Below are 72,089 nucleotides of genomic sequence, written 5' to 3'. Positions count from 1 at the left end.
GCTCTTTACAGCCGTGTGAAGGGTTTAAACATTTAAGTCATATTATGTATTGACATAACTGATATCCTTGGAAATGATCACAGTTAGGTTTCACTCCCGTCTGCCAGAGTGGTTCTGCAATTTCATACCAACATGAACCAAAGTGAGGCATTTCTGAAGCTGAATCCCACCAGAAGGTTTCTGTGGACACGACAACATGTGAGAACCGTTCTGGTTTATTGTTCTCCGTGTCAGAGTTCTGTGGTTGCTGCATGAACGTGAGCTTCTGTGGAGGTTAGTATGATTCAAAGGCAGCGCGGCTGAAGGGCTGAAGGGCTGAAGGGCTGAAGGGCTGAAGGGCCCGCATGGTGAGAGAGCGGTAGGTGGATGTGACGAGGACCCTCACTGAGGAGCCGGCCCCACTCAGCTTCCCCTAATGGGAGTGAAGAGGATGATGGGTAACCGGGGCAGAGGGGCTGAGAGATGATCAGACGCAGGTTTGACTGTCGTTTTGTCTCGTTGTGCAGTGAGTCATACAACACGCAGCAGAAAGGATAAGTGACATTGAAAAATAGTGAAACTGTGGTTTATGAGGCGTTTGGGGGCAGAGTTTTCAGGCCCATTATCATTTGAAATAAAATGTTTGAAACCTAAATGAAAAATTTAATTAAATAGGATCCGAACACTTTTCCCACAGAGTGTCTCTGTATTTATCAGGGAATTTATGAGAAGCTAAAACCCAACACTGATAATTCTCTAGTATCAAATCATCTTCAATCATTTAGATTGTTATCTGAGTCCCACCTACTGTGTGCAATACATTGACACACATTTCTTTGGATTATTTTTTTGGACATTGTGCATATTCCTTATATTTTATAGTGTAAACATTTGCACATTGTCAACATTTTACAGATCCCCTGTTTTAAATAATGCCCAGCTCTTATATTTTAAAAACAGTTATTATTTACTTTGCATAGTCTCTTTATTTCTATTTTATTTTTAGGGTCTTTACTTTTGTAGTATAGGTTTTTCTTTTCTTTTTCTACACCATGTTTATTGTTATGCACCAAGTAACCAGGTCAATTCCTTGTATGTGGCAATAAACCTGATGCGGATTAAATATCAGCACATAAGAAAAAAAATCCATGGCAGTTTCCCACAGCCCACCGTGAAGCCTTAATTCATGAATAAAAATATATGTGCCTATGTCTTGACCAACAGTACAAAGCTGAGTTAAAACTGAAAACTGAAAAACTGAATATAATCACATTTCAGAAGCTGAAGCTAGTAAATTGTTCCCACAATTGATTATCCAAAGAACTGCCAATTAATTTTATATGTTCAACTAATGTCTAATGACTAATGACTTTCCCGGTGGCCACTTTTCCCGCTAGTGGAAACACGGCTAATAGCATTTAATTTAATGTGATGACCATTAAACTCCTGTACACTGATAGAGATCAGCAGTGTCTGTGGTAATCTGTTGTAAATCAATAGTAAAATGTAATCAAACCTCATGTTAGTTTTACATTAAACCTTCAGAAGTCAAATAACCCTGCAAGAACTTATGTTTACACCTCATCATTCTAACAAAAAATATATAACAAACATTCCCTTTTCACAAGAATGTCTGCATCAGTTGTAGAAGGGGGTAAAATATCTTTGCGGCGAAGGAGGAGTGGCAGTTAAAACAGCTGTGGACTTGAACCAGCTGTTAAAGCATAGTGGGCAGTAATATAAATGTATACAATTACTCATAAATACAACAGTTTATAAGTCTAACAAAGGCCTTTCTTATGTTACGTATCCGATTCATCAAGCTGCTCAGATTATGTTATGCAACAGGAGAAATGTACATGTGTAATGGTTGACTTCAGCTGTCAATGTTCAGAGAGCAGGAGAAACAGAGAGGTCTCACTCTGCTGCAAGATCCGTCTACTCCAAACTAGAAAAAACATTTTAAAAACAGACAATGACGTCTTTCAATTAACGTGGTAAAAAGGGTAAACAATCACTCAAGTCAATAAACAAATATAAAGGAATAGACTGTGATTTGGGAAATCATTAGCTTTCTTTCTGGGAGATAAATGAAAGTCTGACACAGTTAAGTGTCCAGTACTATAGCAGTGCCTGATCAAGGTTCCCCTTTCAACACACTTAACAGTGTGTACATAATGCATAACTAATAAATATGTCCTGTGGATCTCCAGAGGACACTCGTCACTTCCTTGTGTCCACAGCAATGCACCTGTCATGTGCAAAGTCAATCTTATCAATATTTATCAAGAAAATCAAAGGACATACACTCCCGGTCAAAAGTTTTAGAACACCCCAATTTTTCCATTTTTACTGAAATTCAAGCAGTTCAAGTCAAATGAACAGCTTGAAAGGGTCCAAAGGTAAGTGGTGAACTGCCAGAGGTAAATAAAAAAAGGTAAGCTTAACCAAAACTGAAAAATAATGTACATTTCAGAATTATACAAGTAGGCCTTTTTCAGGGAACAAGAAATGGGTTAACAACTTAACTCTATGGAGTCTTGGGCTATTTTGTCCATTTTTGAATTCTTTTCATGTCTTTGTAAGTCATTTTGTGTCTTTTTTAAGTCTTTTGGTGTCTTTTTTTGTCATTTTGTGTCTTTTTGGTAATTTTGTGTCTTTTTTTAGTCCTTTAGTCCAACATAAAATGTGATTTTGAATCTTTTTTTACTTTCAAAACACAATCATGCTCAATAAAGAATTTTAAATGTTGCAAATGTGCATTAATTTCAGAGTACACTGAGACATTAAACTGCATCATTTTCAATTAAATTCTGGAAAAGTTGGTGTGTTCTAAAACTTTTGACCAGTAGTGTACATACAGGCAGTCAGCCTTCCATTTTAGTTAGCTAGTTAGCTTAGCCTAGATAAACTTATAACCAGCACCCCTAGCTACTGTTTCATTATGAACAACTTGTGTTGCAGGGATGTTGCAGTTTGCAGACCAACTGGGAAGTTAGCATCTCCATGGTTCCCTCGACAAAAAGAACATAAGTTTATGATACTTACGTTTTGTTTGGTGAGATAATCTCAACCTGGTCTCACAGGAATCCGTGAAATAGCCACGGATTCGCTTCACTCAAAATCCGTGGAATAGCCACGGAATCACTCAAATTTCCGTGAAACTGACACGGATTTGGCTACAATGCAAGTTAATGCCAGTCATATCCCGTGGCTATTCCAACATACAAAGTGATTATGTACATTCACTGAGTGAATATTTAGAAAATAAAACATATATTTCTCGCTAGAAATGTGATCAAAATCCATTTTTATGCAGAAACTAAGTCAAAATATTGATTTTTTCACTAAAAATGAGAGAACTGTCCGCCATGTTTTTTGTTCTGACCGCTGGGACCTTGAAAGTCACGTGACTTGGAACAAACCAATAGGAACAAATATCCATGGAATAGCCACGGGATATGACTGTCATTAACTTGCATTGTAGCCAAATCCGTGTCAGTTTCACTGAAATTTGAGTGATTCTGTGGCTATTCCACGGATTTAGAGTTAAGGGAATTTTTACTAAGAGCATGATGAGGAAAAAAATGCTAAAAGAATGTAGTTGTAGTCTTGTAAACAGTGACCCTGAAAGATTGACAGTCTTTGTAGAATCTCAGTGTGAGACTCAGGCTGGGACTAAAAACTCTAAACTCTTGTCTTTAGATGTGAGCTGATAGTCCTGCAGGAGTCTTTCCAAATCTTTTCAAAGTCTTCTGGTGTATAGGGAGCATTAGGCAGTGGTGGAAGGAGTATTAGGATCCCTTACTTAAGTAAAAGTACTAATAAAACACTTTGAAATTACTCCACTACAAGTAAAAGTCCTGCATTCAAAACTTACTGAAGTAAAAGTACAAAAGTATCAGCACCAAAATGTACTTAAAGTATCAAAAGTAAAAGTACTCGTTATGCAGAATGGACCCACTCAGATTGTTTTATATGTTCTAAATATATTATAAGATTATTTGTATTGATGCATTTATGTATGTATCATTTCACTGTTGTCCAGATAGGACTAATTTTAACTACTTAATACACTGTTATGTTTTATAAATGTGTAATCATATTAAATATATGGTATTTTTTCATGCTGAATCTGAAAAGAAACTTAAGCTGTCAGCTAAATGTAGTGGAGTAAAAAGTACAATATTTGCCTCAAAATGTCGTGGAGTAGAAGTATAAAGTTGCATAAAATGGAAATACTCAAGTAAAGTACAAGTACCTCAAAATTGTACTTAAGTACAGTACTAGAGTAAATGTACTTAGTTACTTCCCACCACTGGCATTAGGTGATTATTTTAACATGGTGACATGCTGAGCCGGCCCAAGGCATAAACTATGCCGAACTAAGCGACTGCTTAGGGCCCCGTGGCCACTAGGGGGCCCCCAAGAGCAATTAAACATTTTTTTTTATAATTCCTCTCAGATTTAGACAGGATTTAGCAGGTGATCAGAGGGCTAACTGCTAATTAAGGATAACTTTTCATTCCCCAAAAGGCATGTTGGCTGAAGTTACCGTTATCACTATACCTATAGACAGTTAGTCAGTGGGGAAAAAGTCAATCGGAGCTGGCTGACTTATTCAAGAAATAAATATATTATATATAAATATGTTATATGATATATATAGATATTTTAAGTGATTTTATTTGTTGCTGCACTTTATTGTTGTTCTTGCACTACAATTTATTTTTGCACATTGGTGTTGCAGTTTTTTGAAGCCAAAAGTAATAAACCAGATGCCACTTTTACTTAAATATATATATTATAGTTTTTTTTATATAATGTTTTACCATTTGGAACGATGTGTAAATCAACCCTAGCTCACTCTTCTAGTTGCATGTGCTACATTTTGAGATTAAAAACCATATGTGATACCCTGGACATCATTCATTCATTGGTATTATTTGTATTATTGTTGCAACTGGTATTATTTATGTTATTTACTTGGCCACCCCCATAAATCTGTAAAGACATATCAGGCTGACAAAATGTTGCAGAGCTGCCTTGAGTCAGTTATTTCCCGCTGAGTGAGTCCTAGAGCTAGAGGGAGATTGTTTAGTTATCAGTTTAGTTTATCAGTGTTTTATTGTTGACACTAATATTGGTAACACTTTATTTTGAAGGTGTCTACATAAGAGTGACATGAGCGTGTCATAAACATGACATGGGATGTGTCATGAACATTAATGACACTTTGAAGTGACATTAATGCTCATGATACTTGTCATGTCATGTTTCTGACAGGCTTGTGTCACTCTTATGTAGACACCTTCAAAATAAAGTGTCACCATATCTTGCTTAAGTCACAAAGGAATGTTCAAAAAAATTACCTAAGTCATTTATTTCTCTTAAGTTACATAATTTACACACACAGTGTTATTACTATGCCAATTGACCTCCTCTTTTTTTTTTATTACTTTATTGCAGGTTATGAAATTACAAATATTAACAGCTTCATCACATATTCAATTCATCCTGCCACATTTATGCATTTTTTACAAGAGGCAATGCCAAAAGGATAAATAAATAAGTAAATAAGATATTCATTTTTAATTGTTTGCTTATCCAATGAATTGTTTCATTGAGGAAAAGAAAGAGAAGAAAGAAAAAAAACTCCTTTTTGAGTGAAATGATCAATAAATGTCATATGTTAGACTTTTGGTGAAGTTTTGTGTTTCCTGCAAAACTTGAAAAAATGACTTAGGAGATTATTTTAACATGATGACATGTTGCAGAGCTACCCTGAGTCAGTATTTCCCGCTGAGTGAGTCCTCTGCTCCTCAGAGGATCTCTGTCTCTGAATGTGAGTCTTTGACCTGTAGTGGGACTCGATCCCGCGGTGTCAGCACTCTAGAGCCGTTATAAACAGCCTCCTCCCGCCTCTCAGCCTCTTCTGTGCGGAGACACAGTCAGCCAAACCGTCCAGAACCAGAACCAGAACCAGAACCAGAACCAGAACCAAGAACCACCTCAGCCTCATCTCACACCATGACCACTGCTGCTCAGCCCATATTCGACAAGGGAGAGGACTGCAAGGCCGCCTGGCACGACGCTAGCGCCGGCTACAATGAGGCCGACACGCACCTGGAGATCATGGGCAAGCCCGTGATGGAGCGCTGGGAGACCCCGTACATGCACTCCCTGTCCACCGTTGCAGCCTCAAAAGGTAAAAGTCGTAGTTTAGTTTCAGTATGTTCATTATCGGACACCGTACTGTTTGACGTGCTGTGTCCGATAATGGAATCCGTAGCCGTTTGCGCTGCCAAAATAATAAAATATATAAATAAAATAAATATAAAATATCTGACTGTCTAATTAAAATGAATGGACCATTTAACGTGCCAAAAATGTTTTAAAAATAAATGTGACGTAAAGTGACATTTTTGTATTAATTATTTTATTAACCTTAAGAATAAAACCCCCATTTTTAACTTTATAAAAATGGTAGCCGTTTGCGCTGCCAAAATAATAAAATATATAAATAAAATAAATATAAAATATCTGACTGTCTAATTAAAGTGAATGGATCATTTAACGTGCCAAAAATGTTTAAAAAATAAATGTGACATTTTTTGTATCAATTATTTTATTAACCTTAAGAATAAAACCCCCAATTTTAACTTTATAATTTCATTTTCCGTTTTTTTTTTGTCTTAATAATAATATACAAGTGCAAAGTCAAGTTTTGCAAACAGTTCAATGCCAACGTTGCCGTTTGCGCTGCCAAAATAATAAATAAATAAAATATCTGCCTGTCTAATTAAAATGAATGCACCATTTAACGTGCCAAAAATGTTTAAAAAATAAATGTGACATTTTTGTATCAATTATTTTATCAACCTTAAGAATAAAACCCCCATTTTTAACTTTATCATTTCATTTTCCGTTTTTTTTTGTCTTAATAATAATTTACAAGTGCAAAGTCAAGTTTTGCAAACAGTTCAATGCCAACGTTGCCGTTTGCGCTGCCAAAATAATAAATAAATAAAATATCTGACTGTCTAATTAAAATGAATGGACCATTTAACGTGCCAAAAATGTTTAAAAAATAAATGTGACGTAAAGTGACATTTTTGTATTAATTATTTTATTAACCTTAAGAATAAAACCCCCATTTTTAACTTTATAATTTCATTTTCCAGTTTTTTTGTGCAAGTGCGAAGTCAAGTTTTGCAAACAGTTCAGTGCCATTCATGTTATTAGGCCTATTATATCATTTCAAATGTTGCTGTCAGGTGAATATAAACACAGAAAACGTCCCAGTAAGCTGTATTATATGCTGTTTATGAAATCAGCACACTGTTGCATAAGTAAACACTTTTCCATAGAATGTGAAAAAAAAAATCAAAGATTGTGTTTTTAAAAAATAGGTGAACGGCATGAAAAACCAAATTTGAATCACACATTTTGACTTTTACAGTATACGTTATTAGAAAAAAACAACAGCAATCACAACAGTTTTTTGGTGGAAGTTTTTGAAAAAATAACTCAATAATTATTTTAAATATACATTCATGAACATTTGTGTAGTAGTTTGTTGTTTTGGGCAGTTTTTTCCTAAAATATGGAAAATTAAGTGTATAAAATGGGTGAGGGGCATTAAATAACAAATTTGAAACACACATTTGGACTATCCTCATACAAACATTTTATTAGTAGATAAAGAAAACATTTTTCTTTAAAAAAAACATGCATGAATGAAGAGTTTGTGTAGTTATGTTTAAAGAGATGTGATAATGTTTTTTGAACCAACTGTATTTTTTTACACATAGTTTAGCCTTTTCTTTATTTTTTTGTGAAATGATCTGAGGACACGTGTGTGTGTGAGCAGCATGGTGTGTGAGTACTACAGCAGCTGTTTCTCTGGGAACCGGCCAGCCAGTCTGCAGGCTGAAACACTCATCTGCTCACAGCTTTATGCTGAAATAGACGGATCCACACACACACACACACACACACACAGACATGTGGGAAGCTACAAGCATGTGCACTGAAAACTGTCTGCACCAAGGTTATTATAGTTAACGAAAACTAACGAAATAACGAAAACTAGAATTGAAAAAACATTTTTGTTAACTAAAATAAAAATAAAAACGAGGGTTCTTTAAAAAACAATAACTAACTGAAACTGTATTTTGTGGTTACAAAACTAACTAAAAATTAGAATGAAAATGTCCTTAGTTTTCGTCTTTGTCAACTTTTTTCATACATAATCCAGTGTTTCTTTTTGAACATGCAACACATGGTGAATATGTTTATGTTTGTAAGAGTTAATAACCTTATTGGGGCTAAAATGGATTAACCAAAGGAAATAAAGGCAAAATTTATTATGAACTCTTTGAATCTTGCACCCAACATATAGCCCATTACAAAAAACTAAAACTAACACTAAAACTAATAAAAACTAAACTAAAACTAAGCATTTTCAAAAACTAAAAACTAAACTAAAACTAGCAAACTCACTCTAAAAACTAATTAAAACTAACTGAATTTGAAAACAAAAACTCTCAACGAAATTAAAACTAAAACTAATGAAAAATCCAAAACTATTATAACCTTGGTCTGCACATTTCTCTCTGTTAGTCACAAGTATGAAGCATGTTGTTCTGGACACAAAAATGCATTTTTCTTGCAGATGCATTCTGGCCAATCACAATATTATGATTGTTCTTGATTGCAAGTTGAGTCAATGGTTGATTTAATAAACCCTACTTGTGAAAAGACACATGAACTTTTCAGTTCCCACATTTGATTTAAAAAAAAAAATGTTTTGCCTGCCATTACATGCAACAGTTTTGATGTGAATGTGTTTGTTTTGTATGTGCATTATGTAAAGATGTTTCTCTTTGGACTTTTTGTACCTTATCTGAAATAATTTCAGCACCATGCAGTTTGCTCTCACTTCTTTTTGAGTGAATGAAATTAAAACATAAATATTCCACTGACCTGCTGATTAACTGAAGGGGTCAAGAATCAACAACTAGCCTTTAGCCCTCATCTATTTATAAGCTTCTCTGAAGGGAATTGAAACCCTGTGGCCTTTCTGTCCAACACATGCTACAACCAACTGGCTCCTTCCACACCCAACACACACAGGGAGAAACCTTAAACTACAACAACCAGAGCACATGGTCCTACTAGTCCATAAAGTAATACTTTCCCTATATTACTGAGCCAGAACAGCCTGCTTCATCAGAGGGGACTCTTTGGTTTATGAGCGTTTTTGGTGTTTTATGAAACTTTGTAGAGAGACAGGAATGCCTGATTGGAGCTGAACCCAAAATATTGTAGAAACATTGTATGACCGTTAGACAGAGAGCTGAGAATGAACCTTCAATGGAAAATAAAAGGCACAGTGTTCAGTAGTTGTAGATATTTGTCACAAAAATAGGAAAACACTCACAGACTGTTTAAAAGAAGTGGACGTAGCCAAGAAGTGCCTTAAACCTGCAGTGTTTTTAATGGCCAGCAGGGGGCGACTACACTGGCTGCAAAAGAAAATCGGGTTATTTAGTGCAGTAGTTCTCAACCTTTTTGAGTCGCGACCCCCAATTTAACATGCATGTTGTCCGCAACCCCCGCTCACTGAACACAATCTCACACGCACAGTTCAGATCACCAAAAAAGGAAACAAAATGACCAAAAAAAGGAAACAAAATGACCAAAAAAGACACAAATTGACCACAAAATGATCAAAAAAGGCCACAAAATGACCAAAAGAGACACAAAATGACCAAAAAAGACACAAAATGACCCAAAAAAGAAAGAAAATGACCAAAAAGACACAAAATTACCAAAAAAAGGAAACAAAATGACCAAAAACGACACAAATTGACCACAAAATAATCAAAAAAGACCAACAAGACACAAATTGACCACAAAATAATCAAAAAAAGACACAAAATGACAAAAAAAGACATTAATTGACCAAAAAGACTAGAACACATTAACACATGAACACTTCCAAAATGATTTGGCGACCCCCAAAAATCATCTTGCGACCCCAATTGGGGTCCCGACCCCAAGGTTGAGAATAGCTGATTTAGAGGTCTATAAAGCAATGACTGCACTTCTCACTTCATTTAGTACCACAGAAAAACATTTTCCTCATGAGTTCATGGTCTCGATTGGTAGTTTCAAGTATTCTTTAATACAGCATGTTCATTTTGTAAATTATGGTCCCATTTAGAGGAAAATAAGCATTAAGCAGAGGATGCTTTAGGACAAAGATGGCAAAAATATACATTTACATGAAATTAAATCGCGATATGCAATTTTCTGTTTCTGTGAAACATATGATATACACTACTGGTCAAAGTTTTAGAACACACCAACTTTTCCAGAATTGAATTGAAAATGATGCAGTTTAACGTCTCAGTGTACTCTGAAATTAATGCACATTTGCAACATTTAAAATTCTTTATTGAGCATGATAGTGTTTTGAAAGTAAAAAAAAGATTCAAAATCACATTTTATGTTGGACTAAAGGACTAAAAAAAGACACAAAATGACCAAAAAAAGACACAAAATGACCAAAAAAGACACAAAATGACCAAAAAAGACACCAAAAGACATAAAATGACTAAAAAAAGACACAAAATGACCAAAAAAAGACACAAAATGACTTACAAAGACATGAAAAGAATTCAAAAATGGACAAAATAGCCCAAGACTCCATAGAGTTAAGTTGTTAACCCATTTCTTGTTCCCTGAAAAAGGCCTACTTGTATAATTCTGAAATGTACATTATTTTCCAGTTTTGGTTCAGCTTACCTTTTTTTATTTACCTCTGGCAGTTCACCACTTACCTTTGGACCCTTTCAAGCTGTTCATTTGACTTGAACTGCTTGAATTTCAATAAAAAACTGGAAAAATTGGGCTGTTCTAAAACTTTTGACCGGTAGTGTATGTGAAAACTGGAAATAAAAAAGAATTGTTCTTTTTTAAAGACACCCCCTCACACTTTTTTCCTACAGTCTAAGGACAAAGAGAGTAGAACATCCTCTCTGAGCCACTTTACATGTTCTGATGTTGTTGTTTTGTTGTGTTGTGTTTTGTTTTGTTTTGTTTTGTTTTGTTGTTGTTTTGTTGTGTTGTGTTGTGTTTTGTTGTGTTGTGTTCTGCAGGCGGGCGGGTTCTGGAGATCGGTTTCGGCATGGCCATCGCCGCCACCAAGCTGGAGTCTTACCCCATCGAGGAGCACTGGATCATTGAGTGCAACGATGGCGTCTTCGCCAGGCTGGAGAACTGGGCCAAGGCTCAGCCACACAAGGTAGATAGATAGAACGATAGATAGATAGATAGATAGATAGATAGATAGATAGATAGATAGATAGAACGATAGATAGATAGATAGATAGAACGATAGAACGATAGATAGATAGATAGATAGATAGATAGAACGATAGATAGATAGATAGATAGATAGAACGATAGATAGAACGATAGATAGAACGATAGAACGATAGATAGATAGATAGATAGATAGATAGATAGATAGATAGATAGAACAATAGATAGATAGATAGATAGATAGATAGATAGAACGATAGATAGATAGAACGATAGATAGATAGATAGAATGATTGATAGATAGATAGATAGAACGATAGAACGATAGAACAATAGAACGATAGAACGATAGATAGATAGAACGATAGATAGAACGATAGATAGATAGAACGATAGATAGATAGAACGATAGATAGAACGATTGATAGATAGATAGATAGATAGAACGATAGAACAATAGAACGATAGAACGATAGATAGATAGATAGAACGATAGAACGATAGATAGAACGATAGATCGATAGAACGATAGATAGATAGATTGATTGATTGATTGATTGATTGATTGATTTTATTTATCCCAAGGTGGTAAATTACAGTGTAGCAGCAGCATTACACACAGAGACAATGACAACACAATTAAATAAAAAGAACAACCTAGGCATACTTCAAGCAATAAAATATAAAAATACAATAAAATATAAAGTGTCTAAAGAAGGAGTAGAATTCCAGGTCACATCAATAATGCCAGTAATAATAATAATGCCTGATCTCAGGTGTTTGTTGCACCTCTTGTCCACCTGATGCTCCTCTGTAGAGATGATTGAGGATGTTTGTGTGTCTGCAGGTCGTCCCTCTGAAGGGTCTCTGGGAGAACGTTGTTCCCACCCTGCCAGACAACCACTTTGATGGTGAGAAATAAAACTTTCAACACATGCAGAGAAATTCGGCTCATAGTGCTGCTTGATGCATCCTGAGAAAATGAGAGCAGACAGTTGTAAGAAAAGACTCTCTACCAGTTAAAAACAACTAGTTAGTGATGAGTGAAAGTCAGCGTGAGGATGCTTTAACCCTTTGATGCACAACATGGTCCAAAATGACCCGCATTCATTCCCCATATTATTTAATGCTGCTGTGTGTTTCTGTGCTCTATCTTTTGATATCAACTTATTTTATGATTGAATACTTCAAGTATTCTTTAAATATCTTGTTTTTGATAACAACAGATCATTATTTACATTTTTCCTCTCATATTTTATGAAGAAAAAAAAGGTTTTGTATTATTACATGGCTAACTACTTGGCTAAGTAGCTTGCTAAGCTAACTACTTAGCCAAGAAGTTAGCTTAGTAGTTAGCTTAACAAGCTACTTAGCTAACTACTTAGCCAAGAAGTTAACCAAGTAGTTAGGTTAGTGAACTACTTAGCTAAAAAATGGATATGTGCCATTTTTGACCCATGTTGTGCATTAGAAGAGTAGTGACACAAAAAGGGATGTTATTAAAATATAAAAAAAGGAAAATGTAAAATGAGGATGTATGATGATCAAAAACAAACTAATTGAGGAAAACCTGGAATACTGAATGATGAAAATAATGAATTGCAAAGATATAGAACATAAAAACTCTGTCACTGGGTCACTTTAGACCATGTTGTGCATCAAAGGGTTAAAGGTCCCTCCAGACCAAGGTTATAATAGTTTTGGATTTTTCATTAGTTTTAGTTTTAATTTCGTTGTGATTTTTTGTTTTCAAATTCAGTTAGTTTTAGTTAGTTTTTAGAGTGAGTTTGCTAGTTTTAGTTAGTTTTTATTTTTTGGAAAATGCTTAGTTTTAGTTTAGTTTAAATTTGTTTTAATGTTAGTTTTAGTTTTTTGTAATGGGGTATTTGTTGGGTGGAAGATTAAAAAAAGTCACAATAAATGTTTCCTTTGTTTCCTTTGTCTGATCCATCTCAGCCCCAATAAGTTTATTAAGTCATAAAACCAGATAGATGAAATAGATTTCATATTAACCAAAAAGATACCTATGAAAAAAGTTGACAAAGACAAAAACGAAGGACATTTTCATTATAATTTCAGTTAGTTTTAGTTAGTTTTGTAACCACAAAACACAGTTTCAGTTAGTTAGTTAGTTAGTTTTTATTTTTATTTCAGTTAATGAAAATGTTTTTTCAATTCTAGTTTTCGTTATTTTGTTAGTTTTCGTTAACTATAATAACCTTGCTCCAGATTTGGGCCAAAACATTTCATGTTGGTTGGAAAGTTAAACACATTTATCCTTTGTCTCATTTGATTTAGTGGACAGATGAAAAGATATTATGAAGTGAATGGTTTCCTTCCTGTCTCTCCTGTCTCAGGTATCCTGTATGACACATACCCTCTGTCAGAGGACACATGGCACACTCACCAGTTTGACTTCATCAAGGTAGGTTGTTAAAACCCACATTAAAAAGCCAGTAAGTCACACAAGGTCCTGATTAACAGATTAAAATTCTGGAGCAAGTAATCTCTAGATTCTTGGAATTGTTTAAAGCAGGGGTCTCAAACTGGCGGCCCGCGGGCCAATTGTGGCCCTCGTCACGATATTTTGTGGCCCCCACCTTGATATGAAAGTTTAATGTGAGTTTCATATGAATGACACTTTACTGTGTTGTGTGTGGAAGGTCCCTTTTATTACTTTTTTGGGGTAATTTTGTCTTTTTTTAAACTTTTTTTGGTAATTGTGTGTCTTTTTTAAGTAATTTAGTTTTTTTCTGTCATTTTGTGTCTTTTTGGTCACTTTGTGTATTTTTTTGGGTCATTTTGTGTATTTTTTTGGTCATTTTGCGTCTTTTTAACGTAATTTTTTTAACGTAATGTAGTGTTTTTTCAGTCATTTTGTCTTTTTCTGTAATTTTGTGTCTTTTTGGTCACTTTGTGTATTTTTTTGGGTCATTTTGTGTATTTTTTTGGTCATTTTGTGTATTTTTTTGGTCATTTTGTGTCTTTTTAACAAATTTTTTTAACGTAATGTAGTGTTTTTTCAGTCATTTTGTCTTTTTCTGTCATTTTGTGTCTTTTTGGTCACTTTGTGTATTTTTTTGGGTCATTTTGTGTATTTTTTTGGGTCATTTTGTGTCTTTTTAACATAATTTTTTTAACGTAATGTAGTGTTTTTTCAGTCATTTTGTCTTTTTCTGTAATTTTGTGTCTTTTTTTGGTCATTTTGATACTGCCTCCAGCGGCCCCAAGGTAATTTGAGTTTGAGACCCCTGGTTTAGAGGAAAAGTGGATTAAAGATGCTGAGTTTTAGTACAAAACATGTGCCAATAAACCATATCAATGACTTTAATGTGAAGATATTGTGTGGTGCACATATGATTGTGTTCTCCAGGTCATAAGGGACTGATTGATTTTTGTCTCTGCTCTGCAGGGTCACGCTCACAGGATGCTGAAGAGCGGTGGCGTCCTCACCTACTGTAACCTGACGTCCTGGGGAGAGCTGCTCAAGACCAAATACGACAACATCGACAAGATGTTTGAGGTTTGTCTCCTGCATTAATCACCTCCTGGAGGAAGAGGAGATGTGACTTCATCTAACTCTAATCTAAAACTCTTTAACTTCTGCTTCACTCCATTGAGCTCTGTAATACTTTGTGCAACAGATGTTTAGTAGAAGTAAAATCACAACCTGAGGAGCATGTTAGTGGAGACACATGTGTTATAGGACGCCATCAAAACATCTGATGTGTCCTAATTTCATACTGCATACTAACAAATATTGATTATGCTCATTCCCGATGAATCTTTTTCATTATTTTCTTCATGAATAATTTGGTCAGATGTTTTTCAACAATGAGCCTAAAGTGGCTTCATCAAATGTGTTGTTTTGTGCAAACAATATTTCCAAACTAGAAAATATAAAATTTTCACATTTGAGACCTAGAAATATCAGTTTGAAATGCTTTGCTTAAAAAAGGAAATTTTTTAAAAAGGTTACTGCCATTTAAAGATGAGCCAAAGATTTAAGAGATTGCTGGAGCCATTTTTACACCATTTGTAATTTATTGTAATGTTTGCAGTGTTTAATTCCTACATTCCAGTAGTTCTATATGTGGGTGCACATTACTACAGGACACACCCACTACATGACATGCCCTCTGACCTTTGACCCTCTGGCTAATATACTGTGCACCGAGGGTCGTGGGTCAGTGCAGCCACAGAAGCTGCTGGTTTGCAAACTGCAGACAGATGCAGTAGGACTTCCTGGTATTTTTGGCATTTTGTATTTGATATACTTAATATTTTTCTTGCAAACTAAATGGTTTGGTTGTATGGGTACAGTAAGTGTTTTTTGATATGCATACCAAATTCAGCACCACAGTGCATAATTAGAAAACCTGCATTGAGTAGTGTGTAGTGCAGAATTGGGACACAAGTTATTTCAACCATAAGATTATCATCAGGATGTGCAGTAAATGTTTGAATGAATGTGTCTGATCCACGAAACCTCAACATGTTGTCAGCTGTAGTTTCAGTAAAGAGATTTGGTGATGTGTTGCAGGTAATATACAGTATTTTGTAGGTTAATTTAGTAGAAAAGGGCTCTAGTAACTGAATTCTGACAGTCATTTACATATCAGTAGTTGAATCAACACATGCGGATCAAACGGGTCTGATTGTACTTGTTGACCTGGAACAACAGACGAATGCGGCGTGAATTACGTGTTGCGATAAATTTGAGGTTAACGATTAACAGGAAGTGGTTGATAAAGCCAGCGAGCCAACACTCAGCTCCGTCTGTTAATGATTTCCAGGAGACTCAGGTGCCTCATCTGCTCCAAGCCGGCTTCAAGAAGGAGAATATCAGCACCACCACCATGGACATCGCACCACCCACCGAATGCAAATACTATTCCTTCAATAAGATGATCACTCCCACCATCGTCAAGCTGTAAAGTCTCAAGATGCTGCTGCAAACTTTTTTTATGACCATAATGTGCCTTCTTCTTCTCCTGAACATCCTGATCTCTTGATTTCACTGTCTGACATATTTCAATAAACTCAAGTCCACCCGACTCTGTTTATATTTATTCTACATTTACTGTCTTTACCTGTGTGGTTTCAATTTCTTCTGGCAGTTTACAGACTAACTTTATAATAATAATAATATGATTGTTGTTGTGTCTGTACACTGTATTCTTCTATATTCGTCCACTGATACGTTTTATTCTTCACAGCAACAAATGTGTGACACAACCAGTCTGAGACCACAGGAAACCATCAAAAATGCATTTACACCCCACTGAGCTTCATCTGTTTCAGGTCTGAAGTCACCCAGGATCATTCATGAGCTAATTTTAGCCCCAGCAGTAAATCTATCACTGCATGTTAAAATGTTCACTTTATCCTGAAAGTCGTCTCTGCTCCCAGCTCTGCAGACGTGTGGTATTCCTCTGGGAATTTGTGTGTGAAATGTGAAATCGATGCATAATTACTCAGCAGCATGTATGTCAGAGGCACAACTCTGTCCTTTAGTAAGTAAAAGTACAAAAAGGGGGCAAAGTAAAGGAAAAACTTCAATAAAGGAGTGGAGAAAACATTAAAATGTAGATGTTTTTCACTGAATTGTATGAAAATAAGGTGATAAAAAGCTCCGTATACAGATCTCCACCTGTTTGACCTTCTATGGAAGATTTATAGAGTAATATTACTGCTGCATTATGTTGCATTTTACTGCTATATATGCTGGGCTTTGCTCATTTAAACTTCCTTATATTCAGTTTGGTAGTTTAATCTACAGAGATGAGTACATTTACTCAAGTACTATAGTTAAGTACAGTTTTGAGGTACTTGTACCTTACTTGAGTATTTCCATTTGATGTAACTTAATACATTTTGAGGCAAGGATTGTACTTTAACTACATTTAGCTGCAAGCTTTAGTCACTTTACATGTCAAGATTAAACGTGATGAATTGAAAGTTATTAGACTTTAGACTTTTTTTTAATTAAAAATGTCAGTACATTAAGTAGTTAAAATGAGCCCTGCCTTTAGAAAATTAAAAATCTTACTTCATACCTTCATACATGCTTTCAGCTTCCACCAAGAGGGGTTTTAAATCGTTTATTTACTTGGCAAAGTACGATAATTTCTTTGACTCATAAAGATCCACTTGATGCTTCAGTTTATCAGAAAATCTCCAAATTAGTTTTCTGTGTTTTAACTGGACAAGAAAGGTATTTTTTAAAATCTGCTGTTACATACAGCACTGAGATGTGGTGGTGTAGAAGTACAAAGTTGCACAAAAGGGAGATACTCAATTAAAGCAGAAGTATCTTCAAATTACAGGTAAGTACAGTACTTAATTACATCCCATCTCTGGTCAGGAGATTTTCCAAAGTTAGTGTCAGTTTAACCCATAAGAACCCAGACCAAAATATGTTTAAAGGAACATTATGGGGGATATACCTCAGACCAAGTGGACCACATAGAACACAATTATGATGTTTTAAAAAAAAATACTACCCCTAAATGTCAAAGATCTGTGATGTGAAATATATATGTTACATTGGGCGTTTATGGTATTTATGTTTATGATATTTCTTATTTTTAAATAAATAAACTAGACACATTTTATGCTACAGAAACATAAATTTGACTTTTTCTTTGCATCTCCACAACATATATCAAACTTGTGACATTAATAATGCTGTTTAACAACAAATTATTTTTCAGTTTTGTTTTTAAGTAACAGATTAATAATAATAAAAACATAAATAACCATTTGCCTTTTTGTTTGCAACTCCATAACATATATCAAAATTGTGACAGGAAATATGGTGAGAACAAGTTAAATGCAACACAGGACACCCTATTAATGGGTTAGAAGTGTTAAATGGGTTTAATCTTAGATTCTAGAAGATTTAAAGTGTTTGTTACAAGGCTGTCACCATAGGTTCTTATGGGTTAAAAAGGGAAAACATGTTTGAAATTACCTCAATAAATGAATGAAACCTAAAAAAGACTGAGCAGATTAATGGCCCAAAACCTTTCATTTGACCTGTTTGAAGATCTGTAAAGAGAGAATTAGGTTACTGAGAAAATGACTAATAATTGTTGTCATGCACCTTTATTGCGTGTTTAATGTTCTGTATAATAAAAGGCTTCATTTAAACAACAAGTTAACAGTTAAATAGTGTAGAATGCAGCCTGCAGCCTGCTTTAATTTATGGTTGTAGATAACAGTGCATGTTATCTGAACACTGGGAACAAGTCACCAGCTGGTCAGGACACATTAATCATTAGATGTATGGATGATGCAACACCAGGCGGCAGTCAGCTGGAAACTACAGCAGCTGGCACGTCTCAGGTCTGGACCAGCAGCGCATGACTGCTATTATTTATATATATATATATTTTAGGAAGTTAAGTCAACAGACGTATGCAGAGAAAAATGAGGAGGCACAAACTGATCTTACAGCTAACGGGGCCAGAAGCAGATTTTCTCTGGATTCAGCGTCTCACATGAGAACATTTGCTTCTTTTCTTTGTCATATTTGGTTTTGAACTGAAAATATTTGAGGGTTTTATGCTGTTGGCGGAATAAAACAGGATGTAAAGATATATTCATGAGTAAGGGGAATTATAGTGAACAATGTCTCTAATATTTAAGGACAAAACAATGAATTGATAAATTCACTGATTCATTGATAATGGCACTAGTACGAATAAGAAAATAAAATAAAATGAAAAATAATGAGTCGTATGATTCGTATTTTTATCTCTTATTTTTATTTATTTTGTTGTATTCCTTGTCTGTGTGCTGTGTGTTTGTTTTTTCCCTTTTTTGTGTTTTGTTATGTAAGTGTTTTTCGTGGGGAAAAAAATAAAATATAAAAAAAAAAAAAAAAAAAAAAAGAAGAAAAACACCGATAATGGCACTAGTACTGATATATATATATATATATATATATATATATATATATATACTATATGAAGACTTTGATACCAACATCTATAAAAATAGGTTGAGATTACATAGTAGTCATCTTTAAGGAAAGGGCATGTTTTAAAATCAAATGTAATGCCTTTTTTCTTTGCCAAATACACCTTAGAGCTGAGTTTTTGTATGGAAAAAACTTAATATTAAAAGGTATATTTTTGTTTCTTCATATAATAATCTTATGTAACATCTCATAAAGAGATCAAATTATTGGCAAATGCAATTAACTATGTCCCACGATTACACTTCAGATCAGATAATACTGTGTTTTAAAATATATAGGAATTTAAAATTACAAAATTTAATCACAATTTGCTTGGAATTAATCAATAATTGTATCACCATTGTTTAAAATAGTAAGTCTGTTTATAACCAAGAAGAGGAAAGAGGCACAAAGGCTGTGATCCAAAAAAGAAACTTTAAATTTGTATAATTAAATGTAAAACCCAAATTATTTTTATCAAATGTTAATGTAGAGCTTAGTTATCGTCTACATTTTTTTAAACATTCAAATCAGGAGTTTGAGTGCAAATAAATTAAAACATAAATGTGTTGTAGCGATAAATATTCCATGAGGTTTCAATTGTAAAAGATATGAGCCAACTCAAATCTTTAATCAAAGTATATTTCATCAATAATTAATCAAAATTCTCACTATCCATACCCCACTTCCAGATAACAAAGGAGAGTTTGGTAACTAATAAAATCAATATCGACGACTATAGAAATCGCATCAAATAGCATTAAAAAGTCGTTTGTAATAATATCCTCTACTACTGTGCATCTTGCAATAAGTAGCATTATACTTGTCTAGTTTCAGTGTTGTTTAAAATAATATTTTTTATTTACCCTGATCTCATACATGGATCTCTCTGGATTTTAAGGGATCCTAAATCAAATGATTTGACGTGTTTTTATGTTAAAAACAGCCGAAGCTTATTCAAAAATAAATTAAAGATGTACTTTGTCAGTGGGTAATGTTAGGTGTTGGGCTTATTATATTTTTTGATTCATGATGTCCAGGATTACAATCAATGATACTGGTTAAAGCTGGATTGTTTTTTTGTTTTTTTGTATTTTATTTGTTTTCTGATCAAATGCATTTGACCAATTATTCCTAAACATTTAATCCAAATGGCTATAATTCAATGGTTTGATTCTACAAACTGTCTTTTAAATTTGTGCTGCATTTTGTAATGAACTTTTGTGCTGCACTTTTCTAAAGTATTTTGGAATGTATTTTTACTGTTAAAGTTGTTGTAGGACTGTTGAGTATTACTTGTTGGAATGTTTTGACCCCAGGAAGACTAGTGAACTGCCACGGCACAAGCTAATGGGGATCCTTTAATAAAACATAAAACATAAAATTATCAGATAGTTTTACTGTAAAAGATGAAGAATGGGCTGAAACATCTTCACAGTAAATACTGTACATGCTGCTTCCTCTTTGATGTGTAGAATAATATGGTAAAGGTCAACATGACGTAGTAAACTTGAGTCTTTTTTACCCTGCAGATTCTCCACAGCACAGCAGCTCACTATTATTCAGAACAAGTTAAAACAAATCAAGTGTTGAACTAAAGAACTCTTCAACAGCAGCTGAAGAGCAAAAAGATAAGTGTTGATTCACTCTGAAGACGATTAAAAGCTCCTCAGCTTTCTCTCTGCAGACAGTCACACCAGCTGAATATATTAAATACTGCAGCTTTGTTTAAACACAACCCACCTCTGGGTCACTGCTCTCATATTTCACTTTGTGGCCTATTGCATATTGTTTTAGCAGGCCGTTAAATAACAGCGAACACACAATAAAAATGTGTTTAGCCTGGAAGCTGTGCACAGTGAAGGTCAGAGCTGCTGATGCTGGAGCCCCCTAGTGGTTTAACTCAGCTTTAGTCATTACAGGGCAAAGTATTTACATAGCTCTATAGATGTTCATAGTGAGCCAAGTTTATTTAAAACAATATTTAAGATAATACAGCAAAGCATTTTACAGTTATGACTCGGTGAAAATAATGCACATGGCTACTTGAATAAAGACTTTGAACTGTGACAAGCATACAAGCTTTACATCCTGAAAATATTAACCTCTGAAAACCCACCAGCAGAAAGCTCAAGCTGCAAATCCTGTCTATAGTTAATATATTTTATTATACCTTAACGTTGGTTTAAACACACATTGAATAGTTGAAGTGGTTGAAGGACAACAGAGACTCCACAAACCAAAACCTCCACAGCTCCATGAGGTCTGTCATTTTAAACAAGAAGTAGAACGTTAGTGATGATTTGCATAGTTCTGGCTAAAAGCTCATCCTTACTATTGTTATTCAAATATGGCTTATTATAGATTTTAAGAAGAAAGCATTTTTGAGCCATATTTGATCTGATATACACTACCGGTCAAAAGTTTTAGAACACCCCAATTTTTCTTTTTTTTGAACTGCCAGAGGTAAATAAAAAAAGGTAAACTTAACCAAAACTGGAAAATAATGTACATTTCAGAATTATACAAGTAGGCCTTTTTCAGGGAACAAGAAATGGGTTAACAACTTAACTCTATGGAGTCTTGGGCTATTTTGTCCATTTTTGAATTCTTTTCATGTCTTTCTAAGTCATTTTGTGTCTTTTTTTGTCATTTGGTGTCTTTTTTTGGTCATTTTGTGTCTTTTTTTAGTCCTTTAGTCCAACATAAAATGTGATTTTGAATCTTTTTTTTACTTTCAAAACACTATCATGCTCAAGAAAGAATTTTAAATGTTGCAAATGTGCATTAATTTCAGAGTACACTGAGACATTAAACTGCATCATTTTCAATTAAATTCTGGAAAAGTTGGTGTGTTCTAAAACTTTTGACCAGTAGTGTAGTTTAGGGCGAGTTTTAGCCAAATTCTAAACACATTATCAGGAAGTGGAAGATGAAGTCTCTCATACATATATTTTAGCTTTATAGTTCTGTTTAAATAGATGTAAATTAAAAGGTGGGTGTTGAAAGGTTAATGCTGAACTAAAGAAACAGACACTGAACTGAGCTGCTCTGTCTGACTGAAATAAGCAGCAGTGCACTGTGTGTAAATTACAATAATGACTTTATTGAGGTTGGTTCCTGCAGCTCTACACGGAGGAGGAGGAGCAGCGCTCCAAGTGAAACCAGAAATGCACCATTTACAGACCAGATACACACACACATACAACACATTTACTTCCGATACCAGATCCGCACTTTCTTCTCCCGTTTGATTTTCTTCTGCAGCTGTAAAGTCCCGTAGAGGAGAGCTTCTGCAGTGGGAGGACAACCTGAGGGACAGAAACAGGAAGTCAACTCACAGAAACACAACTTCTGATAGAGCCACAGGGTTTATTCAACTTGTTAAATGGGTTTGACTATAACCCATGCCATTTTACATCATTATTAACACTTTATATGATGTCCAAAATGTTTAAGACAAAACTTACTATGTTGGAATAATTATGTTTTACATTTAAAATAAGCCTTGGGGCTCCAGCCTATTCCTTTTTCGGTTGCTGTCTGATGGATTCTTTTGTAAAAAACATGATTTTATTTTGTCTTTGTTTTGTTTTGTTTTTGATTTTTGCTGTTGTTGTTTTTTGTAACCGAAATAAAGCATTCATTCATTCATTTACAAACATCAATTTTTTATGGCAATGTTTTACATAAAACCATACTCTGTAAACTAAAAGAGCAAAAAAACAGAAAACTTTTAAATATGGTTTTATTAATTATATTTATTCACAATTTAAAAAAAGCTATGACGAACAGTTTTGGCCTGCATGCATGTTTTTTTTTCGGCTTAAAATTGTTGAAACAAAGCAGCTAATGTTGGTAGCAATAGCAACAATTTAGCGGACTGCTACGTGTCATTGTTTCTTTCTCTCCTTTCACTTTACACGCCAACGTTAAGGCAGGACCTGCTCTAGGTGACACACAGATCAAAGGAGAAGAGAAGGAAACTGAGGAGGAATCTGACAGCAAAAGTAGTGACATATGTAACTAAAGTTCTATAGAATAGAATAGAATAGAATAGAATATATCTTTATTGTCTGTTCAACAGAGCAGAAATTTGTCTTTCGACACAGCTATAAAAATTCATGCAAAACACACAACAATTACATGAAGTGAGATAAAACAACACTTCAGTAAAAACACAAGATCAATAAAAAGAATGACGTGGGGGACAGTGTTACCGGCCACTATTTAGTATAGCGACTGCAGATGGTAGAAATGACTTTTTACTATTCTGGTGAGTTTTGTTTTGTGTTGTGACTTATTTCTGAATGCCAGAGATGGTCTGATTTACCTGCATGACAAAGAGCTTTGGAAGAACGACACAGAACCATTGTTTGTGACGCAAGTAAGGTTCTATGAATTGTGGATGACCGCCGGAGCTCATGGTCATCAGCTATTTCATCTCCACTCTTGTGGTCAGGAAAAACTAAATGAGATTCATTGTTTTGTTTTTTTTAGTGTGGTATTGATTTGGGTATTGTGAGTTGTGGAATTTCACTGTTAACTTTTGTTATCCAGACAGCGACAACGATGTGATTTAATCTGCTGTTTAACAGCTCAGGGAAGGCTTTTCACAAGATTTTGCTGAATTTATTTTCCTCCATTCAAACATAAGAGCATCATTAAAGTAGGTTGCGAAATTTTCCAATGTGGTTTTTATGGACTAACAAGTCATTTTAATGTTGTATGATATGCTACAGCATTAAGACTTCATACTTACTACTCCACATACTTTGGGCCATAAAGTGCATTTTTGCAATATCCTAATTTTAATTAAGAGTCAGTTTCAGAGCTTTTCATTGCCGTTTATGAGGAATTTGTCGATTTTTAATTTCCACATTGAGCAGGAAAGTTTACCTGGAACGTAAATGTCCACTGGAACAATTCGGTCGCAGCCTCTGACGACGGAGTAGGAGTAGTGGTAGTAGCCTCCTCCATTCGCACAGCTGAAAGAGGACAATTATGAGGACATGGTAAAGGTTGAGACCATAATCCTAAATATACACAACAGGAAATAGAAAGCTGTAAAGGGCAGAAACATTTGACTTGCAGTACACGCAGCATGACCAGGATAAAAACACAAAGCCTCAAACACCAGGTCAAATAAGAATATTTACATTTGGTGTAAATGTTTGTAACCATAAAACAGAAAGAAGAAGACTGAAACAAATCCCAACTAAAATAAACATTTATATATGTTAGTATCAGATCAACTGTGGAGACTTTACAGATACAAGACAGACTACAGGTGCCTGGCAGGTGTTGGGAAATCATTTTTAAAAATGACTGAGAAAAAAGGAGGAGACAGCAGCTGTTAGCGTACCTTCCCATAGAAATGACGTATCTGGGCTCAGGCATCTGGTCGTACACCTGTTGGAAAGAAGACGCAGTTCAGTCTCTTATATAATGTCTGACTCAGCACTAATCCATGCCTTCAGCCTGAGGAAAGCTGCATGCCAGTCTACCAATCCACCAACAGGCTGCTCATAATCCAGCCAGCATTTAAACAGCTATACTGATCTCAGCGCTCCCATCCTGAGACACAAAGAGTTGAGGAAGTCTATGAGCAAAGAAACAGCTTTGTTTTATTCCAGTTCTCAGACCTGAGTCAAACATGAGACAGTGTCTGAGGTATTGTTTGGGGCGTTATTTGTTTAATTACTCTTAAATGTGAGACACTGATTGCTGTCTTTCCCTCACTCACCTTCCGCAGAGCAGGAGCCATCTTATTGGTCAGCGTTCCCGCCACGATCATGACATCAGACTGTCTGGGACTTGCTCTGAACACGACTCCAAAACGGTCCATGTCGTAACGAGGAGCCGCCATGTGCATCATTTCCACGGCGCAGCACGCCAGACCAAAGGTCATGGGCCACAGAGAGCTCTGAGGAAGAAAACAGGAGGGAAAAATCAACAAAACACTCACGGAGCAGACACATAACGCAAGAACTCATGGAAAACATATTTCCAAAATCATTGTTCAACTAGTTAAAGAACAGCAGCACATGTAGAGCTGCTTTAATACATCAGCTTTAAAGAAACAACGTCAGTATACAGACGGGTGCATAATTAATCATTGAACTCAGGAGAAAACTTAAGTACAGCAGAAATAAAGAAAACACAGCCAGACACGACTAAAGGACATATAGTATCAGATACAATCACAGATATCACTAAATATCCAGAAGTGTTTAACTTCTCCCAGCTGACTGTAGCAGCCTGTGATAGACATTGACAGACAGATGGTTCATCTAATCACCTGCCAAGGACTTTTTTTAAAGTGTCTGCCCTTTTCAAACTGTTTCCATTGGAAGTTTCTCAGTTGTTTCTGTGTCACAAACCATCTGGAAGCTTCAGGTTGACATAACAAAGCGGTGCTGTGTTTGCAGGCAGTAAATGTCTGGCTTGCTAACAACTCTTTAATTTGACTTTTGTTGCCTTGAAATTTAAAAACTGAGTTTCACACCTCTGGTTCAGCTGGCACATACTGTTCAGTGGTAATCAACTCCTTAATTGTTGCCTTAACCCATAAGAACCGAGAGCCAGTTATCCTTAAAGGATGTGTTCTATAAGTGAACCACATAGAACACATTTCTGATGTTTTAAAAAAAAATACTAACCCTAAATGTCAAAGATCTGTGATGTGACATATACGTTGCAATGGGTGTTTATGGTATTTATGTTTATGATATTTCTTATTTTAAAATGGGGAAAAAATAGACACATTTTCTGCTTACAGAGACACAAATTTGCCTTTTTCTTTTGCATCTCCATAACATTTATCAAAATTGTGACTTTAATTTGTTTGGGAAATATGGTCAGAACAAGTTAAATGCAATAAAGAACACCCTGTTAACGGATTAGAATTGTTAAATGGGTTTCAATTTAGCCTCGAAACAAAAAATAAGCTTTTTAAAATTAGCTACTTTTCACATTTCTGTTTCCAGTCACACACATATTTTGGAGAAGTCACATGACCACCACACCAGGGTGTTGAGTATACGTCGCTTAGGGATTTAATAAGTTAATGTGAAGAATAAAGCTGAATATGGGAGATTCTAGAAGATTTAAAGTGTTTGTTACACGGGTGTCACCATTGGTTCTTATGGGTTAATACTGCTGGTGTAAATGTATTCTTATGTACTTAAAAATGTATTCAGATACTTCACAGATGCAGTTAGATGACTAAAAGTTGGACCAAACAGTCACAGACGAGCTGGAGTCACATAACAAGCCTTGAGAATTCAAAAGCACTGCACACTGTGATGAATCCACTCCACATATGTTGGTGTGACCACTGTTCACACCTTCTAAACTACTCACCCTGCGTGCCCAGTTAACCAAGTCATCCAGCTTGGTGATAACATATTCCCCCTTGCTGCTGGCTACAGCTGCTGGTTTGGCTGCTGCCACTGCTGTGCTCTTCTCTCTGACTGGGACCACACTGCAACAGAAGGATGGAGGAGATCTTTAACATGTGCAGAGTGTTTACAGTGTGTCTGTTCTTCATTCTGATATTTACACCAGATTATTTCTGCCAAACTTACCTCGTGGTGCTATTCTCACTTTTTGCACTGTTGTGCAGACTCCTTTGATGAAGAGCAAATACTGAAATGGGCCTGTGAAAAGGAAATGCATGTATAAAGTTGATGTATGAATATTTTAATCATAACATGCACATGTTAAAACCATCAATCAAATAATGGAAAGCCCTAAAAAAGTCAAAAACTGTGATACAACAGTGTGAAAATGTATTATTTTAAGACACCGTGTGTGATGGACAGATGGTAAGATTTTATTATGTGATGATGATTTTGTCTGAGCTTCCTAAACTTGATGAAGCTTTAAAGGATTTACTTGACTGTTCCTGTTCACAACACACAGACTGAGCGCTCCTGCTGCCAAATGTAAGAGTACACAGCTCTTCAAGCACAGCCAATGTTTCACCAGTTTCTTTTGAGTGAGGATTGTTTGAACTATTGTCTTCAAATGGAGATAAACAGATCTCAACAAATAACAGGAATCACAAAATATATCAAAATGAAAGATTGGGTAGGTTGGAAGTCAGTTGTTAGATGCAGTAAAGACTATATGTACAGTGTTACATGAGCTACTGGGTGATGTGGAAATTAAGATATTTTTTGTGGATATTCCACTCTGCATTTGCTTCCTACTGAGGTTGAATTCAAGTAGGTGGTCTTGGTACTCTTTTACAATAGATGAGTTTTATATATGTTCATGTAGGTATAAAAGGCTATAAAACTAAAGCAACTGTTGGACCAGCAGGATGGAGAGGAATTAAATTAAGTTTCGAAACGAACGAAACAGATTAGAAGGTTCTTACCTTGTTGAAAAGCTGCCAAATATGGCCAGGCGAGGCGCTGCAAAAACACAAGCATCAAACAGACTTAAGAATTATAATAATGGTGTTATACTGCAAGCAATACATTGTTTGGACTGTTTTATTGTCAACTCATTGACCATGGGGTGATTTTGCTTAAACAGTGGATTTACTGTGCTAACAAGAGACACAGATAACTGGCGAAGGACACAAGTCTGGTAAGATTCACCTCAAGCCAAACACTTCAGCAAGGTCTGGACATATTTAGAAGTCAAAGCTACACCATGTACAGTAAATCAAATGCTTTATTAATTCATTTTTAAACTGTATTAAGAGCTGTTTTATGTGTTTATTGCATGCCGACTTGGAGAACCCAGCCCCGGGTTATTTGTTAAAGCCTTTAGATTAAACTCCACGCAGCATAATGTTCACACACACAGGACAGATATAAACATTGTCTGGAGTTTGGTTTGGTAATCGTTAATCGGATGACGCGCACTGATGCTAATGACATAGCTTGCATTGGCTTTCTTTTTTACTTTTTTACCCTTTTATTTGTCTTTTTATCTCTAACACTGTTCTGGATTGAGTTTATATTACTATTTTATTTTATTGTTTTTACTGTTTTTAGTATTTTATTGTTTTCATTGTTTTTATTGTCTTATTTATACCTATTTGTGTATGATTTATTCTATTTGAATAACTGTACAGCACTTTGGTCAACTGAGGTTGTTTTTAAATGTCTATAAATAAACTTTGACTTGACTTGACTTGACTTGACTTGACGTATCTGGTATGATGATAATTCATTCACAGTGTAGATGAAAGTTCACTAAAATGACCGACACCGTTGCCTGTTTAAAGGGAACATAGCTAGTTGTGTGTGTTAGCTAATATTAGCTTTGACTGCTACTAAACCTGCAGCTGGAGATCATGTAAGCGCTAGCCTGGTTAGCCGCCATGCTAACGCAGACAGAGCAAGGTCAGTGTGCGCGTTCACTAAAAGTTACTAACCGGGTCACCGACACAGTCAACCCACTGGTTGGCGGACTTTAATCTGCTTAATTATCTAAGTGCTGTTGATAACACAAGTCTAAACACACTATAATCTTTATTAAATGCGTGTTTGTTTCATCAAAACATCACTTACCAGCTACCGCCGCCATCTTTGGGATTCTGGTTACGTCAGACTGCTTCCGGTGCGTCTATGAGCGCGAGCTGCTGAGGGCGCTGCTGTTACCATGACAGCCTACAGTTAGCATCATAGGTTAGCATGCTACTGATCTTTGTATTTACTTTTAAAATATCGCGTTTAAATGGTTTAAATGTCTGTTTGTGCCATTTTATCCGCAAAACATATATTTAATACAGTCTGGAAAATACTCTGAATCACTTATTAGACAATAATGTTGGAATAAAACTCTCCACTGAAGCAATAATCTATAAAAGATCAGTGTTACTATCAAAAATCACGATTAAAACCACAAATAACACACAATGTTGACTTTGATTGATTATTAAAATGTCAGAATGACACCAATAATAAAATGTAATCCTATGTAGAAGGTAAACATTTTCTTGAAGCCTTGAGGCCTTAAAGTAAAACTGTAGCTTTGTTTTGATTTATTGATAAATAAATAAAAATAATACAAACAAAAACAATTAAATTAACAACATATTCTATTTATATTGATTTTTTATATTTAAATTATATATACTTTTTTAATATTATATATTGTATAGATTTTTTTTGGGCTGTTTGTGGAGATTTTGACATACATTTTACCTGTCAATACTAATACTTTATTTAAAAATATAGTATCTTGTGCATGAAGGTCTGAATGCTGTTCCAAAAAAGATAATATAATTCTGATGAAAAAATACTAAATTTATATTTTGAAGGGAGTGAGGAGGTCATGTCCTACTTCTCAAATTTAAGAATATTGACTCAGAATAATAAAATGTCAGAGTGACATCAAGAATTATATGTAGACCTATGTTATTGTAGAAGGTAAACATTTTATTAATGTTATTAAAGTCCCCAAAACTCCCTTGAAGCCTTTATCATCACATCTACCTTTTTATACAATTGCATACAATAAGGTTTAAATATTCCTTTTTTTAAAGTCCCAACCATCAATGACGTTGTTCATATCAAATTCGACTGACTATCTTTATTTTAATCATGATTATTTAAAGCTTGATATTTTGAAGGGAGAATAGTTTTTGGTTTTCATTTGTAGATGGAACACCAGTTTGAACAATGAAGCAGTAAATGAAGAGTAAATTCAAATTCAAGCATATTACTAAATAACATAACAGTTGAAAACTGAGCATTTACAAAACATTGAAGACTATTACAGCAATATTAATAAAGTATTTAAGATACTGTTTATTATAGTCTTTATTGAAGCTGTTTAGCTCCCTCCAGTGGGGCGACTTGGTGCAATGTGACAGTCTATTTAAACATTTTGTAATGTCTCTATCATGATTTCATTAAAATTTAAAAGAAACTAAAATAAACTATGTACACAGCTAGGCACTGACATACTTTTAGCATTTTTCTTTTTATTGCATTTTGTATTCATTAGAGTGCAGAGAGGCAGGAGCAGAACAAGGTTGGAATATTGGCAGCTCCACATCAGGATTAATGACTTTTAAGAACCAAACCGAATGTTTTTTGTCGTGTAATATATTTTAGAGCCTTTATGAACTTCCTAAAATCATGCAACACATAATATTTCAGCATATAATTGAAAAAAGAACCAGTTTCAGCAAAATAGTATAGCATTACAATACATCATATACAGTACAGGCCAAAAGTTTGGACACACCTTCTTATTCAATGCGTTTCCTTTATTTTCATGACTATTTACATTGTAGATTCATCAAAACTATTAATGAACACATGTGGAATTATGTACTTAACAAAAAAGTGTGAAATAACTGAAAACATGTCTTATATTCTAGTAAGCAAAGGGTGGTTACTTTGAGGAATCTAAAATACAAGACATGTTTTCAGTTATTTACACTTTTTTTGTTAAGTACATAATTCCATATGTGTTCATTCATAGTTTTGATGCCTTCAGTGAGAATCTACAATGTAAATAGTCATGAAAATAAAGAAAAACGCATTGAATGAGAAGGTGTGTCCAAACTTTTGGCCTGTACTGTATAACTAACAACTGGACTTTTATTATTTCACAGTGAGACATTCTTCCAAAGAACTCTGGAGCACAATCTGCAGGAGTTACTCACTGCAGCCTATAAAAGAACTGGTTTGTACTTTCACTTTAGAGGTTAGCAGTCGACCCAGATAGTCAAATTTGGAGCAGCAGCGCGGCTCAACTGGTCGTGCTACATTCATGATGCGTGCTGTCATAACAAACACATTAATTTAATCACACATATCAGTATTAGATAAAGTCTGTAGCCGTTAGCTCTGAGTGGAGCTGCTGAGTGTCTGACGGCAGCAGACTGTGGTTTCACTGGCAGCTTCCACTGGAGAGAGAGAGAGAGAGAGAGAGAGCTGATGGATGTGAAGTAAAGTTCAGCCGTCTTTCCATGGATTTAAAAGGATAAATTCAGATCCCAGGAGGCTTCGCAGGCACAGCAGCCTAGCGCTGCAGCTAATGGAGTATCAATTAATCAGACGATTATTTTTTGATGAATCATTTAGTCTGTAACATGAGTTGAGAGCTCAAATTACCTCAGTGGAAAAAATAAAACCGCAGTCAAAGTCCATTCAGAGGCTGTTTTGGAACTTTTGATTGGCATGGAAATGTAGACGCATTAAAAACAGAGATGCTATCAAGATGAAGACATTTCTTTTTGAACTTTACTCTTTGTGAAAGCTTTTGGAAATTATTCATTATTCATACTGTTTTTTATTTATTTGATTTCATGATTTTTTTTGTCTTTAATTCCTCTGTGCTCATGTCCTTCAGCCTTATTCTCATTTGATCTGTGTTTGGTTTATTTCCTTTTGCCAGGCACTTTATAACATTGTTCAGTTCCAAATAAAGTTTATTATAATTTTGCCGACACTGTATGGCAGAAGGACAGCTATAAGCTGAGCTCTTCACTTAACACTTTACTTTTTTGCCGTCACTTTTTGCCTCTCGTTAGCAGAAAGCTTAATTATTAGCAACATCGTCTCTCCATATCTGAAATGCTTTGCCAATATTTATATAGGTTTCATTGTATTTATTGTCAGACTCTTTTTTTCCAAGTTTGTCTTCATTTTTGGGGGGTTGCTTTGCAGTATAGGCAGCTGCTGCAACTACTGGAATATCAACTTTTTCTACAGGTTTTTCCACCATTGAATCAAACTTTAACCATCTAGAGGAGGATGTTCCTTTGCATTTGTACAACACCAATAGCAAAACCCTCTCTCTTATTTATTATTTATTACCTTAATACAGACATTTAACCAAAAACCCATTAAAAAAAAGCTGACTTTGAGATAAGGGAACAAGAAGCGCAAAGATGTTGATTCATGTCCAGATTTTAAGACCTATTCCTGCAGCGCTTTATAAAAGTGTGCATGCTCGTCCCTTTAGATGTTTAAAGTCTAAATGTAATGGCTGTCTGATTTAATCCTGCAGAAAACACTGCACCTACACCACAAAGCAAGCCCAAAAAATTAAGATGGACTTATCAAAAAGAGAGTTTGTCAACAATCGCAATAAAAAAACACATGTTGAGAGAGATGGAGGGGAAATGTTGCTAATATTTTAGCCTACTGCTTCTCATGGCTTTGGCTAATTCATGTTTATGTTAATAGGCACGTTTCCATTCGGTACTTTTTCCTCTATGAGCCGCTATGGGTGTGGCTTGGGAGAGAGGATCCGGCCAAGATCCACCCAACTTCACCGGTTACTAAGTAGTCGATGCTGATTGGATACAATTGAGCGTGAATTGAATACATTTGCAGACTGGTGCAGCTGGGAGAGACTGCTGCGGGAGGACTGGGCCGCTTGTGAGGGACTTTGGGATGGCGCTTCTCACGAGGAAGGCAGCACTGCTCGCCGTGTCGGTCTGTTGTCACATCAGAACTCTGTTGGTTGGCCGCTACAAAAGTACCTGTATGCGAACAGAGGCGGGGAACTAACTAGTGGGCGGAGCCAAAACACACATTTACAAAAAGTACTCCAAAAGTACTCAGTGGAAACACGCCTGATGTATCTAGCTAGTGCCTCAAATCCCAGTCTGTCATCTTAAGGGACTTGAAAAGCCAAAAGTTTACAAAGAAAACAGGACGGTAACATGACGGTATACACTGTAAAAAATGTTTGTAGAAATAACAGTAAAACACTGTCAATTTGCATCAGAAATAGGTCGTAAAATTAAACATTGTACATCACCGTAGCAGATACTTTTAATTACTGTCAATCAAAGAATAGTAAAAAACTTTAAATTCTACCGCCATAAACTGTAGAAAACACACAGTTTTGCTGTAAAAATATAAATTTTTCGTGTAAAGTTAATGGAGAAATACCACGATGACACAATTATCCTAAAAGTAATGGGATTATTCTGTATAAATTACAGTTTTTGCTGATATTTCCATTTACATACGCTCACTGTATTTTTTACAGTGATGTTCTGGCAACCACAGCTGCCGGTATTTTACCGTAAATTAAACAGATTTTTTTTTTTACAGTGTAGGGCTCACAATCACAATTGACTGAAATGAATGACGAGTTCTCCTGCAGGTTACTGTATGAAGCTGCAGGAGGAGGGCTGTATTTATAAATTCTGGCTTTTAATTTTTTTTTTCTGTGTTTGCCATTCCGGAAAACTGCCTATCCCAGCTTTAAACCTTTCCTTTCATTGGTAAAATAAGTAAATCTCAGCCTTTGAGGCTGTCAAATGTCAAATAAATTGCCTTTAATTAAAGTAATTTGGAAAGCTCTTTAATCTCCCGTTGACTAAGAAAGTAAGTGCTGCCGTCTTTAGCATCCTGTTTTTGTTTTGGCCTCATTTTGTGCCACAAACCAAGCGAGCAGCAGCATCAGCAGCAAGCCGGACGCCAGCAGGGTGGAGAAGGAGAGCGACCAGAGAACATCGAGAGCATGTTATCATGTAATGACAGTCCCCGCGCTGAAAACACACACTCAGTTCCTCCAGGAATAAACCGCTCAGTCACACTGGTCAAAAGTCAGCGAGGGAACTGAAAACTGGCTGGAAACAATGTTTTTAAAAATGGCTTTTATTCTGTCTTCATCATGTACAAACTTTCTGGACAAGTTAAAATAATAATAAAGTCTGACAATTGCAGTTGCTTTGCTTGTGGTTTTGTAGGTCAAACCAAATTCAGCCATATATATAGCAGAGCTTTTAAGTACTTAGAGTTCAAAACATTAAATACAGGCACTGGAATAGCTTTAAAGGACAAAAGTTTTAAGACTAACGCGTTGTTCAAAAGCGTCCGACGCCACTAGCAGGGAAAGAGCTGTTGCATTTCAGATAATAAGCATGAATCCACATTAAAAAAGTCCTGTATAGGAGGAGCAAAAATACTAGTTAAGCTGTCACAGACTTGGAGGTTATAGTGGCAGCATGTGTTGCTGTGCTGAACTGCAGACCACAGGAATGGCCTATTTTCGGAATAGATCTCCTCCTCTGAGAGAAGAAAGCGCAGCTCGCCTCCTCACTGAGCGTCCAGGATGTCTGTGGGTAGGATGTCTGGTTTGCCACTCGGGCTCTGTGATGTCTCCCCTGACCAGGAAGAGGGGGTGACCTGATTATAGAGCACGTCCTGAGAGCCAAAAAGTGGCTCTTTGAGATTCAGGGTGTACATGAGGAACAGATTCAGAGCCACCATGGCGATGAGCGGGAAGAGCGTCAGGCCGGAGCCGAAGCCTCGCCAGGAGCTGCACACGTTCAGGCTGACCCAGTAAACAAGCCTGCAGAGAATTAAACACAAAACAGGAAATCAGATCAAGTTTACTTCACTGATAAACACTCACAGCCTCGCTGACGGACTATCACAGAGCCAGATCACCAGCAAAACTACTTCAGCACTTTCTGAAGTAAAAGTACCAATACATAGATACAAAATGACTCCATTAAAAGGTAAAAGTAACATTTGACTTTAGAGTAAACGGTCTCAACTACTGTTAGAAGAACTGCCATGAAAGTCGGTTCAGATGTTCGTTACCCTCTCAGGATGCATTTTAATCTGTTGTTTTGTTGTCTTTATCATGAATTGGTCTCTGTTTAAAGCTGGGGTAGGCCGTTTTCTTTTCTTGGCATTATTCGGGAAATATTCAATGATAATAACCTTTTAGCATTCTGTAACTAAAGTGGTCTAACTATAAAGTAAACTAGACTTCTATAATGTTGAAGTTCCTATTGGCTGTTGTACCAATAAAGATGCACATGCCTTTCCCTTTCTATGGTGATCAGGATTTAATGGTGGATAAGCTGCAATTCCAGCACTGGCAACAACTGCCAAGTAATTAAAAATGAAACTCTGGCGATAAACACAATGTGTCAAAATCAGCCAATGTGTTTCCAAAGATGGAAAGAAATTGTTGTTCGATGCAGCAAATTCAAGTTCATGTTGATGTAGCGAGCTAGAGAGTCTGGAGAGGGTTTCACAGAACACAAGTTTGCTAAAAAAAGAGTATAATAGTTCTCATAGAAGTGCCACTATGTAACAGTATTGGGATCATTGAAATGAATGAGTACTTGTACAAGTTAATGTAGGCTGTAAGTGTATATGATCAGCCTGGTCTTCAAAAAAATACCTATAATCCCATAAAACAAAAACTGCAAGATAATTTCCTTTTTAGATGGAAATGTATTTTCTCCAAGATTACCATTGTTTTTGATGTATCATGTGTTTCTAATCAATGTCTCCATAGGGTCGGGGTAGAAGGACAAACAAACAAAAAGACTTTTACCCAGGAGGACGTAGAACCAAAAGTCAGCTTTGACTTATTTACGCATCAATTGTACTAAATATAACCCAAACTATGATCTTTTACTAAACCTAACCACATAGTTTTGTTACCTGAAACTAACCAAACACTCCTCTGGTGAACATTTCAGCCTCACCTTCCAAAGATGAACATGGCGACCAGTATAGGCACCAGCTTCAGCTGGTCTTGAGGCAGTAAAGTGGCCATGACGACGAGGTTGAGGACGTAGAGGAGCAACTGTTCCAGGGACGCCTTGACGAACAGCTGCTGCACGGCGCTCCTTCTGGGAGTCGACTCCTGCAGGAGGCTGAAGGAGGCTGTGCAGAACTGGCACGCTGCACCCAGGAGCATCGCTGCGCAGGATAACAGAGCAATAAGTCAGTTAACATCTTGAACCCTGGCCATCTTTCCACAAACAACTCAGAGCTGCACTTGATCTCTTCTGACAGCACACTTTGTCATTATAATATCGTCATTTGAATACAGCAGCCGCCAGCAGAATACATGCAAATACTCCTCACTGTCATCAGCTTGACAAATAGGTGAGAGGAAAAAGGTCTGGACAGGCTTCGCTTTGGATGTTTCTGCCACCTGCCCCTTCGCTTCTGGTCGCCCAGGTTGGAAAGTGATTAAAATATTCTGAAACAATTAGGCCACAGCCTGGGAGACGAGAGAGCAGCCAGCCTCTTATTGTAGTTTCCATTTAAAGATATGTGCAGGAGAAGGAAATTATGCTTCTCTGCAGAGGCCCGGGGAGACGTCTGCTGCTCTGAGGTTGGAAGCGCATGAAATTAAAGGGGACAGGAGTCTTTGAAACATTCCAAGACGAGGCGGCCAGACAAACCAAATCCTCTCTTAATCTTTATCTTTCATTTGTGGCTGTTTCTAAATGTCAGTGTGCAGGTGTGTGCAGCGTACCGAGCAGGATGGGGACGGCCGCCACCACGCAGCAGCACAAGGTGAAGACGATGCGGCTGGCTGTGTCGGGGCAGTCGGGGGGTCTAATGGGGACGTAGAAATAGAGTGCATAGAGGATCCCGGCCGCACACAGCAGAGAGGCCAGGACTGAGAAGAAAGCAGGAACTCGGCCGTTCTGACAGCATCTACAGCAGCAGCAGCACCGACCCCGTTCTGAAGCCTCCTCCGGGGCCTCCAAAGTCTCTCCCCGCCCCTCGGAGCTCCACACCGTCAGCTCCACGCTCTCTGGCGGCCGGCCTATCAGAGGCAGGCCCTCGTCCACCGTGCTGTCCAGATTGGTGGATTCTGGACTCCATCTGGGCGAGTCTGTGCCGTTGGGAATGTCTCCCTGAGAGGCCGGGGCTGGAGTGCTGATGCAGTTTTCCGTGGCGGCGTCCAGATTGTGCGCTGTGATGATGGGACTGGAAAGAGTCTGATCCAGCTCCTCTTCCTCTGTCTCATCTGCTCCTGGCTCCACTGGGAGGTCCTCACTGGGCTGCTGGTGGCAGGGAGCAGAGCCTGGACAAACCAGAGCACATCTAAATACACAACCAGGACCTAAAATACACAAAAACCAGAGACTGAGAGCAATCAGCTGCAGACTCACAATCATCAATCACTGCATGTCAGGACACGCTCTCACGTTTCATTAGGAGGAGTGGCACATGGCCGGATGAACCAACCAGGGGCCCAAAACTACTGTTGACCCCACATCAACCTGTGTGTGTTTGTGTGTGTGTGTGTGTGTGTGTGTGTGTGTGTGTTCCCACAGTTAAAGTGGACACAGAGAAACAAAACCAAACAATTCTCATGTGCAGGAATATTACAACATGACCAACGTCTTTCTGTTTTTAGCTTGCGATCATTTTATTTTATTTTTTCCATTTAGGAATATGAATCATGAAACTCAATATAAACTGTTAAACAACAGTTTCAAGGTATACTAGGCATGACAATTGGCAGTCATCATACCTGGTAACTGGTTTGTCTTTGGAAAAAAAGAAAGAAAATTAATGTGATCTTCAAGTGTGTATCTTGAGCCACACACACACACGGAGCAATAATTGATTATTTCTAAAGAGGAATTACTTTTTTTAAAGGTCCCGCTCCTTTTTTCCTCCTTATTTCAAGCAGGAGACAAACAGCTATCTTCACACTTTTTATTTTCAAAAGGGAGACTTTTAACACATACTTTAAGTTGAAATGTGATTAAAGCTTTTGTCCAACCAAATATTTTTTGTCCTGTTGGAAAGACCCTCCTGTGTAACATTTACTTGCAAGACATACTGATACTGGATTTGTTCGGGTCCCCTGATCAATTGTAACCTTTACCAACTGAGGTCACCTCAACCACTGGACCAGTGAAGAGGAAAATACCCGAGAGACAACTGAAGGTAAACTCTGTGCGGATCTGGTCGCTATCTTGTTAAAGTTTCTTCTTCACAGTTTTATAAATGGAATCATATTACACAGAATGTATAGTTATTCACTTTCTAAGTGTTTTAATTGTTGCTGCATCCATTAAACATCTAAATATCTATTATATCTAAATGCATCTTGGTCGCAGGATTGCAAACCTTCATACTATAAACGAGCTACGAGGTCTCAGGACTCATGCAGGACTTTAGACTCTCAATACGTCTTAAACTTTGTCTCGTGTCTGGATTGAATATAAAAAAAACTTTTTTCTAGTTAGTTGGCTATGTTAGTTATTGCATCATGTCCGTTCCACATGGACTTTATTAAACAGCACAGCTGCTGTTGCAGAGATGAAATGTTTGTCAGACAAAACATGATTTTTTATATAAACAGGAAATTAGCACCAGCTACCAAACAAGATCCCAACAGATTTATGAGTTGACAGATATTATCGGCCGGTATTGGTCTCTATGCTGTCTGATATGTGTTGTATGAAACTTTTTTTTACACAATATATAATATATGTGTTGCTTGCCATTATTTAGAAATGGTGTTGGGTATTCATTTTTTATTTTTTTATTTTTTTTAATAGTCAGCAATTGACTAAAACTGAACAGTAATGATGTTTATTAAGCTATCAAATTTATTCCTATTTATTCTTTATTTTCTCGGTTATCATTTAAAGAATTTATTGGCATTGTAATACATTGTTTGTATAATGTATAACAATGTTAAATATTATGTAATAAAGTTTTATGTTTGAGAAAGTAGCTCTTTGGGTACATTTGCAGAGCACTGAAATATCACAATCTGTGTGCACAATCTACATAAAAAAGGTTGAATTAAAAATTACTGTATCAGCAAACATATCGGTTATCGATTAATTTTCCCTCTAAAATCAATATCTGCATCAGTCATTAAAATCCCATATCGGTTGGGCTCAATACAAAATCAATGCTTCAATATTCAAGTGGCTGCAAGATTTATTTCATTCACCAGCCAAAAAACAAATCTATTGAGTGTCAGGAGGGGAAAAAATGTAATTTCCAATAACAACAATAAAACAACAGGACTTTATCTGCTGTCCAGAGCTTGACAAACAAGTTCTCCTACACAACTATAGTTTTTTTTAAATATTCCATCCACATGAACTAATGCAGGATATTTTATGAATTAAAAAGTGCAGCATTCAGTCATCATATGATGAGCGATGAAGGATTAATCTCACTTTTGTGACAGAAGAAAATAGAGATTAATAAACCTGCCTGTTCCTGAAGATAGTGGTTAAGTACCTAAATGTAACTGTAACTTATTATCAATTAAAACAAAATAAAAGTAAGAAAAAAAACAATTTCCCACCTTGCAGTGCTTAGTTATGTCCATTCCAGCACCACAAACAACTTGTTAAAATGTCAAACTGTATATTAAACTTTATGCATGGTTGATTCATTCCAGAGCTCCTGCTGGTGGATCTACACATCTGCACTGCAACAAAGCCAACTTGTATTTTTTGGCCTAAAACAGTGATTTAAGTTGGTAAAACTTGGAAATATAAATTATTGACATTTAGGGCAATAATGTAAGTTAGCACAACAAAGGAAGCCAGTTGTCTGCTCAAAAACAAGTTGGTGAGTTGTTGTTACTTATATCTTTAAGTTGGGGTTCACAACAAGGGACAATAGTTCTGATAACTCTTATTTCTTTGTTGGGAAATGCGGGAAAGCAGTGAAATTCATTAGCGTAAGCTAGCGGCTAACTGATGCTTGCAGCTAACTGATGCTAGCGGCTAACTGATGCTAGCGGCGCTGCTTGTTACAGCTACAAGAGTAGCCATTAGCGTATCAATGCTAACTCAAAATTGTGGTCACAACATTAGCTGACATTTCATAGCAGCGTTACAATCGTGCCAATTCAGCACATTGCAGAAGTTAGCAGAAGTAAGGATTAAAAGTTATTACAAAGTTAAATTATAAGTTAGTACAACTTACAGTTGAGTTGACAAAAATCTGAATTTTGAGTTGAGCAAACTCAAAAACAAAACTTAAAATATTTTGTTTAATTGTCCAACTTAAAATTTTATGGAAGTTTGTTGCCTTGAAATTTTGAGTTCACCCAACTTTTCTTTTTTTGCAGTGTACTCAACCATATAAAAAAACAGTTATTAGGCTATTATAAAAACATACAGAGGTGGAAAAAGTATTCAGATCTCTTACTTAAGTAAAAGTACTAATACCACACTGTGAAATTACTCCGCTACAAGTAAAAGTCCTGCATTCAAAATGTACTTAAGTAAAAGTACAAAAGTATCAGCATCAAAATGTACTTAAAGTATCAAAGTAAAAGTACTCGTTATGCAGAATGGAGCCGCTCAGATTATTTTATATATTCCAAATATTATATTAGATTATTATTAATGATGCATTTCTCAAGGTAGGGCTCATATTGACTACTTAATATTCTGTTATGAGGTTTATTTTAAAAATTGTCTAATCACCTAAATTTAGTGTTTTTTTATGTTAAACCTCAACCTGTAAAGTAACTAAAGCTGTCAGCTAAATGTAGTGGAGTAAAAAGTACAATATTTGCCTTAAAATGTAGTGAAGTAGAAGTATAAAGTGACATAAAATGGAAATACTCAAGTAAAGTACAAGTACCTCAAAATTGTACTTAAGTACAGTACTTGAGTAAAAGTACTTAGTTACTTTCCACCACTGTGAAGATATTAAATGTTGCTCCACTTTAATCAGCCCTGACTTTGTCTCAGCCCTCAAACTAAACTTCAGCCTTTTCCTAATTCGTTCTGGCCTCCTCAGACCTGCAGCCGGCAGACAGACAGTAATAACTCACTCCTTGGCTGACTGGCTGCTGGTGGCGGTTCCAGCGAGCGCTGGGAGCCGGAGACGGAGTGGGAGGACGAGTGCAGCTCCTCCACCGAGGACTCGGGACTGTCTGACACCGGCGCCAAGGAGATCTGAGTGTCCAGGTCCAGGAAGGGGGAGAAGGAGAGCCGGGTGGGGTCTATGTCCTGGAGCTGGTTGATGATGTCGCTGATGGACTCCTTCATGCTGTCCAGCTCCTTCACATTCTGCCGGTTAGTGGCCTGAAGCCCCGAGGTGCTCATAGTCTCACAGCCTGAGGACAGCAGGAGGAGGAACAGACAGAAGAACAGACAAAAAACTGGTCAATCACCATAACAGGGACACACAGGGCAGTAAAACCAGCAAACTCCATCTCCTCCAAGGGAAGAGGAGCCAAATCAGTCCACGTCTCTGAGAAGAATCCCAGAGTTTCATCTGTACTTTCTATGTTTTGGTTACACTTTATATTAAGGTCCTTGTAATAACCATTAATTAACAAGTAATAAGGCCCTTGTAAGTCCTTACAAGATGCTTATTAACATTATTGTGTGTTTATAAGCTTATATAAGTGTTACTTATATATAATATATATATATATATATATATATAAATACTTTTAGCATTTTTTTTATTGAATTTTGTATTCATTAGAGTGCAGAGAGGCAGGAGCAGAACAAGGTTGGAATATTGGCAGCTCCACATCAGGATTAATGACTTTTAAGAACCAAACCGAATGTTTTTTGTCGTGTAATATATTTTAGAGTCTTTATGAACTTCCTAAAATCATGCAACACATAATATTTCAGCATATAATTGAAAAAAGAACCAGTTTCAGCAAAACCTAGCATTAGAATACATCATATATAACTGACAACTGGACTTGGTAACGCTTTATATTAAGGTCCTTGTAATAACCATTAATTAACAAGTAATAAGGCCCTTGTAAGTCCTTACAAGATGCTTATTAACATTATTGTGTGTTTATAAGCTTATATAAGTGTTAATAATGGCATTACAAACACCCATGACCCACCCATTATGTCTTTGCCATGCCTTTATTAATCTTATTTTGTTTGCTTATTGATATTAAAATATACTTTATTGCTCATCTATTATAAGTTAACTATAAATTAACTATGCTTTTTGCAACTACCGGATCTAAAGCGAGAACAATGCCTTATTACTTGTTAATTAATGGTTATTAAGGATCTTATTATAAAGCGTTACCAAAAAAATCTTACTTCATTGTTTGTTTGTGTTTTGTCTGATTCTTATTGTTTAGTTCTGAGCTTTAACCTTTTGTTGACTTTGTGTTTTCTACTGTTTTTTGTGCGTTTGTTGTTGAGTTGTATGTATTTTCGGAGGTTTAAATGCTGTGCAGCATGCTTCATACTGACCCTATAAACCTGAATAAACATCAAATATTGCAATATTAAAATTAGTAGTGTAGTAGTTACCCACTTTTTTCTTTTCAAACATCTGGTTGCACTTCTGCAGAAAGACACTACGTTATAATCTACCCTGACAGAATATTTAAGATCATTTAAAAAGACTTTGGAAAAAAGTTTCAAACCAAGCTAAAATATGTTGTCTTTGTTTTTTTGTTTTCTTTTATCCAATTATGCTTTAATCCTGAAGTTTACCCACTTACATTCACTTTCACACTTTTTATTAACAATCGCAGCATTTTCCCTTCGAATTAATCAAGTATGAACCTTTAAAACCAAAAACTCCACTGGGACTTTATGTCGAGTGAAGTGAAACTGGTTATGTTCTGTGAGAATAGAGTCTTTTTTGGGAATAAAGGAAATCAGTGTTGATATGTCTGTGGTTCTACAATAATCAGCACTGACAGGAAGTCAGAGTTTATCTTCCTCTGCAAGGTAACGCTGCCTGTGCAGGTTTAAAAAAAGACTTAAAAAAAAATTTCTTAAAAAGGTTTCCACACAAAATCACGTAAAAACATATGATCTGATTTTATGCTGATAACATTTAAGATTAATATAAGTAGGTTAATGATGGCAGATGAAGCCCCCCCACAAATATATATATAAATATATATATATATATATATATATATATATATATATATATATATATATATATATATATATATTTGGTCAGGAGGCGAGCGTTGTTGTGTCGTTTGGGGCCAACTTACACAAATCCTCCTCATTCTGCCTTTAAGTTTGGGGAATATAAAAATGTTTTCAAGAGTTTGGGAAATATACTTATTCACTTTCATTCCGAGAGTCTCTTTGTTAAATATGAATCTACAGCAAACAGCTGGCTAGCTTAGCTTAGCATAAAGACTTGAAATTGGGCTCCAAAGGTTTAAAACAACAACATTTTAAAGCTTTGATTTCTGTGAAATATGAACAAATGGGATATATTCAGTTGATTAGTGATCTTCAGAGGTGCTGGCTGTCTTTATGCTAAACTAAGCTAAGCTAAGCTAAGCTAAGCTAAGCTAAGCACCATCTTCATATCATCTTCTCATCTTACTGTTAGTGAGAGTGAATAAGTATATTTCCCCAAATGTAAAATGAATCAGAGTTAAATAGAAAGCTTTGTGTTTATTCAGTATGAGCCAACAGTAGAAATGTTTCCTGCTGCTGCAGATACTTTTCAGCTAATTCCTGTTAAAGTTTGACCCGGATCTTTTAAGTGACTTAATACCTGAAATATATGTATTTCTAATATCTTGCCAGTGAACCTGCATGCAGCTTTATGATGGAGCAATATTTTTTCCCAATCTTTATGGCTTGTGTGGCTCCACATCTCAGGTTATGACCTCAGTGTGGTTGTGTTGTTATCAGTGATTTAAAAGGGCCTCAAGGGGTCAAAGCATCAGTATTTCACTCATTTTTAAACAGTAAAGAGTTTAATTTATCCAATATATAACTCATTCTCTGCTCTAAAGAAGTGAAAATATGTCATATTTCACAAGAAAAAAATCCAAACTTATCTTCTAAATAAGAAAGTTGGTAACACTTTATATTAAGGTCCTTGTAATAACCATTAATTAACAAGTAATAAGGCCCTTGTAAGTCCTTACAAGATGCTTATTAACATTATTGTGTGTTTATAAGCTTATATAAGTGTTAATAATAGCATTACAAACACCCATGACCCACCCATTATGTCTTTGCCATGCCTTTATTAATCTTATTTTGTTTGCTTATTGATATTAAAATATACTTTATTGCTCATCTATTATAAGTTAACTATAAGTTAACTATGCTTTTTGCAACTACCGGATCTAAAGCGAGAACAATGCCTTATTACTTGTTAATTAATGGTTATTAAGGACCTTATTATAAAGCGTTACCAGAAAGTTTTGTCATATGTTTATCTTTCTTTTTCCTTTGAATCATCTGATGAACCATCTGAACACCACTAACTGGGCATATAGTTTATAGTTCCATGTAGAACAAAGTGGTGCACATATGCTGCAGCTATTTGTTTATTATATTATATTTAGGTGGTCTAGGGGTTATTAAACACTTTTATCCTGTCCGTCTATTGTCTGTCTAGTATTATCATGAGAGGCTTTGTTTACCACTAAATAAATCTACCTGCTGGTACAAATAAAGTTACCTGAGCTGACAGCATGACATAACATAAGGCTGGATGACATCACAAACACTGTGAAACTAATGTTAAAATAATATCATTATGAAAAAAACCTTAAATTACATTCAACAAAGATTACTCAGGATTAAATAGTTTGATTACCAGCAGTGAAAAGTAACTAAGTACATATAATCAAGTACTGTACTTAAGTTCTGAGATACTTGAGTGGCCTCTTTTCATTTGATGCTACTTTATAGCCTTTTATTGAACTAAATATCACATTTCTTTCTTTCTTTAGATTGATAAACAGTATATAAAGTGTATGAACAGCACGTGAAACAGTTAAAATCTGCTTCATTTCGAGCTAACTGACAGTTGACGTCCTGTATAATCACTACTTTTACTTTTTATACTTGTACCGATACTAATGTGGGCAAAATCTTAATAAAACATCATAATAATCATTTATTCATACAGCACATTAGAAAGTATTTTCCCAGCAGAAAAGCCACCAGACAAGTGGTAAAATGATCAGAAATGGAAAGAAAACAGATGAAAACAACGTGCTTTTTTTCTCCCAGTGCATGATTATTACTTAAAGCGCGTAAAGTATATTTATGGGACGTCGCTTTGGCCAAATGACGGTGAAATAACGCAGATCACGCGCCTTTGTTTCTCCGCAGCTCTTTGAACTGGATGGTGAGTTTCATTGACATCTGCAGATTGAATATGGAGCATTTTCTTCTGGATGTTTTTGGCGCACATCCAACTGTGGCGCAGAATCGGCACGCAAAATCTGCGGCGGGGAATCTTCCTCCAAACAAATGAGGACTTTACCATGTATAGCCTAGTGCGCAAATTAGGACTGGTTGGCTGTTTGTGTCGGAGGGAATAAATCTCTGTGGTTATCAGAGGAGGTTTTTTCAGCGTGGATGTGGAAACGCGCGTAGGGGGCAATGTGCTTTTACTCCCCGCTGAAAAAAAAACCCTTTTCTCCCGCTGCTGAGGAGCAATTTTACAATTCTTCTTCCACAAAGCACGTAAAGTAAAGCTCCTGTGTGGTGGAGTGTTGGGTCTGCAGGAAATGCCTCGTTTGGTGATAAATAAATCAAAGGCGGCCGCGTGAATCTGCGCGTAAAGGACACACAAGTCATTCTCAGATAGCAGCGCTGAAACCTTATATTATGTGGCCATTCAGCAGCAATTACAGACACATTTCACACACAAATGTGATTTAATGTAGCTGCACGGTGAGCCAGTCTAACGCGCTTCATTCCAGCAGAAACATGCCGCTAATAAATGGACTTACTTTAGTCGGAGCGTGCAGAGTATTTGATGAGTTTACTCTTCTCGCAGTAAAAAAAAAACCCTCTCCGTCCTTCTCTGTCTGTCTTCCCTCCCCCTCCGTTTGCTTTTTGTCTTGCTGGATCCTGAACTTCTGAATCAAATTTCAGGACGGACAAAATACTAGGATTTTCCTCCGCCCACTAGAGTTTTTTTCTTTCCTGGGTACCATGTCCAACACCATATGGAGCAAATAAAGCAGGAGGAGGAGGAGGAGGAGGACTTTCTCTCAGTTTACCTCCACATTCAACAGTAACAATCACATCCATCACAAACTAAACAGCACAGTAAACATTTACACTCAGACTAAACCTCTAATATTAATACACAGTGTGTTCTACTGGCTAATGACTTCCCTGCACTCTCTTTAACTCCTTTATTTAGTAGTTAGTAACAGTAGCAATAGCTCCAGATACTCTGTTACAAGGAGGGTTTAAAAAACTTTATCATGATATACACTACTGGTCAAAAGTTTTAGAACACACCAACTTTTCCAGAATTTAATTGAAAATGATGCAGTTTAATGTCTCAGTGTACTCTGAAATTAATGCACATTTGCAACATTTAAAATTCTTTATTGAGCATGATAGTGTTTTGAAAGTAAAAAAAAGATTCAAAATCACATTTTATGTTGGACTAAAGGACTAAAAAAAGACACAAAATGACCAAAAAAAGACACAAAATGACAAAAAAAGACACCTAAAGACACAAAATGACTAAAAAAAAGACACAAAATGACCAAAAAAAGACCCAAAATGACTTACAAAGACATGAAAAGAATTCAAAAATGGACAAAATAGCCCAAGACTCCATAGAGTTAAGTTGTTAACCCATTTCTTGTTCCCTGAAAAAGGCCTACTTGTATAATTCTGAAATGTACATTATTTTCCAGTTTTGGTTCAGCTTACCTTTTTTTATTTACCTCTGGCAGTTCACCACTTACCTTTGGACCCTTTCAAGCTGGCCCCTTTGTTTTTAGCATTAATTTAGTATTATTAACTGGTTAAGAGTTTGTGCTTTTTATTCCATCAATTTTTTAGTTATAAAACATAAATACCAAACAATTTACTGTCTTAACTGAAGTTATAGTCTGCTCATGGCATTCAATTTCTTTATGGTATCCTCTTTAATAATAAAAAAGGACGTAAACTGTTAAATAAATATTTTTTCTGGCTTTTCTACATTATGATTCTGAAACCTGAATGGTTCATTTTATAGTTAAACATGATTTTTTTTTTTTACCATAGTCAGCATATGAAATATTAATATTTATTTCCTTTGATTTAAAATCAGACAAAGCCATTTTTCTAGTACTAAGCTAGTCAAGGGACGACTTTTATATAATATATATGAATATTACAGCAGTATTTCTGGATTACCCCTTAAACTGTAATAAAACTGAAAGTGATGCCACATCTTTTCCATTTGCTTCTGTAAACCAGACACTCTGCTGGTTCTTTCCTGCTGCACAGGAAGAGACAAGTTTTATTTGTTCAGCAGCAGGAACGGCATTTTTTTTTTAAGAAAATAAAAAAACTACAACTTTTGTGACACCACAGAAACTCAGCAGAAATCTCAGAGAAGATGTCAGAAAGATAAAAACATTTCAAATACCTGGATAGTTTTTAACTTTGACGATCACCTTTCATCACTGAAACAGCCTTCAAGACAAACTGCTCATATTTCGCATTAAATCAGATATTATTTCACAGAACTGAAACAGATTAAAGAGAAAATAAAGTAGGACACGAGTGTTTTATTTTGCCTTTTTATTATTATTATCATCTGGATGATTTCATTGCATAAAAAAGCGTATATCTAAAATATACAGAGATAACATCGGTTGATTAGCGATATAATCAATAAATAAAAAAGAAATCATGACTATTAACATATTTCAAGTTTTGTCTTTTATATACACACTGTGGAATGAGTGATGGAGGAAAAGGCTTTGGTGAGAAACGACCAGCAGCAGGTTTGGTCCTTTAAAGTCATCAGGAGGAGAGAGAGCAGCTCCGCCACAGAGATCAGAGATCAGCCACATCCAGTTGGATTCTGCCTTTATCAAAGCATAAAGAAAGCAAACATGATGTGTGAAAGTCCTATAAAGTAGTTAAAGCGAGATGGGGGGGGGGGGGGGGGTCCGTTAGTCCTCTGACAGCAGGCGGTGGAAGTGATCCTTCCTCTTCTTCAGCACCTCCCGAAAATCCTCCTGAAAAAACACAGCAGCAGATATTAGGAGTGATGATGAAACCGGAGGAGGAAGGAGAGCAGATGCTGCTGCAGATAACCAGCTGCTTTATTCACTAACTTCTACCATCACAGCAAGAAAAGTCATACACAGAAACAACCAGTTCACACTTGTAGCGGCACTCCGTTTGGTCTTCCTTCTTAACGTCGCCACTTCTATAGTCAGTCGATAAAAACACTTTTTCCACGCCAGCGACGAGACATGACAACTTCTTTGTCTTTTAAAATGTTTACTTAAAAAACAACAAAGTAAATTACAGGCCTGACTCACGGTCAACAGACTGTGTTGCTTCCACCATGTTCTGACTTAAAACGAACAGTCAGTTACCATAGTTACCACCATATAGTGACATCACAATGTAAAATTTAAAGGCATAGAAACATTTTTAACCCTTGAAACATTTCTAATTGTATATTTTAAACTAACATACTCTTAGCATCGCATGAAATACAATGAAATTATTATCATTCATTTTTAACTGTTTTTAACTTAAATGATTATTAATGAACTGGCCCTTATTGGCCCTTACAACACTGAAACAGCAGCACTGCTGGAATGAGTCGGATGTTAAACTTTAACACTTCTACTGATTCATGGATCTGTTTTTAGAAATCCCCTCAGTATAATGTTCAATAAGGTCAAACATGCAGACAGTGCTCTTTCAGTCTTTACATTAAACTGACAGAGAAATGCTGTTTTATCAGTCTCTGCTTGTGAAAAAGGACTCAGAGCTCATAAATACGGTGACTTACAGGACCATGAAAAGTAAAATGCTTCTGTCCCCGTTAGGGATTATTTTAGGTGCAGTCTGGATGATAAAGGTGAACCACAGACTAAATAGTCTAGACGGATTTCAGAATAAAGGCCTCCTATAAGAAGTGAGGAGCATTTATGGGTACAAGTCAGGAACCGGCCTACCTTACATATCTCAAGGGTGCTGAGTCCAAAAAAAATGGTTCCCAAGCAAAATTTTGAGTTTTTGACCTTCTAATTTGTATCAAATGGCCACCAAATTGCCCATCTTGCTCAGTCATTGGACCATTTCCCCTTAGTTTTTTTGTAAGTAGGCAATCAAAGATGAGGAAATTAAGTTTCTGGATCTATAGTCTAGAGTCAGAGCAAGGATATAGTGGAGGCTCAGTGTCTTTTTTATGTATATATATATATATGCAAAATACCAACTGGAACATTTAAAAGTGATTTTGATTGAATATTTATGTCGGCCTTAAAAAAACCACACAAATAATGCTTAATTTCACCTTAAAAGTTGGTATTTTGCATATATATATATATACATAATAAAGGCACTGAGCCTCCACTATATCCTTGCTCTGACTCTAGACTATAGATCCAGAAACTTAATTTCCTCATCTTTGATTGCCTACTTACAAAAAAACTAAGGGGAAATGGTCCAATGACTGAGCACGATGGGCAATTTGGTGGCCATTTGATATACAAATGAGAAGGTCAAAAACTCAAAATTTTGCTTGGGAACCATTTTTTTTGGATTCAGCACCCTTGAAATAAGTAAAGTAGGCCAGTTCCTGACTTGTACCCATAAATGCTCCTCACTTTCACTTTTTGGACAATTCCGTCTAGACTAAACCTCTGAATGTGTGATAATCAAAGATGGAGGACTCACAGCTGCAGATATTTTCTCCATGTAGGGAACCAGCTTCTGCAGCTCTCGGTCCTCAGACTGGCCACACCAGCTCTTGATAGGAATCGTGTTCATCAGCTGCGAAAACATCAAAAACTTACATGAATAAAATGTTTGTTTTCACTGTGCAGCTGTGATTGAAACCATTACTGGAGAACCAATGTTTCAGGAATTTCACTTTAAAGTGTGACAAAACAAATAAATGCTCAGTAATATTTTTGATGTCATTAAAAGATAAGCCTGGTGACATTTCATACTTTTATAATACTCAATAAAACTATACATTTGTGGGTAACACTTTACAATAACCATCATTTACAGATGGTAAACAGATAGTTTATTAATGTTTAATCATCATTTATAAACCGTATATAGGCCATTTAGAATGGGAAATAGAAAATGTATTAATGTTGAACTATAATTTATTTTTTTAATAGATGGTAAATTAATGTAAATTGATAGTTAATTTCCCATAAACAAACAATTACATTATAATTATTAGTTTATTAATAGTTTTGCACTCATAACATTTTTTACACCATATTAAGTATGTAAATGATTTCAAAATGATTCTTATACCTTTAAGAAATTGTTTGAAAACATTTAAAGATTAAAATATGTATAGAATTTTGTAAATGGTTAATAATCAGTTTATAAAACATCTATGAACATCACTTAGATGGTTATTGTAAAGTGTTACCCATTTGTGTCCCATTTTTAAAAGTTTACATCTTCAGTTAAAAACAGTGGGCTGAGAAAATATAATAAATATGTTAGTGATTTTGGTATTTTCACAGGATTTTCTGAACTGTAGAATATGACCAGCCCTGGGATATTAAAGTAACAGTATTAGAGGGTTCTTACATGGTAGGGGTAGGTGTGGGGGGCGTTGTCCAGGACCACCGTCTTGGAGAGGTCCCTCCCCAGAACGCCCAGATCTTTGATGTAGTGGCCGAGGATGCAGGCGCAGTCGTCCTGATACAGACGATGTCTACAGGAGAAAACATGTTACTTCAGGCTCCGTTTACACGAGGACGGTCTGAACAGAAGACGCTAAAGTGGCGTCTCGTCTTCACTTTTTATTCCTCGTTTAGACGAGCGTTTTCAGGAGGAAATCTGCTGCATACGGTGATCTAAAGTGTGTGAAATGTGATTGTATGCAGCCAGGCGGCATCACTTAAAGCCATAAGAGCATCTTTGGGCATGCAGAAGTTTTCACGCCACACATTTTCATCAGCTACTCCTTCCACAAAGTTCTCCACCATCACTAGATCTCCCAGGTCTCCTCCAAAGCCGTCTGGCTCCTCCCACCAATCGCTGCATCCAGAATGTGATGGAGGTAATTCCAGATCCTTCTCTGTTCACTAATACTATCTGTACATATCCTGGACATTTGGTGGAAAGACTCCTGTAAGTTTATTAGAGCTGCCAGAGCAGCTTGAAGGTCCCACCATGGAAATAATCCCACGTTTCTTTATTTCCTGTCCTGGAGCATGTATGTGACGTAAACACATACGTGACGTGAGCAGATCAGATCAGAGTTTTGTGTCTTGTCAGTGTAGACGACACGCTACGGAGGAGAGGATTACACTTTTACACTTTGGAGGGTGGTTTCAGATTTTTGCGTCTTTAAGCCCCAAAAACGCCGTCACCGTCTAAACGAAAGGCACTTCCCATAAAATATTTTGTCGTTTTTACCCGCAAGCGTCCTGGTGTAAACGGGGCCTTAGACCGACGGTGTGTGTAATGTGTGAGTTGTTGTTGTGTGCAGCTGCAACACATGCATGTAGAGCGACTATCTGTCTCCAGATGAAAGGGATTAGAGGATGTTCACGCTTTCTCAATGTTCGTTCAAATAATTACATAACTCAGGGTTCAGTCGGCTAAATCTCTCACACAAGGAGAACATCAGAGAGAGAATAATGATCTGACTACAAACAGACCACGCGACCCGGCCGAGCAGCGTGCCGGGTCGCTGGCTGGTCAGAGGGTCAGCAGCAGGCTAACACTCTCCGCTCCGTCTGATGAAGCCGTCAGAGAGAACGTCTCTGCGGTCAAGCCAAGAGTTTATGAAACACAAGTGGATGCAGATTTTTAAAGAGACATACCGAAAGAGTTTCCTCTGCGGGTCCAGGATGTCCAGGATCTTCTCAGCGTATTCCTTCTTTGCACATGTGTAAACAAACAGCTGGAAGAGAACACAAACAGCAGCTGGGACCAATTCCTCTAAAAACAGGATTCATCAGCATCAGGACGCCACGAAAACTACATTTAGCTTTCATTTATTATCATAATAAGGAAAAATAAGATAGAGGCAGAAATAAATTGGTCCAGATTAATTTAATGAAGGTATGATAGGAGTGTCTGTGTGTAAAGAAGGAGAATGTGTCGGTTCTGAAAACATTAGTTCATCAGACAAGCTACAATAGTCAAAGTTCTGCTAAACAAAATAGTACCTGTTTCATTAAAAACAAACAGAGACAGCCAACTGTTACAATAAACAATCAGATAACTTCATTTTAAATCAGATTAACTCATACCTCGTAGATTTTTGCCATGGACTGCAGAAACTCTTTGACATGTGGTCGTAGGATCATATACACCTGGAGAGCAGAACAGAGAGGATGTCAGAATAAATTAACATGATAATACATATTCATCTACCTGCACTGCTGCTTTATTGTCCATTCTTTACTGTATATATTTCTATAACATATTCATTCACTGTATATATCCTATAGCATATTCAATTCATACCTGCACTATATTTATACTCTGTGTTCATATGTTAATACCCTGCACTTTACTACTCTGCACTTCTGGTTAGATGCTAAACTACATTTCGTTGTCCTAGTACTTGTACTCTGTTCAATGACAATAAAGTTGAATCTAATCTAATATTCAGTCATCAAAAATGTGAAAGGGATAATATTTCACTTAATCAGAATTGAGAAAACGGTGTTAACTCCAGCACTGAACCACATGGTGGAGATGACATGAAGCTATAATGTCCCAGCAGAGTTCTGTTAGTTCTGGTATTTCTCCACATTCAGACTAGATTTCCTGGTGTCTCCTGCTTCCTGTCATCCCTCACTGAAGAGGACAAACAGATCAAGTGGTCCCTCCATCCTTCCTTTCACTATTTTTCACCTCTTGGATCATCTGCTCAGTGTGCTTCCAGTTATAAACCAGCATTGAGTGTTCACCTTGTACTGGTGGTCCTGGAACGCTGTGTGGAAGGTGAACTCTGCGTCCTCGATCACATTCAGAGAGCTGAACATCAGGGTCTCCTCCTGGAGGGACAAACATCAACAGAGGTTTACTTCAGGATTTAAACACATGAATTCTCTGATTATAGGTGTAATAGGTAATTTTTCCCCTCTAAAGTTCAGTAAAGGCACTAAGAAGCACACACATGAACTTATACTCCTCTCAATGGAACTATGAATGTGAATAATATGTTCTCCATAAACACTTCTCTCTTTATTAACCCTGATAAACTTGACAACCACTGGCAAGTTGGAAAAGCATGTTTTCTTAAAAAAACCCCAACCCATATTACACTGTAAACCAAAGCCATAACCTATAAAGACAGAATGACCCCTGAACAAATCACGTGACCAATGCTTCCCTAAAGCCCAACAACCCAGAAGCAAGCTTTAATACTGACATCAAAATAACTTTATTCTACATCTCCAAATGTTTTAAAATTTCAAAATTATAACAAACAACCAGATCCTTAAAAACCCCCACATTAAAACAAAGATTTAAAACATTAAACAGAAGAACTCTGAAGGCATGAACGACTCGTGTAATACCAAAAGTCACATGACAAAAAAAATCTGTTTTAAAAATGTAAATAGTTCATCATGTATCGATGCAAGCTCCCATTTCTCCTCTAATATTGGTAAAACTTCTAGGCACTTCTAGGAAAACTGCTCTGAGTTCTGAGGGTTAGAGAGATCTGAACCAGAAAGACAAGATTTAAGACAGATGAGGAAAAACAGAAACAGCCACTGTTTTTGAGTTCAGCTGAGGAAAACAACATGCAGATATTGTGAGTCAACAAACAAGTGGATGACGTGTAACATCCAGACTCTGAGGCCCAGACACCAGCAGATCAGCTCAACTTTTCTATAATGGATCAAAACTAAAACTTAATTGAATATAAACACCACCACCTCCGTTCATTTTCATCTAACGTCTCCCCTGAATAGACTGGCGACCTGTCCAGGGTTTACCCCGCCCCCCTCATAATGTCAGCTGGGATTGGTTGCAACCCACTACAACTAGATTCATCTTTAACCTCTCCATCTTTGCTCCACATTAACTTCACTGTCATGTGATGTCATGTATGTGATGTAACTGGTGTCGTGGTGTGATGCAGGACGCTCCAGAGGACTAAACCCACCAGGTCCACCACCAGCGTGGCCTCGGGGGTGCTCCTGGTCTTGGGAGGAATGTCTCTGAGTTGGGGTCGGGAATGCTGAGACTGTGATGGTATGTTCTTGATGAACATGAAGCTGAAAAAAAAAAAAAACGCTTTTAGAAACACTAAAACACCAAAAACAGGAGAGTAGTGGACTTGAAACAGGGACATTGTGATAATCTGTAGTCATCAGTTTACAAAGCAACGCTCAATAAGAGAACTGGAACATTATATCAACTAGTTATAACAGATATCTAGTAGGCTGTACAGTTGTGAAATTTGCATTAAATTAACATAAAAGGGGTTGAAGGCGTGAGCTCAGAGGGGAGCTGGCTTTCTCTGTCGCTGCTCCCAACCTGAGGAACTATTTACCTTTGCACATCAGGAGGCCTCCTCACTGTCCGCTTCTAAAAGAAATCTTAAAACCTATTTTTATTCACTGGCTTTTAAGTCAACATGAGCCTTTGCTCCGTTTTATTTTTTGTTTTTATTTGTTCTTTGTGTTTTTTTTAAATTAAGATTAATTTTAAAATTGAGATTGATTTTAAAACCCACTTTTATTTACTGTTTTTTTTTTTTTTTTTTATACCCAGCATGAGACTTGCTTTGTTTTAGTTGTTTTTGCTTGTTCTTTGTTTTTATTGTTGGTCTGTCCTGCCATGTACAGCACTTTGTATCAGCTAACGCTGTCTTAAAGGGCTCTATAAATAAAGTTGATTTGAAGTTGATTTGATTTATACGTACGGACTGAAGACCTCCTCCTCATCTTCTCCAGCCAGAAGGTCAATGGAGCCAAACCCGAACACGCCTTGTTCTGGGCTCATCAACACGTCGTTCCCTGTAGCTCCATGCTTCACGTCTGAACACACGAAACAACAGAACACACAAACTCTAAGACATCATTCTGACTTTCCTTCTTCACCATTTTCTGTTGATAGTAGTGATGTGTGTTAGGATGAAACATGCCAACTCGATTAGCTAGAACGTTGACGATCAATTAATCGCTGCATGCATACATGCTCAAAATTAAAAAAAATAAAAATATACATATACATACACACACACACCGTACTTTGCAAAAGCCTATTTTGATAACAGTCGCTTTATTTTGAAAGGACGAAAAGAGACTTGATCCTGTCAGTCATAAAACTGAATCAGGTGAGATTATACTGTAAAGATAACGTCAAGAAGTTCAATCTTTTATGTTTTATGTCCCAAAGAGGCCTTTTGTGTTTAAACAAGTTTTGGATGAAATTAAACCCAGTAATTCATGCTAGCAAGGTTTGATACAGTAAGCTAGTTTTGCTCAAAATTAATACTCTTGTATTTCTGTGTGTTTTATAATTGTTATTGCAACATTCTCAGCTCATTGGTTTATTCATGTACGGCCGCAGAACTGAACACTGAGCTGTGTTTCAGTTCAGTGAGTACTGATACGCAGTCATAGATAAAATTATTATTATTTTTTAAAAATACACAGACCGATTAAAAATTACACGTGATCTACCTAATTCTTAACGACCATTAATCTATCATGAATGAATTATACCCATCCCTAGTTGGCAGGCTGTTGGCAGTCGTCTTTGGCTGATATATCGGTGCATGCTTACTAAGGATAAAAAGAGTTTATTTTGCTTCAAATGTTATCACTGTCCCCGAGCACAACAAGGATGGAACTGGAATAACTCACTTAATGTACAAATCAAAAGAGAAAGACTTGGTTACAAAAGCTGTTTACAGTTTATGACTTTTCCAGAAGGGAATTGCAATTACTCATACTGGACCTGAATTATAACGGGACAATGAGACCAATAAAATAAATACCAACTGTCAGCTCACCACACTAAAGGCTGCTGAGCAGCTCAGTGGGCTCACAGTGTTCTTTCTACTGCGGTTGGTTGGTTGGTAACTTTCATCATCAGAAGAGAAAAACAATCTTCTAAAGAACGACTGGACATGTGAAGGGCAAAGCACACTTCACTTTCCCACAACATTAAATTAAAGATATGGAAAAGTTGTTGATGACTTTTTGGATGTTGCATTTATGAAATCAAATCTCTTTGAAGAAGGGAGACCCCTATAAAGAATAGACCAGTGACCTCATCTGTACTCACTCTCTTTGGTGGGTGTGAGGAAACGTACGATGGGCGAGTAGATGTTCCTGGCGGTCGTGTTGCGAGGAGACGCTGCGTTGATCTCTGACAGAATGCGCTCATGACGCATGACGGGCCTGATCGGAGTCTTGAACGCCACATCTAGACCACATGAAGACATGAGTTACAAACACAAGAACAAGCTCAAGGGACAGCAGAAGGAATTAATATTCAGGAAAAACAAAAACGTTAAATATATACACTACCGGTCAAAAGTTTTAGAACACCCCAATTTTTCCAGTTTTTTATTGAAATTCAAGCAGTTCAAGTCAAATGAACAGCTTGAAAGGGTCCAAAGGTAAGTGGTGAACTGCCAGAGGTAAATAAAAAAAGGTAAGCTTAACCAAAACTGGAAAATAATGTACATTTCAGAATTATACAAGTAGGCCTTTTTCAGGGAACAAGAAATGGGTTAACAACTTAACTCTATGGAGTCTTGGGCTATTTTGTCCATTTTTGAATTCTTTTCATGTCTTTGTAAGTCATTTTGTGTCTTTTTTGGTCATTTTGTGTATTTTTTAAGTCATTTTGTGTCTTTTGGTGTCTTTTTTTTGTCATTGTGTCTTTTTTTAGTCCTTTAGTCCAACATGAAATGTGATTTTGAATCTTTTTTTTACTTTCAAACACTATCATGCTCAATAAAGAATTTGCATTCATTTCAGAGTACACTGAGACATTAAACTGCATCATTTTCAATTAAAATCTGGAAAAGTTGGTGTGCTTTTGACCAGTAGTGTATATTATTAAATCTTTGATAAATTCAGGTATTTGCCCAACACACCAGATTCTCTGTCTTCCACCGCGATGGCTCTCTTCCTCGGCCGGCCACAAGGCAGCGGTCGCCTCTTCAACGTGGGGATCTCCTCATCAGAGTGCTGGGACTCCTTGTCCAAGGTCTCCTCCTCCTACGGGAAAATAAAAAACATTGATTTAAACTAGAAAGAGCGATTTTCTTTTTACAGAATTAATTTATACCCATGGCAATTATTGTATATTGTTTACTTTACCAGCTGCTCATAATAGCTGGTAGTTTTGATCATGATCATTAAGAGTGCTAATTTCCAGAGTAATCAACAGAGGACTTCTCTGGATATAGACGGAATGACGAGTGTACACTAATGAATTTCTTATCTCTTTAAAAAACTAAAAAAGGATCAAATGACCAAAATTATTAACCTCGAAGAATTGAGTCTGCTCTGCTTCTGGTGTGAGATTAGACAGTTTTTTTTAATGTCAAATATTAAAATATTTTGGTTTTACATGTGTGTAGATGAAACCCCAGATGGCATTTGAAAAAGCAAACAAAATGTGTATTATGAAGCATTTTCCAAATGTTCCTACCTCCTTATATGGTCTAAATTACATGGGTTTTGTGCAACATTTTGCCTAAAGCCTGAGCCTTTGAAACAGACAAACACCAAATTGAAAATTCTATGATTGTGCCATTTTTGAGACTAAAGCTATAATTATGGCAAAGCAGAACAGTTTCAGTGTTGTCTGTATAAATGTCTGTAATAAAGATGGCCAACAAGATGTCATGGTGTATCAATGCATAGCAAAAAATAATAATATTGGTTTTCACATATTGCAAAATTAAAAAAAAAAGTCAGTTTTTGATGATATCTTGTCCATGACCGTGTCAGCATCAGGAACTTCCTTGTGCATGATAAAGCAACAGGCATTGTGCTTCAGTCCTGCACCATATGCTTATTTTTTTATTTTGCTTTTACTTTAATTCTGCAACAGTCACAACAAAATAAAATGCCCACAAACAAGCCATAAACAAAGAGACTCCAGAGAGTAAGCACACACTGCTGAGTCCTGTAGTAAACACTCTGTACTGCAACATGTGAGTTGGTGACCTACTTAAACTGGGACCCTCTCACACGCAAACTGGGCTGTATAATCCTCTACTGCAGCATCAATCCTCGGCCAGACACCACGTCACAGAGCTGCATATCTGGACCTTATGTAAAAACATCACATGAAGACTCACTAAGGTCTGGTGATGTCTGCATGGTGCAGACTTAAAGCATCTACTGGATGATAACCAGACACATGTTGGACTGCTTTGTCCTCTTGAATCAGGGATGTTTGTGTGCAATGTCTGTCTGATGCACAACTTTTTAAACAAAATAGTTTGGGGTTTTGGACCGTCAGTATGGATCTGTAAACTTTTTCATAAAACCATTTATGCAGAATATGCATTTCTCTGAGTTATTTAAAAATGGTGCATCGTCATGTACTTTGTCCTGCAGAGCACAGGACTAACTGTTCTTAGACACCACAGCAGTGTTGAATACTACTCTAAAGACTGCAAAGTATCAGACAATGAAAGACATTCATGTAAAACAATGACAAGAATTATTTAAGGTTATTGCTTTAAAAGTTTCAACAAAAGCTGAACATTAAACCTTCCATGGGGATAAGATTTATTACATGCTGTGTTCACTTCCAGCTTGGTAAACAATAAACTGGTTACAGTGCAAACATTAAAATATCACAATATTACACAATAGTTATACCTGGCATCTGGCAGCAGTTTGGTGTGTTCGGTAAACACAAAAGGTATTTAAAAACCTCCGGAGACACGACGAGTGATTCATTAACATGACTAAACAGGGTTTAAACGCCATCTACAGCCCAGATGTTGTTGTTTTTTTTTAACTTTACTAAAGCAACATGGTGCAATACAAGACAATACACCAACAAAACGTCAGGGAGTTTCAATAATACAGAGGGAAGCTTTCATACAAAAACATTGTTAAGTGTACATACATGCAAAGTTTTTATAGCTTTCATGTTGGTAGATTTCTTAATAGACTTAATATATTGTTTGGTTTCATTTTCAAAAGTCAACAAAGAGGAGTTTTTGATTAACTTAACGACATTTATCCATATGCCATTTGGCTAACTGTATCATGAGACTGATGATATAGTATTGTTGTTCTTTTGCAAAAGGAAAGTCAGTGAAACCAAACAGCATATTATGTTCAAAGCACAGGGACAAATGAGATTCATCAAAAAAGAAATCAGGTTACAAATATCTTCCCATAATTTAATTGAGAAAGGGCAAGACCAAAATAAATGAAAAACATCTTCAGGGAAAGAAAGAGCAGTTTAAGTCTGTCTTTCTTTAATCGTTGTAAAAACCTTTAGATGGCTAAATTCTGTGAATTATCTTGAAAGATACTTCTTTAATCTTATTATTGATTATATATCTAGCAGGTAAATTCAAGATCTTTTTCCAGTTAAGGTTATTAAATAAGGTTATTCCAATAGGTTGTTACATATGGAGTTGATACGACTTCTTTCTGAAATATTAATAATATTCTACTCCTTAATACATACTCCTTCTTTAGACACTTTATATTTTATTGTATTTTTATATTTTATTGCTTGAAGTATGCCTAGGTTGTTCTTTTTATTTAATTGTGTTGTTATTGTCTCTGTGTGTAATGCTGCTGCTACACTGTCATTTCCCAGCTTGGGATAAATAAAGTCTATCTATCTATCTATCTATCTATCTATCTATCTATCTATCTCTCTCTCTCTCTCTCTATCTATCTATCTACTTTATTATCTATCTATCCATCTATCTATCCATCTACTTTATTATCTATCTATCTATCTATCTATCTATCTAGACACTTTATTGTCTATCTATCTATCTACTTTATTATCTATCTATCTATCTATCTATCTATCTATCTAGACACTTTATTGTCTATCTATCTATCTATCTATCTAGACACTTTATTGTCTATCTATCTATCTACTTTATTATCTATCTATCTATCTATCTATCTATCTATCTATCTATCTAGACACTTTATTGTCTATCTATCTATCTATCTATCTAGACACTTTATTGTCTATCTATCTATCTACTTTATTATCTATCTATCTATCTATCTACTTTATTATCTATCTATCTATCTAGACACTTTATTGTCTATCTATCTATCTATCTAGACACTTTATTGTCTATCTATCTATCTATCTATCTATCTCTCTCTCTATCTATCTCTCTATCTATCTATCCATCTAAATAAAGAGACCTACAGCCCAGATGCTACAGCAGCTAGCTTACATTAGCTACAGCAGCTAGCTTACATTAGCAACATGTTTTGTTATGAGTACATGAGCTAGCTAATTAGCCAAACGGCTAACCAGCTTCCGTCTGGCTAGCATCAGGATACAGAAACAATCGCTTCTACAGCTAGCACGGTGTTTAATGGTAGCATGTGTTATAAGGCAGTATTAGTGAGACTTTTACAGTGTTTTCCTGAATGATATAAAGAGGATTAGTGTTACCTGGGCTGCTAGAGGGCTCTCTGTCCCCGGTAGACGCGTCGCTCTGATGGTCCGTCGACGGCTGCTCCGCGGCGTCTCCAGGCAACAAGAACCAACGGTCCTCTGAGATCTGAGCCTCATGGTTCTTCTTCAGGAGGGTAAACCTGTTAGACATCCACTGTGAGATCTCTCTAAACGCTCTGGATCCGAAGCTCTGCCCTCCTTTTCTCTGCCCCCACCAGGGTCGGTTCGGTTCAGTGTGTGCATCAAGCTCCGCCCCGCTCGGCCCCGCTCGGCCCTTCTCGGCGCTTGTGTTTGAATGTGCCGGGGAGCGATAGGTTCACCACTGCGGACACGGCGGGTGGGCGGTGCTTCGGAAAGCTCCAGCCTCCACGTGACACGCGAGTCACGTTGCAGGGCTGGAGAGTGATTGTGTAAAAGTAAAAGCCTATGATTTAAGCATACGGAGAAATTATTTGGCAGAAAATTTGGCTTGATAGAGACATATTTCGTCACACTGTTAAAATAATCGCATTAGTCATTTTTTGTCAAAATTGTTTTTTTTGCCTAAATCATCTCCTCATAGGCACCTATAGTAAAAACACCTCCATCCTCAGTTGATCAGATCATGTGATTTTACCCCTTTAAGATAATGACCTATGTCAAGTGTGTGACTTAAGCGGATTTATTATGCCTAAGTCAAAATAAAATGTGACTTAGGCATAACAATTGCAAACAATTGCCTTACTGGATAATGACATTTTTAAATGATTTGAAGGTAATGAGGGCAGAAAATATAATATTTGTGTACCGTTTATTTTATTTCCTGGAAAAATCCACCGTCACAGGAAGAAATGGATGCACTCCAAACTAAATTTCAGATTAAAAATTATAATAAAATCAAGAACTGCATTAACATGGCGCCACAAAACAAATGCAATTTAAACTACATGTTTATTTTTTTATAGACAAATTACCCATTATTTTAATTCTATCACGATTTCTTAATATATATATATATATATATTTTTTATTTTTTATTTACTTATTTTACTCTGTATATGTACCCCTATGGACCTACTGTTAATTTGCATGTGTTTTCTAAAATAAAGAAATAATTATAAATTACAAATAATTATACAAATAAATCAATAAAAAATAAAATACATAAAGGGTAATCCTTCAGATCCACACAAAAATTAACCTCTTCCACTGAGTCGTCGAACCATCATGTTTCTCATAAAGCCCAAAACTAACAAACCAAAATCTGGCTCGAGAAAAAGCCTTTTGCGTTTTTAGTTACCTGAAGGCCACCGTAGGTTCTCCAAGGGTTTTAAATAACACAGGAGGGGAGGGGTGAGTCAACAGGTATTCAGTGGGTTGCAATCTGAAATCTCACCACTAGATGCCACTAAATCCTATACACTATACATACCTATTCATTTTTGTGTAATTTCATGTTTTTCTTCTACTCCACTACAATTCAAATGAAAATATTATACTTTTTAATACAATTATAAAATAATGAGTTAATAGAGTAACTATGTGTAAAATTATTTATTTATTTACTTGTTTTAAAACATTTTTACCCAACAGAATCTCTTATCTGATCCAATGTCTTCTGGAAAAAACACAACTGCTACAAACCATCATTAAGTAGCACAAAACAACGTGAAATGGGCAAAAAATGCTCCAGTTCATTTATTTGTTTTTGTTTTTTCTATTTGTTTTGTTTTTGTATTTTTTGACTATAACTTTAGTGTTTTCATTTATTTTGTACTTGCCTAGTCTATGGATGTATTGGATAAACTGATGTGTGCTCTGACAGCTTATATAATTAAATATATATATATTATATATATATAATTATGCATCCAAGGAAATTCCAATAAAAATAATTTTGAAAAAAAAATGCTCCAGTGTAAAGTGGGATTATATCAAAATATCTGTGCTGTTAATGTAATCATTCAAATTCATATTAATTTTACTTTATTTATTCATTTATTTTTTTTTACTTTTGTCCAATTGTGTCTTTTTCCTCTTTTTTTTTGTAAGGGTACACCGTCCTGTCACAAAACTGTTGTGTTTGTCAATTGTATTATTTTGCTTTCATAAAATAAAATATAATAAAATATTTAAAAGAAAAACATCCCAAACTCTGGTGACATTTAAGAAAGTTGATATTTTATTAATTTCAGATTCAAAATAAAAGTATTCACACAAACACATAGTGAGTAAATAGGCAAGAATAGCTCTTCACCCTTCAAAAACAATGGAAAAAAACAAAAACAGTTGCATTGCCTGCCGCCACTTCACTGTTACCGTGGTTACCGGGAAACATCCCGTTCATCGGGAAAAAAAATCAATCATTAATAGAAAAAGGAGGAATAAGCACACATTAATAGAACAGACTGAAAAATGACTTGCAGTACTAACAGTGGTACTAGAAGCAGTACTTGTTGCAGTACTAAGTAGTAGTTAGCTGTTGAGCTGGAGGTTCCCTGTTTTTGATGCCCAAATAAACTAAACAGCAGAAGTGTTACCAACTTGTAACACACAGAGAGAAGACGGAGAAAAACACACCAGTCCAAAATAAACCTCTCACACACCAACCAGGGTGATAAATATATCCAGCCAAGATAATGATATAAATACACCACAATACTAGTTTCTAATATCTTAAGTACTTTACTGGTATGTTGGAGTTCATTTCAGATGCGGGTGCCCACTCTCACGCCTCCTTGTACCCACTAAACTGGGTTAAATGCATCAAACTGGAGGTAGAGGTAGATTTTCCTGAGAAGTTGTGAGAGACAAGAGCCTTGTTTCAGTTCTGAAGTTAAGTTGAAGACACGTGAAGCCAACACGCACATCACATGCTTCCCTAAAAGAATCACATTATTAATCATCATTATCGCTGTATTAATAAATCTGTTCTAAATGTAATCTCTGTGTGCCGGGGTTGCTACAGCATGTCCAAAAAAAAGCAAAGAAAGAGCAAAAAAAAAAAAAAAACAAGAACATGATATAATTCATAGCCCTAAAAAGCCACATTTCAGAAATATTCTATTTAATGAATCTTAGTAATACAGGTTAATTCATACAATTGTCAAAGCAGAAGGCATCTTGTTATTTCTCATTTGTCCCCCTGTTGGAGGCCAAGTCAGTGGTGAAGTTCAGTCAAAGCCCCTTTAACCCGACATGCACCGTAACCCGTAAATGTTCCAGCAGAATTTCCATGTCGGCAACATGTGGGAACAGGAGTCAATATTCCATGCAAGACACTCTGGATCTATAAGGTTACAAGAGGGGTTTTTTTAGCTACGGCTCTGGTGGGAGTGAAAGCAGCAATATTTCAAGATAAAACACTTGAAAGTTATGACATAGAGCGAGCGAGACCACAACAAGAGACTCCAAGAGATTAGTGCTGATTAGGAATCAGCAACATTTACTTCCTTTCTATATCAAACTCCAAGACAAAACAAAACGCATCAAGAATGTGAATGAGAAAATGAATCTTTGTGAGTAATTGTTTTCCAGATCTGTACAACAGCACATGAGTGAACCAAACAAGCAGACTTCTGAAATCAACCCAAGCTTAAAAAATTGCAAAACCACAAAAAAAATAATGTAACTTTGACAAAAATAAAATAAAGCCAAGAACTGCAGACGTAAAATCTTGTGCGAGCGAGCGTCGACTAATCTAATGATGAAAACAAAGTGATAACAGACACATAAAAAGCTGCTTGTAGCATCCAGAAAAACAGAACATTCTGAAGCTGAACCTGCTCAGAACAACCTGGTTTCATACAGATTCATGGCTGATACAGTTTACAGCTACAATGTTTCTTTAAATATGGAGAATCCTGCCAGTCAACAACACAAAAACAAGCAAGTAGGCCTGTCACAATAATTAAGTTATCAACTTATTGAGCTCAGCAATAATAATCAAAGTCATGCCCATGTATCATTAGATATCACCCATTAGGTGTTTATATTGTTTATTTACAGAAGAATGTCACTAAAATTGAACTGATGCCCTAAAAACAGCAGGTTTATCCAACTATTGGCAGTATATTGCCTGAATCTACTCCTGTTGTATACTGCCCACAAAAACGTGTTTTTTGAGCTGTAAACTAAATAATATGACTCTGAAACACATTAATGCTGCGGTTAATGTTGACATTTCTTACTCAATTCATAAAGAATGGTGGCATTTCATGGGTTGAAAAATGGCTCAACACACAATCTATTTTAAATCAGCGCTGAACCTTGCAACTCCAATTCTAAAACTGAGTCAACCAGTGTTGCCAACATATTTTTGCTCCAAAAATTGCTTAAATTTGCCAGATGACACCATATACTATCTACACATAAGAAGAAACAGAGACCCTAAGCTGTAGCTGTTCTTTCATGGTCTGGGTAAGTTGGAAAATTTGTCGCTAGTTGCTTTTTCAGAAACAGTTGCTTGGAGAGTCTGATATGCTGGTAAATCCAGCCAGAAAGTTGGCAACACTGGAGTCTACTGGTTGGAATTTATCTCTGCATGTCATCATCAATCATGGGGAAACTATCTCATCCAACATAACTCGTTATCACGACAGGCTTACAAGCAAGAGAGGATTTTGCATGAAGTTAATGCATGTAACAGAGTTTGAGTCTGGTTTCAACAGGAGCCTTTTCATGTCCCGTTCTGAACTAAAGAGGCTCAACAAGCAAAAAAAACCAACAACTCTAGAAACACTGGAAGGAAACAAATATATGAACACTGAAAATATGTATGTTTGCAGTAAATGGTCCGAGTCTTTTGCAGTCTGAGTTAAACTTTTTCCCCATTAAGGAAACCTGAACTGATTGTGTGTCATAGCAAGAACCTGCCACTGAGGGGCGCTCCTAGCACAGAAGCTCACTGAACCCTCAGCTCTTCTGACATCTCTGATATCTGATTGTCTGTGGTCATTACGATCTCTTCAAAGTCTTTATGAACCAGCATCACCAACATTTTGAAGAGGTTTCCCTGCATGAACACAACCTTCAACAGTCTGTTGTGGCTGAAGCAAAGAAATCTGCCAAAGCTTTATTATTATCCTTGAGGTAGAACGGAGCTTGGTTGTGGTTGAAGGGATGTCAGAGTGTTTGGAGGTATACAGTGTTGTCACAACATCACCTGATTGTCTCTACCACGCAATTAGAAACCTTTCCTGAAGACGGAGACACAACCTGGAGGACAGAGAGCTGCAGAACCTCCACTGTTCAAATGCAAATATCTCCCAGAGCCAGTCGATAGATAGATATATAGATATGGTAAACATGGATCCTCAGGAGGAGGCAGGTGCTTGGATGTTGCCTCAGGGCCCAAAAGGTCACAGAGTCAAATCTAAAAAAGCAATGTTGATCCTTAAGATCAGTATTGATTGAATGCAGCTTCCTCCAGCAGCCCTCCCCCTCCAAACGTCTCAGCCCCAGCATGTCTCTGTGTGATTGTCAGCCATTATACCAGCAACTGTGACATCTGCTCCTCATGCAGACAGAGAGACATGCTGGGCTTTCACCTGTCACAAAACTACATTTACAGCTGCTTACACAGAGGAATAGAAAAGAATGATTTCTTATTTCCACCCCGGATCTTTTTGTCGTAGTTACAAATGAGCCGAGCATACAGAAAACCACAGAGAGCTGCAGGAAAGACCTAAAACTCCTAAATGAGTATGCTTTTTTGCATTTCTGGTTACCTTGTCTTAAAGTCAATGTCTTTTTTAAAAACCGGCATTCTTTTTAATGACCAGCAGGGGGCGACTACAATAGTTGCAAAAAGAAGTTATTGTATAGAAGTCTATGAGACTTCTCACTTGATTTATTAAGTCAGTGGACATTTTCCAAATAATTGTATGGTCTCAGTAGCTAGTTTCAAGTCTTCTTCAATAAATCAGGGTGTTTCTTTTAACCCATTGAGGCCTAAAACGCCTGTAAAACCTCTGGGCGATTTTAAAATCAGCCCCTAAAACCTGAAGTTTTTCTGTAAATTCAACAGAAGTGTCAACTCTTCTACTAAATAATAGATTTTTCAGCCTCTGTAGCAGATAGAAATGAAATTCAAAAAGTATTTGAGAGCTTATACAAATACTACAAAACGACGTATCCGCTTGTCAGGCATCAATGGATTAAATTGCAGTCTAATTTATAGTAAAATAGACGACATGCTTTAGGGCGGGGCTACCGTATGATTGACAGGTTGCTACAATGGTGAGCTGTTTGTTTTTTTGGGTCTTAGAAGTTTGACCCTTTCACAGCGTGCCTTCAGCTGATGAAAGTGAACTAACATTCTCTGTGTATGTTTCCACTAAAGCTTCACTTTTCTTTTTAAGGAAGTAATAAAACAGCTCACTATTTCACCAAACTTTAAGAAGAGCACTTAATGATTGAGTCTTTGTGTCTTTGAACGAGAGTTGTTGGCTGTCCGAGTGTAAAGATTACTTTTCAGAAGTGACCAGTGTTTGTGTAGCAGCTGGAGGTGGTTTCCCACTGAGAGGAGAGTCCAGAATCAAAGCGGCGACAGCCATCTGGTGATATTTGACTGGAACAGTAAAAAGTGATTAGACGGAGGTACTGCTGGCTCTCCGGTCATCTCATGCTGTTTTAAGGCCTCAGAACAGAACCCACATACAAAGCCTGATTTACTTCCTAGCGTCAGTAGGAATGAGGCTGCTTTGCATAGGGGGGTAGAGTAACAATCTCTAACAGTCCAGAGAGGTAACACAGGTTAAAGTTCAAAAAGCTGAATGATTGATCTACTTCAAAATGCAGAAACACAGCTAGGCATGAATGACTAGCTATGTCCACTAACTGAGACACTAAGACACAAGCCGCAGCTATGGTTACCTCCCAGATCACATTGTCAAAAGCCCCAATGAAGCAACATCTAAAAACAGTCAGAGGATCACAAGACATTCTGTGTTATATCCTTGACAGCCAGTCACAAGGAGACCCGGTCCTCGTCACAGCAGGATAAGAAGCACTTGGATCAGAAGAAGCACTAAGTCATGCAAAACACAAAGCTGAAACAAAAAATAAAAGCATCTGTAATCTATGATACAAAATAAAAAGGTCAGATATGAGCTGTCTTCTGCAGCTCAGACAGCGTCTCCTGACACCTGATTGTCCATGTGAGCGTCTCCACAATGAGAAAAGGATTTAGTGGAAAGACGACTCCTGTGACTTTAAGAAAGAAATCAGAGTTTCCCTGCCTCACTCCTGATCGCTGAAGGGCTTTTTCTACAAATACAAGCATGCATCTGACTTTAAGACAATCACTCCACTAGAAGGCCAAGTTAGAAAAAAGAAAAAGATGAAAACTGGTCTTTCCTTTGAGCAGACAGACACCTGAGAACAATCAAAGACGTGTACTATTCACATACAATCTTGACCCCAAACAGCAACAGTCTGTGGACGCCCCGAGGCTCAGAGAGTCCAGCGTGTTGAGGTGCAGTGAGGGGAAAACAACCCTTGATAAGGCTTTAGTTCATTTCCGACCTGTACAACTGACCTTATTTTTTTACAAAACAGCCATTTTGAACACTTAGCTTGACAAACTACCTGCAAAATTGGCACAGGTACACATCTAACTGGCCTCATGTCAACAAGCAGGTGAGGATTTAAGATAAAAGTCAGCCAGCTGGGAAAAAAAAACCCATAAGAACTGCTTGAATGTAGCATTCCAGCTAACTGGCTACTTCTGAGCCACTGGCAGCGTATCAATAACGGCTCTAACTTCTGAGAAAGCGAACCAAAACTTGCAGATTCTTTAGTTTTACTCTTGGAGGATCTGAAGCCTTGATATGGTTTGTATCTCTGTACACACCTGCGCCCTACTCTTCCAAACAGAAATCCAAAATGGCTGCCATGTGTATAAGGTTTTACACAAAATGAGGTCACAACGGTACATTGTACTATGCCCTGACAGAACAACATATACCTTTAAAGCTTTTCTGATTAAAAATAGAGGATATTCATACTTTTTTTTTTATAGAATTCTAAATATATATTTTTTTCTCCTGCAGTGAGAGGATTGTTAAAGATTTAAATGATAAAACACAGTAAAGAGAATAACAATAAAACAATGAAAAGGTAAAAAAAAAAAATCTCTCCCCTAGAGGATAAAACATTGCTGTCAATCAGTAGCTGTGTATGTGTGTGTGTGTGTGTGTGTGTGTAAACAGTGCATTACCCTTCCTGGTTATTACCTTCTCTTTTGTTCTCCGATAATCTGTACATTTATGCAGAAATAAATAATTCACAGGTTGTGCATACATATTTTTTTTTAGCATATACTGGCTCTCGGATGAGATGTTTTGTTTTTTTTCCGAAATCATTTTGGCTATGAAGAACAAAAGAGGTGAGTTGGTGAGAGGAAACCTGAGATAGTGTACTTCAAGTGATCTGAGATTCAGTTTGTGTCTTTCTGTACAGTTTATCGTTCTTCTCTTTTTGGCATAGATTATGTAGAAAATGAGGTTGATTTTTGGCTTTACTTAGCGTGGTAATTTAAAAAAACAAAAGGGGAAAGGCTGGGGGATTGTTAAGACAACGGGTTGCTGGAGGTGGAGGTTGAGGTAGGTGTGTTGAGCTGCTGCTGTGGAGCCACGTGGCTGCTGACCGACTTGTTGGAGACGGACGATGCTGCTGCCTGAGCAAAGAGAACGCCTGGACAAGACAAAAGAAACACAGAAATTAGGACAGAATACAAAGTACACCTGGTCAATTTCACCTCCATTTAACCATTTGATGCACAACATATTTTAACCCCTTCTAATGCACAAAATGGGTCAACAATGAAACGCATCCCATGTTATTTATTTATTTTACTTATTTTATGATTGAATATTCCAAGTATTCTTTAAATATCTTGTTTTTGATAACAACAGATCTTTATTTCCATTTTGCCTCTCATACTTTATGAAGAAAAAAAGTTTTTGTATTATTACATAGCTAACTACTTGGCAAGGAAGCTTATAATACAGAAATTAGGACAGAATCCAAAGTACACCTGGTAAATTTCACCTCCATTTAAAAAATAAAGCTGAGAGGAACAGATACAGGCCCCGTTTACACGAGGACGCTTGCGGGTAAAAACAACAAAATATTTTATGGGAAGTGCCTTTCGTTTAGACGGTGACGGCGTTTTTGGGGCTTAAAGATGCAAAAATCTGAAACCACCTTCCAAAGTGGAAAAGTTGAATCCTCTCCTCCGTAGCGTGTTTTGACTGTCCGTGACGTCACTCTACGCAGCACACCGTTACGACGTCAGACGCCGTTACTATGGCAACCTGTCAGATCAGTCAATAATGTGGCCCAGTCTGAACGGAGCCATATCCGATTTGGACACTTGCTGTTTAACAGTGTGGACAGTCAGCCCTAAAAATCGGATTTGAGTAGGAATCTGATTTGAATCAGATTCGCCTGCAGTCTGAACGCGGCCATAGCGTGACATCACTACTCACCCGCGTACACCACTCCGTTCAGCTCCACCGACATGCTGATGCTGCTTGTGCCGTTGGTGGTGAGGTTCAGGGCCGAGTCCTGCCTGCTGTCTGCAAGAAGGACAAACACAAAGAGGAGCTGGTTTAACAAACTGTAGTTTTATTGAGAGCAGTGGTAGGCTCTGGAGCTGCATGAGGCCCTTCAGGCCGTCTGCAGTGGCTCCCTGTGGCTGTGACAAAGAAATTACATGAAATGAAACAAATGAATGAATGAAATGAATGAATTCCTTATGTTTTAAATTTCATTCATCATTGGTGTAGGCCCAAATCAATTTGTATTCTACAATTGTAAAAGTCTGGAGCTTATATACAGCATTAAAAAATGTTTCAACTACAAATGGACTCATTTTACAAAACCTGGTCAAAATGGACAGAATATGTTAAGCCTACAAGTTCTGATTTTATTTAAAACTGTCATTTAACTAACAACGACTGCTGCAAAGAATGATGATAGGAGAAAATGATGATGCTGTGTGATATTGGTACCCCCCGTCCCAACTGTTCTTGTTCTTTGTTCTGTATAAAATGTAAAAAAAATTCCTCAATAAAAAGTGAATTAAAAAAATGAAAAAAAAAAATGTTTCAACAATTACAATGTGCATCATAACTTACGAAAGTCTACGAAAAAGCGCCTTGACCTCTACTTTTTGCTAACTTCATGTCTTTTTTCTGTGTTTCCCTTTTGATTCTAAATCTCCGGAGATATTTCTTTTGTGTCCAACCTCTCATTTGGACTCGGGTACTCGCTGCACTCTGACTAAATAATATTAATAAATGCTCATTATGACCTATTAGTAATGTTGGTAGGCTAATTTGGACCTAGTAGGCTGTTTTATCTTCATTTTATCTTCATTGTAAGGCCCAAAAAAAGGTTTGTGGCTCCAATCCGACATGTTTTCTGTTTTTCTGGCCAACAATGGCTCTTTTGTTAGTAAAGCTTGCCGACTCCTGATTTAGAGTAAAAACTAAAAAATGTCGGTAACACTTTACAATAACCATCTAAGGGATGTTTATAGATGGTTTATAAACCAATTATTATTAACCATTTACAAAATTCTATACATATTTAATCTTTAAATGGTTTCAAGCAATTTCTTAAAGGTATAAGAATAATTTTGAAATCATTTACATACTTAATATGGTGTTAAAAATGTTATAATGTGTGTAAAGCTATTAATAAACTAATAATTATGTTTGTTTATGGTAAAGTAATCTATTTGGCATTTATAAATTATAGTTCAACATTATTACATTTTCTATTCACCATTCTAAATGGCCTATATATGGTTTATAAATGATGATTAAACATTAATAAACTATCTGTTTACCATTTATAAATGGTCTATTTACCATCTATAAATGATGGTTATTGTAAAGTGTTACACCATGTAACACCAGTCCTGAGTGGATTTTTCTATCCATAAACCAAAAGAGCAACTCAAGATGACACTACTCTCACAGCACAAAGAACTTTCTGTGGGAATTTGCAAAAACGTCCAATTTCTCTTCATTTCTCTGAAGTCACCTGTATTATCAGTACTGAGAAACAGTTTGCGTGTTGAATCAGATAGACAGCAACCAAGACAAACTGCTATAAGATCAAAGTGTCAGCAGGCAGAGGGGAATCCCTGCTCACACAAACACACACATGAATGTATACACGCTGCTCCTGTCAGCTAAAGAGGTCAATGTATAGGCCTGCAGCGGGTTGCTTCCTCACTGTTTGGTGCTGTGGTTTGTGGTGAGAAGACAAGAATGTCTTCAGATACCAACTGCCAGGAAGAGGGTGAAAGAGAGAGAAATGTAGCTCATGTACATTCAGGAGGTACAACAATAAAATATACCATCCACAACAATACGCATCTGCACAAGTTTACTATCAAAAGTTCTTCTGAGCTGCATCTCTCTGCAAGATCATACTTTACGCTGATTGATTATTGTAATTCTAAATACAAATATACATAATACATACATACATAGTATGGATTTTATAAATTCCTCATCAGCTGGTTTTATT

The 72,089-nt window shown here is 36.5% G+C and overlaps 5 protein-coding genes across 6 annotated transcripts in view; 1 reads left to right on the top strand and 4 right to left on the bottom strand.

The window, feature by feature from the left end:
* Positions 1–5,814: 5,814 nt before the first annotated feature.
* Positions 5,815–16,318, top strand: gamt (guanidinoacetate N-methyltransferase). Its single transcript, XM_059341478.1, has 6 exons — positions 5,815–6,187; positions 11,148–11,293; positions 12,161–12,224; positions 13,671–13,738; positions 14,726–14,836; positions 16,110–16,318. The coding sequence occupies exons 1-6, from the start codon at positions 6,010–6,012 to the stop codon at positions 16,248–16,250; spliced, it is 708 nt and encodes a 235-aa protein (XP_059197461.1). The 5' UTR covers positions 5,815–6,009; the 3' UTR covers positions 16,251–16,318.
* Positions 16,319–21,751: 5,433 nt separating this feature from the next.
* On the bottom strand, positions 21,752–28,856 carry ndufs7 (NADH:ubiquinone oxidoreductase core subunit S7). Its single transcript, XM_059341500.1, has 8 exons — positions 28,813–28,856; positions 27,666–27,702; positions 26,869–26,940; positions 26,645–26,765; positions 25,026–25,205; positions 24,645–24,691; positions 24,179–24,267; positions 21,752–22,590 (listed from the first exon to the last, which is right to left on the bottom strand). The coding sequence occupies exons 1-8, from the start codon at positions 28,826–28,828 to the stop codon at positions 22,493–22,495; spliced, it is 660 nt and encodes a 219-aa protein (XP_059197483.1). The 5' UTR covers positions 28,829–28,856; the 3' UTR covers positions 21,752–22,492.
* A 5,010-nt stretch (positions 28,857–33,866) lies between these two features.
* LOC131978007 (transmembrane protein 79-like) lies at positions 33,867–45,786 on the bottom strand. The gene is made up of 5 exons (XM_059341497.1): positions 45,713–45,786; positions 40,817–41,101; positions 36,512–37,069; positions 35,730–35,946; positions 33,867–34,573 (listed from the first exon to the last, which is right to left on the bottom strand). The coding sequence occupies exons 2-5, from the start codon at positions 41,088–41,090 to the stop codon at positions 34,318–34,320; spliced, it is 1,305 nt and encodes a 434-aa protein (XP_059197480.1). The 5' UTR covers positions 41,091–41,101; positions 45,713–45,786; the 3' UTR covers positions 33,867–34,317.
* Positions 45,787–47,781: 1,995 nt separating this feature from the next.
* Positions 47,782–60,806, bottom strand: ctdspl3 (CTD (carboxy-terminal domain, RNA polymerase II, polypeptide A) small phosphatase like 3). The gene is made up of 11 exons (XM_059341499.1): positions 60,558–60,806; positions 57,022–57,145; positions 56,202–56,342; positions 54,832–54,946; positions 54,070–54,181; positions 52,865–52,951; positions 52,199–52,261; positions 51,767–51,846; positions 50,523–50,649; positions 49,641–49,736; positions 47,782–47,959 (listed from the first exon to the last, which is right to left on the bottom strand). The coding sequence occupies exons 1-11, from the start codon at positions 60,675–60,677 to the stop codon at positions 47,894–47,896; spliced, it is 1,131 nt and encodes a 376-aa protein (XP_059197482.1). The 5' UTR covers positions 60,678–60,806; the 3' UTR covers positions 47,782–47,893.
* A 4,217-nt stretch (positions 60,807–65,023) lies between these two features.
* arid3a (AT-rich interactive domain 3A) overlaps positions 65,024–72,089 on the bottom strand; it is a 52,697-nt gene continuing 45,631 nt past the window's right edge. For both annotated transcript variants that reach the window (XM_059341882.1, XM_059341883.1), the window contains exons 7-8: positions 70,034–70,123; positions 65,024–69,236 (exon numbers count right to left, since the gene is read on the bottom strand). In XM_059341882.1, coding sequence (XP_059197865.1) covers positions 69,112–69,236; positions 70,034–70,123 — 215 coding nt within the window. In that variant the 3' untranslated portion in view covers positions 65,024–69,111. The remainder of the gene's footprint in view (positions 69,237–70,033; positions 70,124–72,089) is intronic.

This window comes from Centropristis striata, chromosome 9, assembly GCF_030273125.1.
Source record: "Centropristis striata isolate RG_2023a ecotype Rhode Island chromosome 9, C.striata_1.0, whole genome shotgun sequence".
Lineage (NCBI taxonomy): Eukaryota > Metazoa > Chordata > Actinopteri > Perciformes > Serranidae > Centropristis > Centropristis striata.
This window is presented reverse-complemented; position numbering and strand designations above follow the sequence as displayed.

Excerpts from the sequence above, each read along its gene's own strand:
- gamt (XM_059341478.1), top strand. The coding sequence starts at position 6,010 with ATGACCACTGCTGCTCAGCCCATATTCGACAAGGGAGAGGACTGCAAG. Across the intron at positions 12,225-13,670 it reads GCCAGACAACCACTTTGATG|GTATCCTGTATGACACATAC; the intron begins GTGAGAAATAAA and ends CTCCTGTCTCAG. Across the intron at positions 13,739-14,725 it reads ACCAGTTTGACTTCATCAAG|GGTCACGCTCACAGGATGCT; the intron begins GTAGGTTGTTAA and ends TCTGCTCTGCAG.
- ndufs7 (XM_059341500.1), bottom strand. Across the intron at positions 25,206-26,644 it reads TGGTTAACTGGGCACGCAGG|AGCTCTCTGTGGCCCATGAC; the intron begins GTGAGTAGTTTA and ends TTTCTTCCTCAG. Across the intron at positions 24,268-24,644 it reads TACGTCATTTCTATGGGAAG|CTGTGCGAATGGAGGAGGCT; the intron begins GTACGCTAACAG and ends GTCCTCTTTCAG.
- LOC131978007 (XM_059341497.1), bottom strand. The coding sequence starts at position 41,090 with ATGAGCACCTCGGGGCTTCAGGCCACTAACCGGCAGAATGTGAAGGAG. Across the intron at positions 37,070-40,816 it reads AGCAGCCAGTCAGCCAAGGA|GCTCTGCTCCCTGCCACCAG; the intron begins GTGAGTTATTAC and ends TGGTTTGTCCAG. Across the intron at positions 34,574-35,729 it reads GCCATGTTCATCTTTGGAAG|GCTTGTTTACTGGGTCAGCC; the intron begins GTGAGGCTGAAA and ends AATTCTCTGCAG.
- ctdspl3 (XM_059341499.1), bottom strand. The coding sequence starts at position 60,677 with ATGAGGCTCAGATCTCAGAGGACCGTTGGTTCTTGTTGCCTGGAGACG. Across the intron at positions 52,952-54,069 it reads CCACGCTGGTGGTGGACCTG|GAGGAGACCCTGATGTTCAG; the intron begins GTGGGTTTAGTC and ends TTGTCCCTCCAG. Across the intron at positions 51,847-52,198 it reads CCATGGCAAAAATCTACGAG|CTGTTTGTTTACACATGTGC; the intron begins GTATGAGTTAAT and ends GTTCTCTTCCAG.